The sequence below is a fragment of the Paramisgurnus dabryanus genome, chromosome 13 (genome assembly GCF_030506205.2).
Source record: "Paramisgurnus dabryanus chromosome 13, PD_genome_1.1, whole genome shotgun sequence".
Classification (NCBI taxonomy): Eukaryota; Metazoa; Chordata; class Actinopteri; order Cypriniformes; family Cobitidae; genus Paramisgurnus; species Paramisgurnus dabryanus.
The window spans coordinates 31,083,102-31,155,190 of NC_133349.1; the positions used below are offsets into that span (position 1 = coordinate 31,083,102).

The window sequence follows — 72,089 nt, forward strand, 5'->3', positions numbered from 1 at the left end:
CTTTTTCTAAATAGGCTCATCTTTTGTTCTTGAGGCACATTGTACAAATTCAAGAAATCACTGTTTGTGCTTTCTGAATTCTTGCATTTTACACAAATGGTGCTTGTTTTGGTGTCATGTTTTGTTGGGCACAACTGGCATCACCTGTATTCACCTCTGGATTTTCTGTGGGTTTGAATTCATCTGCTTTACATAGAATTTCATATACATTGAAAATAGAAATGATAGTTCACATTTACTTTTCTGTGTCTGAGTAAGTCTTTATCAGTACTGAAAATAGTGAGGAAAAGCTCACTTTTCCCTTTCCAGGGTAGTAAAACACCAACATATACGCAATAAATGTATTTAATTTGTGTCTATACAGTTGCCTTGGAACAAACAAATATGGGTCAAATTGACCCGCGAACATCAAAATCGTAACATATACATTGTAAGTAGAAATGATAGCTCACTTTTACCATCTGTGTCTGTAAAAGTCTTTTTTAGTACTCAAAAGAGTGAGGAGAAGCATTTTTACCCCCATTTCAGGATAGTAAAACATCAATATAGCAACAAACACTAAAAATATATATTTAATTTAGGTCTATACAGTTGCTTTGGAACAAAACAAAATGCGGGTCAAATTGACCTGCGAACCTCAAAATCGTTACAAAATTATTTTGGTACACTTCAAAACATATCAGCATGTCCAAACTTTGCATGCATGTTCATGGCCATAACTGAGAAAAAGTCACAAAAGTTCAAGAATAAAATCACAGGTTAACTGGTACAATGCAAAAGGTACAACCCCCAATGTAAACAATGTGAGTTATCGTCTCCAATGTAAATCTCTTTTCTTGGACTAAAACAAACAATTAGGGACCACCAGTTTAAGATTGATGTTAAAAAAATTGCATTGTGTTTTACTTGAAATGGTTATTCATGTAATTAATGCTTCTCTAAAAGTCATTATTTCAGTCATTGAGTAATAAGTAAAATAAGTACATACATACATCTAGAGCAGTGGTTCTATTTTTCTAAAGTTTAATCACACATTTTTTTTTTATAAATGAATGTATTTTATAAAATGCCATTAAACTGGGACCCCCTGGTACCATCATAGGGTCTTCCAGTTTGAGAACCACTGATCTAGAGGTTGCAAACAATAAGCATACTAGCGTGATGACACTGTTAAAAGTAGGGGTGTCACGATTCTGTTCGATTCTCAGGTTTTTTTTTTTTTTTTTGAAAGACAAAAAATTATAAGCCTTCATTATTATTATAATTATTATTATTATTATTATAGTTTCACATTAACATGCACATTGCGTGCTTTTCCTTGCATGGGGGTTTGTGGGCTTTACTTACGTGAGAGAGCTTGTAGAGAGAGGATGTCTCACGCACGTGCAGAGAGACCTGCGCTCTGTCCAAAGGCAGATCACTAGGTAGTAATCCTGTTTATGATATGCATTACAAGGAGTTGTAGCAATACATCCCTCGTGTTTAAAATATAAATCGCGTTCCGCTGGACCGTTTGTAAAGGAACCTCTGAGAGGTTTATTTTCCCCCGCTTGACAAGCTGACCAGACGTGACATGGGGGCGTGGCAGCATCGATGATCCCATTTTTTAATTCGAAGTTCGAGGTTGTGAAATAATTTTCGATCAATTTCAATTTAAATTCGAAATCGTGACACCCTTAGTAAAAAGTATGGAATGATGGGACCTTCCCTATGGATGAAAATGTATTCAAATGCACTCATAAATCGTGGTCATGGCGTAACATTAAAATATATCCTAGACACTACAACTACAATGTGGAAGTAATAGTTGTAGCATCTACAAGCCATTATGTTGTTGTTTCTATCAATTCACTTTAATTCAGTCAAAGGCGATCACTCCACTGAGACTGCGCTGCTCTCAGTAATTGAACCCCTAAGGCAGGCAAGGGCAGCCTCCAAATCTTCTGTGCTGATCTTACTGGATCTATCTTCTGCTTTTGACACGGTCAGTTACTGCATTCTCCTGTCGACCCTCATGGCTATGGGTGTCTCTGACGCAGCGCTTCTATGATTCAAGTCATACCTCTCAGGTGGGTCTTTCAGGTATCCTGAAGAAGTGACGTCTCCGAACCCCAACGTCTCAATACTGGGGTGCCTCAAGGTTCTGTGCTTGGACCACTGCTCTTTTTGATACATGACATCCCTGGGCTAAGTCATTCGAAAACATGGCTTTCCTACCACTGCTATGCAGACGACACTAAACTCCGCTTGTCGTTCCACCCTGATGATCCCACGGTTTCTGGCCGCATATCAGCATGCCTGAGTGACATCTCACTCTGGATGAAGGACCATCATGTCCAAAACACTGACATAATTCTCATACAAAAGATATAAGCATTCAAATCTATAGTTTGGCGCGCTAAAAAATTTGGCTTCTCCTGTCCAAATTTTGTGTCCAATCAGATGCTGAAGCATCCCAGCCTCTACGTTTTGTCATTACAGTATGTCATAAAAAATTTGGCATAAGACTTTGGCATGAAAGGGTACAGACTTTACAAATGTTTGACATTATTATAACCAAATGCCAAGGCGGTATCTGAACTTAGGTTCTGTCTGCCCTGACCACTACACCAGCAGCACCAGATGAAAGAATTTGTAAGAAACATAAAGGCAATGGTTCAGAAGTATGAGCACGGCCACAAAGGCTGATAGTCACGCAATCATTATTGATATCTAAAATGAATGCAAAGAAAAATTCTTCTATCTGTTGCTTTTGACACTGTATATTACCCCATCCTCCTACTATGGGTCAGGTCTTACCTCTCATTTAGGTCATTTAGAGCAGTGTTTCTCAACCCTGGTCCTCAAGGACCCCCTTCCAGAATGTTTTAGATGTCTCCTTAATTAACACACCTGATTTAAATTATTAGCTTGTTAGGGAGACATTCTGGAAGGAGGCTGATGAGTTAGTTCAGGTGTTTTAAATTGGGAGACATCTTAAACTTTCTGGAAGGGGGTCCTTGAGGACCAGGGTTGAGAAACACTGATTTAGAGTATCCTGGAGAGGTGATGTCTTTGAACCCCAATGTCTCAGTACCGGGGTACCTCCAGGCTCAGTGCTTGGACCACTGCTCTTTTCTGTATACACGGCATCCCCAAATTCTGTCATTTGGAAACACTGCTTTTGTTACCACTGCTATGCGGATGACACACAACTCCACTTGCCGTTCTGGCCTGATGATCCCATGGTTTCTGCTCGCATCTCAGCCTGCCTGAGTGACATCTCACTCTGGATGAAGGACCATCATCTCCAGCTGAGCCTTGCAAAGACAGAACTGCTTGTCATATCGTCTGACCCTGAGATTCATCACAACCTATTGTTTAACAAGGTTCTTCGACCATTACGCTGTTACAGAGTGGTCATTGACGATCAGCTCAGTTTTCACAGAGCATGTTGCCAGCACCGTTCAGTCTTGTAGATTCATCCTTTGGAAAATTCGACCTTTCCTATCTGAGCATGCTACACAAGTCCAGGTCGAAGTACTTTCAGCTGGTCTTAGGCTTGGCTGAGCTGGTTAGCTAGCTCAGTGCTTCCCAATCCTGGTCCTCAAGACCCCCCTCCCAGAAAGTTTTAGATGTCTCCTTATTTAAAACACCTGATTCAACTTTTCAGCCTCCTTCCAAAATGGAAAACATGTCTCCCTAACAAGCTGATGAGTTAAAGGAACAGTATGTAGGATTGTGGCCAAAACTGGTATTGCAATCACAAAACTTGTGGCTAAAACTGGTACTGCAATCACACAACTGGTGGCCAATACACAAAATGACAACATAAACATCAGTTGAGGGCTGCAACTCCACTTTTTAAATGACAATATCCTGGCCAGACCACTGTTGTCAGTGATATAAGTATTTGAAATGAAAATGATTTCTTGATGTCTAGTGACATATCAGGGCCATTTTATGATTCATTGATATAAATTTCTTACATACTGTTCCTTTAAATCAGGTGACATAAGACGACATCTAAAACTTTCTGGGAGGGGGGCCTCGAGGACCAGGATTGGGAAGCACTGGGCTAGCTGGTTCAAGATGAAAGTAGCTGGTTTAAGATGGTCCTCCCAGCCTGACAAAACTGGTTAAACAGGTCTTCCAGCCTGGTAAAGCTGGTTGATCAGCTAGTCTGGCTGACCAGCTAAAGTTTTCAAAACCCCTCTAAAACCAGCTGCGCTGTAGAGAGAAATCGATCTGAATGTGACAAATGCTGATCTGGAGTCAAATGTGCTGTAGAAAAGACCTAATCTGACCGCTGATCCGGAATCAGCTGTGCTGTATAGAAGACCTGATCTGACCGCTGATCCGGAATCAGCTGTAGAGAAGATCCCATCTGAACGCTTATTTGGAATCATCTGTGCTGTAGAGAGGGTCCGATCTGACCACTGATCCAGAGTCAGCTGTAGAGAGGATCCGATCTGAAAACTGATCCAGAGAAGATCCGGTCTTAAGGCTGATTTGGAGTCAGCTGTGCCTAAGAGAGGATCCGATCTGAATACAACGAACGCTGATCTGGAGTCAGCTATGCTGTAGAGAAGATCCCATCTGAACGCTGATTTGGAATCACCTGTGCTGTATAGAGGATCCGATCTGACCACTGATCCAGAGTCAGCTGTAGAGAAGGTCCGATCTGAAGGCTGATTTGGAGTCAGCTGTGCTGTAGAGAGGATCCTGAATACGTCGAACGCTGATCTGGAGTCAGCTGTGCTGAAGAGAAAATCCCATCTGAACGCTGATTTGGAATCAGCTGTGCTGTAGAGAGGATCCGATCTGACCACTGATCCAGAGTCAGCTCTAGATAGGATCCGATCTGACCACTGATCCAGAGTCAGCTGTAGAGAAGATCTGATCTGAAGGCTGATTTGGAGTCAGCTGTGCTGTAGATAGGATCCGATCTGAATACGACGAACGCTGATCTGGAGTCAGCTGGGCTGTAGAGAGGATCCGATCTAATTATGCGGAACGCTGATCTGGAGTCAGTGTTGTCGTTCATGATGGTGCCGATGGGAAGGAATGCACACATGAGCCTCTACACAACATTATTCCGGACTTTTTCGTCTTTATAACGCCGGTAAACACATTCAGTGATTTTAATCTTATCGATTTGATGGTGCACGCGCGTCCTGTTGTCGTACATATGTTGAAATCGCTTGTCTTTATTTCATTCGTTTGTTTAATGCTAACGGTTTTAATCTGTTAGCATACAGCCACCCTACATACAATTGGACTATTTTAACTTCATATATTCATTGTGTTCATAGATTCACTCTTTTAATTTTTGTTCATTAATGATGTCAAATGATAAATATAAGAGTTTCGTTAAGCGACAGTGTGTGTTAGAGTTTATGAAGTGATGTTTATGTTATGCTAATGGGGCTAACGCTGTCATTCATGTGAATAGAGACGTTTAGCCTCTCCTGTCGACTCATAACAAATATAACCGCTGATTATATGGTAAAAGTAAATCTTTTAATCGTTTTCGTTCATTTGTTTTTGTGATATTGTTATTGTTTAAAGGACAGAAGCAGATGAACTGATGACAGGAGCTTCAATACACGGGTGAGCTAAACTGTTAGCATAACTGACATTACAGTGTTGGTGTTTTAATGTTACATTTCATAAATCGCATGAGCTTTAAATGCATGCCCAGCTCTTCCTCTGTGTCAGTGTGTGTTTAAATTGCTAAACATTATGTTTTTATTGAATGACTTGTGACTGTCAGTTAATGTTAAAGTAAACATGGAAACTTCTAGAAAGTGTCGACAGAAGACTCGCGAGTCATTTTAACTCGTATGGATGATGTTTATTGCCACAATCGTATTATCGGTCGTGTAAGAAATGTGTTTGCAGTTGACAATGGTTGTTTTTCTAAACCTAGTGTGCTAGCTGCCTACCTAGCATTAAACATAGCCCCTAGTGTCCTGCAAACATAGACAGCATCATTATACATAGAGCATCATTATACATGATAGCATTAATCACACTATTCAGGCATCATAATCTACCCCATATATACAAAAGTATTGGGATAAAAATGTATAAAAAATGTTTGGGGTGGCACTGTTGTCTCACAGAGAGAAGGTCCCGGGTTTAAGCCTGGGCTGTGTCAGGAGGTCTTCTGTGTCAGCATGGGTTTAATCTGGATGCTACTGTATCTGTTTTCCATTCATAGTCCAAAAACTAAACACACCTTGATCTAAATACAAATTGAGGACATTAAACATCTCTAATTCACCTAAACTGCATTTTTAACCCAGCGATTAACTAGTTCTCACCATGAATATAGCCATTTGTTGTAACAGTTCTTTCACACCAGACCGAATCAGTTGTTTCACATTGAATCTTACTTTGTACAAGTGATGGCTGGCTCCTCGGACAGCAAAATATTTGTTTGAGTTGTCGTGTGTGTCTATAGGTTCACATGATGCATGGAACACATATTTTGACATGACTATCCACACACATGACGATGTTTTGAAGAGTTTCGCATTCGTCCCTGCTTGGAAAAAAGTCACATGCCTCCACTGTTTTGTACACAGGGATGCATTGTCATGCTGGGATAAAAAAGCTGCTCAGGCCAAACTGTTGCTATAAAATTAAAATCACCCAATTTTCTATAAGATCGTTATATGCACTACAGCATTAAAATTTGTGCTTACTGAAATGACTACAGTAGTCACACCTGTTTATTAGAAGTGGACGTCCCAAAACTTTTGTCCATATAGTGTATAATAGGCAGCAGGGACTGAGAACGTGTCCATGATGCATTGAATATGGTTCACAGGCAGTTCACTGAGACTTGTGACACCGGCGGTGTGGGTTGTTGTGGGTAGTAATTAATCTTGTACATCAGTGTGGTTGTTTTTGTATAGACGTGGCCAAAAGTTTTGTGTGACACAAATAATACATTTTCCAAAGTTTGCTGCTCCAGTGTTTATAGATCTTTTTTTAGTTGTTATTATGGTATACTAAAGTGTAATTACAAAGATTTCATACTTGTAAAAGGCTTTTATTTACAATTACATTATTAAAGAGTCAATATTTGCAGTGTTGACCCTTCTTTTTTTTCTTTGATTTGCCATGGCATGCTGTCAATCAACTTCTGACTGATGGCAACACATTCTCTCATAATTAATGCTTGGAGTTTGTCAAAATTAGTGGGGTTTTGCTTTCCACCCACCTCTTGAGGATTGACCACAAGTTTTCAATGGCATTAGGGTCGGGGGAGATCCTGGCCATGGACCCAAAATTTTGATGCTTTGTTTCCCCAGCCACTTAGTTATCACTTTTGCCTTATGGCAAGGTGCTCCATCATGCTGGATAAAGCATTGTCAGTCACCAAACTGTTCTTTGATATGTGTGAGAAGTTTCTCTCTGAGGATGTTTTTACCATTATTTATTCACGGCTGATTCAGCTGCGGGATCGGTACACAAAATGCAGAGCTTGTGAGTGCATTTGCATGCACAGTAAGTTAACCAGTTACTATGGTAAACTGAAGTAATTATATTGTAGTATACCTTAGTAACATCTGACAAAAACTAAAAACACTGAAGCAGCAGACTTTGTGAAAATCAGACAGGTTTGACCACTTCTGTAGTTGGCAACAGTAGTTTCAGATTAAAATACACCTTTACCCTGATAGTTGGGAAATCAAAATGTATTTTGAAATGCGCTATTTGGCTCTGATGCAAGCAAGGATTTAGTGGGAGCTGTCGGAGCATGGAAAAGGGCACTCTAGTTGCCTAGAGCAGTGGTTTTCAAACTGGGGGCCGCGGTGGTGCCAGGGGGGCCCCAGTTTAATGACATTTTATGAAATACATTAATTTATCATGAATTCTGTGTAAATATGTAAAAATATGTCTTTTTTGTGTGAAAAATAAGGCTACTAACCAATAGCACTACTTTTTTGTATAATTTAATGTTTTTTTATTTTTTATTAAAATGTTGAGTTTTAGAACAGTTTTTTGTCATACATTTTCTTTTGGGGGCCACGAAGGAATGCACCGTACACAAGGGGGGCCGCACGCTGAAAAAGTTTGGGAACCACTGGCCTAGAGCAATGCCCGCCCACCGCCCATCTGATTTGTTGGGAGTCACTAGTCCGGCCACAAGTCTTTTCAACACTATACACAATGAAGCTGTGAAGGAAATTAAATTATTTACATTTTATTTTATAAATTCAAATTGTTTAGTTAATCTTTATATCCATAGGATAGTTCATCCATTGATGTGCAAAATGATTAACTGAATAGTTCTGCTATTTTATGCAATGATTAATTCATCAGAAAGTAATTCATTTATTCAATTCAATATTTTTTGTAGTTTTTATATATAAATATATACATAGTTTATGGGTGCTTCCTGCACTTTTTGTTATTATTAATATGATTGTTATAATTACATTTCTTAGAGTTAGAATTAAAAAAGTTTCAAAGCATTTAACTAGGGCTGCACGATTTGGGTAATTTTTCCCATTGCGGTTATTGATGCTAAAATTGCGATTGCGATTATACTAGATGGTATCATGAGTCAACTTGATGGGTTTTAAAGAAAATCCACATACAGTTTAGCTAAAATGTGTATTTGTAAAACTAGAAATGTTTTCGTATTGCCACGTGATGTAGCAACTGCTCAGTGTCAGTAATCCTAAATCCAAAATACCGCCATACAACAGACATAGAGGTTTTTTTAGCTACCAGATCACTGTCAACCTCCTCTGCATCCATCTTCGCTCTGGTATAAGTGACGAAGCACACCACACACGTGCATGCCACACGTGCACTGCCGTTTTTGTTCATTTTTCTTTCTTTTTTTTAAACAGCAAGGAAAATCATAAAACTGTTATCAGAAAGTTTGTGTTAACAAGTCCACACATTTATTTATTTAATATAATTGCAACATTTTGCTGTCATATAATTGCACAGGCTGACATCGCGATTGCGATTGCGATGCGATTAATTGTGCAGCACTACATTTAACGTTTTTTTTTTTCAGAGCCTGAGCTTAATTTTGACATTAATTAAAATTTTTACAACCGACATATTGGTTCAAAATATCGGTTATTGGTTTACTTGATTGGTAACAATTTGTATCGACATCGCCCCTGGAAAACAACACATATCGGTCGACCTCTAATCTTATCTATTGGCATAATCAATGTAGTAGGATAGAAAACATTTCGTAGTTAATTTCATTGCACGTGCAACAGTGCTGGATACCTCAGATCATTTTATGTTATGGACCTCTGTGATGAACTTTGTCTGTCATTTCAAATACGCGTGCATGTTAAATTTAAATAGATTTGATTGGCTGTCAATGGTTTATTGTTAATCACTTAGAAACAAATTGCTTTTGAAAATGATATATTGTTCCTTGTATTTTTCTTGTTATAGTTCTGGTGTGAACTCAGCTATTCTCTTTAATATAAAATGCTTTTTAAAACTATATTTTTATAGTTATCATCCATAGTGTGAACGGCCCTTAACACTGGCCAAAAATAGTTTCCTGGCATTGTCCTAGTTTCTAATCCCACTATGACAATGTAGGCTTAATACATGTAGATACCTACATCATGGTATAGTTGTTGAAAGTAAAATCTTATGCTTTCTTTGTTTTGTTCAGACTGCAAATGCATTACTTTGCTTTCTTTTATTAACCAATTTTTTTTAAACATGTTACAGTCGCAACAAAACCAAGCGTGTGGACAGAAACTTTGGACATAGCTCGTCCGTCAGGATCATGGGAGAGAATGGTCCTCTCACAGAGACAGACATGTTCTTTGAAGACGAGGAAGAGGATGTCGACAAACTGGGCAGAGAGGAGGAAGATGAAGACAAGCTTGACAATTTTGACAAAGAGGACAGCATAATATCGGGACCCTCGTCTTCCTCCGGAAGGGTCTATGATCGCACGACCGTGCTCATTGAGCAGGACCCCATCTGTCTGGACGAGGAAGGCGAGGAGGATGGGATGTCCTTTCTTCCAGACGGAGAGGGGGACGAGGGTTCCCTGGCCTTCATGGCTGACCCGGACGGCATGTCCCAGGGCTACATTCATCATACTATCTCACCGGACCAGATACAGTTTATTATTAACCCAGGCTCCACCCCTATGCCACGAAACATTGAGGGGGCGACGCTGACGCTACACTCCGAGTGTCCGGAGACCAAGCAGAGAGAGGTAGGGAACATATTTTTATGTAACAGAAGTAAGACCACAGTTAGGGTTTTTTCTAATATATTAGAAATATATATATTTAAGCAATATTGCTCGAGTAGGAGTGTGATATAGCTCTATCATCATGGCTGTGATTAGGCCAAAGGCACGAGACTCAGAGACTCACGACTCAGAGAGCGATATTGCTTTTATACAACAGTTCGACGGCACACGTTTGAAAAAAGAAAACTAGAAAACAACAACAGAGTTATTTAAAAAGCCTTCTTGTTGGGGAACTACTTTCTTCCGCCACCGATTTGAGGGTGGCCAGAATGACAGGTAACACTCGGCTGTTTTGAATCTCATAAGAACTCAATAGACAGAATAACCGTTTAGGCCTGTCACGATAACAAATTTTGCTAGGCGATAAATTGCCTCAGAATTTATCGCGATAGACGATAACATTGCTGCTCCGGGACCATTATAATAATGCAGATACACCTTTTCAAAGATCTAGAAACTTTTATTTCTAAACAATAAGTAATACTGGAACTGGAAGACATTTTAAATAACCACAAGAAATGAACAAAATAACAGGATGATTGCGTTTTAGGTGCATATGCATGTTTGTCGTGTTGCCACTTTTAAGTGCTACGTTTTTACCACAAATGCGACATAACGGCTCGTTCAGGTTTAGTGGTTCACCTCGGTCATTAGGTTTAAATCCAAAGTACTCCCACACTGCAGCTGTAGCGTTTGGTTTTGAAACTTTGCTGTTTACACTTGGTATTAAGATGTGTTTTTGATCAGATCACAAGTGGACGAGAGAGACATATCACATTTACACCTGGTATTTAAATCCGTCTCTTTTGTCCACTTTCGACCGCTTCTGTGCTGAATACTGTGAGGGGTGGTCTGTCGAGACGGTGGGCGAGTCTCTCCGCTGTCATTTGAACGCCAGCGGGAGTAATTATGAGTTTATATGGACGCAAACTAATATTATATCCACTGCTTGTTTAGCAAGTAAACATGCTGCACAGTATTTTCTACATGTATATGTTAGAGCTTTCTCTGAATTTTCAGCGCAATTGATGAAATAAGATCGCGCAACTTTCACACGCTTGCAAAATGAAACTGCGGAGATCACCCGCTTTAGTTTATCAATGAAAGGCTAAAAATAGCACTGTTCACCTTGTGTCAGAAAAGTCAGAAAAGACGTAAAACATTGTGATCCGATCGATAAAAACGCATGTTAATGACAAGTGTAAACAGCCTCTAATAAATCCATCTTTTTCTCCAACTCTCGTCTTAACTAGTGTTTTCTCCTGCTACACTTCTCACGCGGCGCTCATCCTCCTCAGTACTCCTACTGTGATAGGCTACGCCAGGAGTCCCCCCTCCCCACACAGATCATGCGACTGACAAATGACTGACGAGGGTTCACTCCTTGTCACTCGTTGCACGGAGCGGTCATCCAGTCTCTTTGGTAGAGAGAGAGAGACAAGGAAAACAAACAAGCATGCAAATGTGAATTATCGCGGCCTAAAAAAATGATCGAGCTCATTTTATTTACCGTGCGATTAATCGATTTATCGTTTATCGCGACAGGCCTATAACCGTTTCTTAATATTACCGTTTCTTGATCACAAAGTGTAGTTTTAAGATTAGTTCAGTCGAGAATATATATGTATAATATACAAATCTGAAGTCGATTAGTAAAGATAGCGCCTATTTGGACATTTGCTTAAAGATTCGGACAAGACCCAAACGTACCAGAGGATGTCCGTGTTTACTCACGCCGGTGACCACAGCCTGATCTGGGCTACATCTCTGACAGGGATTCCCTGGCTCTAATGTAGGCCTATCTGTGTTTGATGGTCAAAAATGAGATCAAGCCAGCAGTGTTTGGTGTCATGAAACTCTTACTTGTTTTTTATAGGTTCATATTTAGTGCATTTTGTGGTGTTATTGTTTTGGCGTGAGGTAAAAGATAATAAAACTATATTTATATACTATTGCTTTACATTTCATCTTAACGTGGTACGAGCACTGTGTCCCATTGTACAGCAAGTATCCTTACCTGCCGTTCCAAACAGTGTTTTTGCATCCTTTTAATGGAAGAGAAATGCGTAAACAGATAGGTCCAGAGAAAACGATAGTTTTCCTTGCTTTATGCCAAGTCGTCTACACTATGTTACATTACCGTGGTAACGTTACATCCACAAAAGTTTACATCCAAGAGCGCAAATCTTCGACGGGTTTAGGGATAATCACTTCTGATTGTGATTCACAGACTGATTTACGTGCGGTTACTGTGGTGTTATCAGTAGAATATCCCATAGCTGGGAAGCACTCTTAGCCAATCAGGTTCGAGAACCAGAGAGAACTTTTGTATAAATATATATATCTTATTATACAACAGTTCTTTCTGGTTCTCGAATCTGATTGGCTAAGAGGTGTGCGATATTGTACTGATAACGTAACAGTAACCGCTTCACCGTTTGTATCATTCCGCCACCTACTGGTCATTTTAGTATTATATGAGTTTCTTTAAACAAGCTCATCTCTGAATGGAAAAACTGCGCGCACACACAGACACACAGAGACGCGCTGTTTTTAAACTCTCTCCGTGTGTCTCATTAGTTCACTAGCTCGTAAATCAGTCTGTGAATCCCAATCGGAAGCGATTATTCCGTCAAAGATCAGTGCTCTTGGATGTTACGTTAAACTTAATGGGAGGAATGTAAACAATCATTTTCTCTGGAGCGATATTTCTTCTCAGAACGTGAAAACACAGTGGAACTGTAGGTAAGCACCATAGCTGTTGAATGTGGACATTGATCATTTATTTTATCGTGCCGTGACTATTAAAACATGTTATGAGAAATTGCCACTGATATATTTATAAGCAGCATGCAAAAAATCTCTCTGACACTTATAAAAAACAGTTTTATATAGTACTGACAAGAACAAAGTCTAATAACAAGCGAGTGCTCGTATCGCGTTAAGAATAAATGGGAAAGCAATAGTAACATTTATATAAGTATAGTTTTATTAACTTTTACCTCGCGCCAAAACAATAACAACACAAAAGACACTAAATATGAATAAGAAAACAAGTAATAGTTTCATCATGACACCAAATACTGCTGATTTGATCTCATTTTTGACCATCAAACACAGACAGGGCCAACATCAGAGCCAGGGAATCCCTGTCAGAGATGTAGCCCAGAGAGGGCGGTGGTCAGCGGGGCGAGTGAACACAGATGTCCGCTCATGCTCTGGTTCTCATACGTACCAAATCTTACTAAGCAAACTTTCAAACAGGCGCTATCTTTACTAATCGACTGCAGATTTAAATATAATACATATATATTCTCGACTTAATTAATCTTAAAACTACACTTTGTGACCAAGAAACGGTAATATAAAGAAACGGCTATTCTGTCCATTGAGTTATTATGAGATTCAAAGCAGCCGAAATAGTTACCTGTCATTCTGGCCGCCCTCAAATCCGTGGTGGAAGAAAGTAGTTCCCAATCTTAGTTGTGGTTTTCTAGTTTTCTTTTTTCAAACGTGTGCCGTCGAACTGTTGTATAAAAGCAATATCGCTCTCAGAGTCGTGTGATATAGCTCTATTTCATCACGGCTATGAATGCCTCCGGCACTGATGATATAGAGCTATATCACACTCCTACTCGAGCGATATTGCTTAAATAAAGTAGAAAAGTGCTTTAGTCAAAAGCTTTGAGGGATTTTCTCTCAATGCTGTTTGATTAACATAAGTAACAGACAGGAGCAAAATTAGGTAACTTCCCCTTTAAGACCAAAGTCCAGATCCAATTTACTGTTTCACATCCGTTTTCTTTTTAGCTGTTTAATTTCTCTTAAGCCCTAAATGTTTGTGTATATGAGGATACTTGCAAAGACAGGAGTTTTGACGCATATGTGTATTAAAGGCCAATAAAGCGGCAAAAACTTGCATGCGCATATAGCACTGTTGTTTGTGTTTTAATGGCTTAAAATCACTTGTCTTAAAACTGCAGTGCTTAAATACGTGTACAACTGTTACGTTTTCCTGAACACACGTACAGCATTTGACGACGACAGGTCATTGAATTATTCGAAAATAATGCACACCCAGGTGGTAATGCGTGCCTTATTTTCAAGTCAATTATTCCCCAAAGGGGTGGTTTCCCAGACAGGGATTAGCTTAAGCCAGGACTAGACCTTATTTTAATTAGGAAATTTAACTTTAAACAAACATGCCTTACTAAAAACATAACTTGTGTGCATTTTGAGGCAAAACAAAGGGCACTGATGTATTTTAAGATATGTCAGTGCAAGTTATTTTCAGTATGGATAGCTCTTACATTTATTTTAGTCTAGGACTACTGTAGTATAATCCCTGTCTGGGAAACCCCCCCATAAAAGGTTAGGTGTGGGTTACAGAAAAATAATCAATACCCATGGGACATTTCTCAGCCAATCAGTATAAAGCATTCATCAACAGCCCCGTTGTATAAATTCAAATAATTCAATGGTCCGTCGTCAGTTATTCCTTACGTATATACCATTTAATAATATTCCAGTTTTCTGTGGTTTCTTCTTGTTTAATGTAAAGTTTCAATGCAACAGTGTAAATAAAAAGTGCTGTATAAATAGATGTGACTTGACTGGACACTAAGTTAGTTAGTTATAGTTTGTTATTCAGAACAAAAGCTTTACAGATGAAGAAAAGTTTGGTATTCAGCTCAGTGTGTTCTGATTTTTCTACATTACCAGTGATCACAATAAAAACACTGAACAGTTTGTTGTTTGTCAGCCTCCTGATAGTAATAATGTGCACATGCAAGTAAGAAAAAAATCAGAAGTTGTGTTTTTAATGAAGAGTGTGTTTTATTGAGTATGGTTATACACACGAGAGAGCGAGAGGGAGAGAGAATGATTTTGTGCTTTGGCAATGTAAAGAAGACTCTTTTTGACCAAGAGTATTGATCTTTGCTTGATCTTTCAGGTGAAGCGCTATCAGTGTATGTTTGAGGGCTGCACTCGTACTTACAGCACAGCGGGAAACTTGCGCACGCATCAAAAGACGCACCGTGGTGAATATACGTTTGTGTGCAACCAGCAGGGCTGCGGCAAAGCCTTTCTCACATCGTACAGCCTGAAGATCCACGTCCGTGTCCACACGAAAGAGAAGCCCTTCGAGTGTGACGTACAGGGCTGTGAGAAAGCCTTCAACACCCTCTACAGGTGAGCATACTCAATGTATAGGCCATTTTCCAGGATATAAACAACACTGGTCCAGAAACACTTTCTGTTTTAGTTCTGAATGAAATATATATGTGAACTAATAAACTTAAAAACAAGAAGTGGTTCTGGACCAGTGTTGTTTACATCTTGCAAAATGGTCTATTGACGTAAGGCACATGATGCTATAGGACACCACTCATGTGAGCGCTAGCCTGAAGTCACAGATTTGATGGATATCCACCTCTCTGTTTTTATATATGCTTTGCTCATGTGACATGTCTTCATTTTGATTGCTCCTCACGTTTTTCTTACTCTTTGTGCTTTTATTATGAGCAGCTTTGTATCAAGACTGCTCCTCTAAAACAGCTTACAAACTCACATAAGCCTGACCAATGTCCAGTGCAACATGACTTGATTCCAGTTGATCTGCACGTCTATAAGCTTATAGAACTGAATTTCAGTATGATTAAAAACACATGACATGCAATGCAACCATGAGAATTGGTCTAGCCTGAGAAATGTTGTTTTGTGTAGATGTAAACCGCTGCCGTAGGGTTCAATATGCTTTCTTAGTAGTTCTGAGATATTGAGCTTCAAAGTTTTGCATTCCTCATAGCAAAACTGATATGGGAAACAACTCTCTTTTCATAATCAGAAGAGCTTTTATTACCAGGTATAAAGGAATTTGTATGTGTAAAAAGACAAAAAATAAGAAATAATTTTAAATACACAATATGTATATGTACAGGCATGTTATATACCATGGAGAAAATTTAATATGATAAAAACAATAGACAAATAGTGTGCTCAGTTTAAATAAGTAATATTGGTATTGCATGTGTTTATTGCACTTTTCTTTTTCATTTCTGTTATTTTTTTAAACATGAAAATAACATAAAACCCTATATGCATTCTGAATGTACAATATCAAATCCTCTCAGATTTGTTAAAGTATTTTTTGGAAGTTGTCGACTGAAGTTTCTAATTCCAAAAAATCACTTTCTGCTTGGTATCTGGGCTGCTGTCTTTGACAAGATCATCAGTAGTTGATCACAAGATTTTTATAAACATTGTGTTGTGTAACATTTAGTCTGTGTTTCTGCTCTGTTACACTGTAACTGGGCGGAGCATTCCAGCGACTTGATAAAGAAAGCAGATTATTGGTCCACTTGTGTGTATTAAAAGTTATTTTTGTCTCACAGGTAGAAACTTACAAAACCAGGTTCAAACTCGACTTTGAATACTGAAAGCCCTAATGTTGTTTGTACTCAAAAAGTCAAGCAACCATGACTTAAATTTTGCATTTTGGATCCATAGCTTAACTGTCTTTGTTCATTTAACTTAACTTACAAAAATCATAAACTTAAAAATTCAAGTGCAAATAACTTGAAACGATTAGTTCAAAAATGTTGTGACTGTGAGGAAAACCCATAAGCCCTTGCGTCTGAAAAGTTTGAATGATTTATTTTTGGCCAAAGAATAACAATTGATGGGACATATAAATAAAAACTTGTTTCCTAAATAAAAAGTCCTAAAATGACTTAAAATGACATCATAAAAATAACTAAAAATAAGAATTAGGGCTGTCAAAATGGCTGAAAAAATTAGTGATGCACCGATGTATCGGCCGCCGATATTTATCGGCCGATATTTGATAAATTTGAAACCATCGGCATATCGGCAATAGCACGAGAAAGGCCGATACCGATTGTTTATTAATTAACTGCATAAAGAAATCTATTATAAGTAAAAAAAAATGAGTTAATGTTGTTAATAAAATAAATGAGGTAGCAAAAACCACCTTTGAAGGTTGTCATGCTGTCTTATTATATTTGTTTTAGCTTAATTTGTGCCTCTCTTATTATGTTGGTCAGTTAAATGTTAATTAGATCCAATCCATGTTCTGTAAAAATAATTAGATGCAGAAATAAACTAGCTAATAGACCAACTGTATAGTATTGTATACAAGTGTTTAATATCGGCATCGGTATCGGCCAGAAGTTGTCTGTTTAAATCGGTATCGGCCCAAAAAATCCTATCGGTGCATTCCTAGAAAAAATACATTAGAATTTTGTACTAAAAAATAATATTTGAATTATAAATACCTACTTTATCTTGGAGAAAAATACTGCTAAGTCCACAAGAGGGTGCAGCAAAACGGCTCAATTACATGAACAAATATGTTTTGTTAAACGAGCTTTATTGAAATTAAATTCCAGTGTTTATGCACCTGTTAATGTACAAAACGAATGCAATACAGAAAGCAATTCATATTAGGAGCATTTTAATAATATTTTAGTAGATCAATTAACGTGTATTTATAAAGTATGAAAACGAATGAATTATTATTTAGGCTAAATTAAGCTTGAGAGTTTATTTTTAGTTGCTAAGATTTTGTCATCATTTTATAAAAAGCTTAAATACTATCCACAACAACTTAAATTCTATGTTTCTTGGTCGAAAATATTTAGAAATTTATATATATGAGTTAAAAAAGTACAGAACGAAAACGGTATGCTGAGCGAAAAGCCGTTTAATAAAGCAGACTCTCCTTAATAACCTAGTAGATGTGCTGAAAAAGTCGAGTCCGCAGATAATCATCATGTATATAAGAATATGTGATTTTTTTTTTATATTTCCAAGGCTGCGACACACATAGTCCCACTTTAAATAGATGATAAAACAAACATTAATTCAGATTTATTTATATAAAACTTAATACAATTACAAGAAGTTGCTTCAAGAAGAAAAATTCTGCTTTGGAGTTAATGTACACTAATGTGAAACATTTACCTAGGAAAACTGGATTATTGTCTGTTAGTCTATAAAGAAAATTCCAGTCATACAGGGTTTGAACAATTTGAGGGTACGTACATGATTTGGCTACCACTGTGCCGTGCACACTTGTTTGAAAAATAACACTGCCACAATGTTTGAAAAGCACTTGAAGCTAGCTACCAGGTTGCTGAGTTGGTCACAGCTGCATGTGTCACTGTCATCAATTCCAGCCAGGATATCATTTATGTTCATCAAAACAAGATCAAGTTTCACATTAAATGGGAATACTACGTTTAATTCAGTATAATATTCCAGTTTAACAAGTCATTTAAGCATTGCAACAGGTTTGTTAATGCTTATTGTGAAAGTGGTGTGCTGTATGACTTTTTTTACTTATCAAAACTATGCCGTGGCAGAAAAAAGGTTGGGAAACACTGGGCTAAACTTTAACTTTTAATATGGGATAGGATAAGGCATGTTAATCTAAGAAAATTAAATGTATTGTAAGACACTATGTAAAAACACTGAATAAACTCAATGTCTGATTGTGAATATTGTGTTGACCAGACTGAAAGCACACCAGAGGATACACACCGGCAAGACATTTAACTGTGAATCAGAGGGATGCACCAAGTACTTCACCACGCTCAGTGACCTGAGGAAACATATACGCACACACACGGGAGAGAAACCCTTCCGGTAAGTAAGATTACACCATTTGAGGGAAACTAACTGGGATTTTTTTATAATAAGCTATTTATTTTTACATTGATATTTGCACATAACAGCATCAGACCTGCCAACCTGTACGCATTTTGCATAGCAGGTACTCATAATGACCTCAAAGTACGCTGGTACGATTTGTCACTCTGCCGTGCGCAGTACTCAAAACAAGCAACAGAAAAAAGAAAAATAGGTCCAATCATAGCACAAGGTTCATCCACCAAATAGAAAGTGGGAATGATTGACAAGTCAAATGGCCTATCAATAACAAGAGTCTGCATTCGACAGAACCACAAAATCCTGTTTGATCCACTTCCAGCCACTTTCTGACGATTAGCTTGATCCTATGAAGTTCGACGGTCTCACGGGCTCCTTTCATACATGCACAAGATATGCTAACATCTGATTTGTAAATGAGCATAATTTATAAATGAGCGCCTAGGAAACGTTGCCATGTTTTTACTATGTACTGTACCATGGGCGCTGATTTCGCCTGCGAGAGAGCATCCAGTTTTCTTCACATAAAGACGGAAGGTTCTCTCTCTCAATGAAGGAAATCAGCATGACATCCGAGCATAGCGGATTGAATGTGCTTCTCTGCAACAAACGTGCCACCCAAGCCCTGAAAGTGAAGCCAAAACGTATCGATCGCTCCCCCCCAGTGACTTGACAAGTGTTTGTTTTTAAAATAAGTTTGTTTTTAGTTATTTAATCCTATAAAAACGGTGGTGTCACGTCATGATTGACAGCTGTGATATGCACATTCTGCGAGGGCGGGGCCCAAGATGTCAGTGTCGTATCGGGACACTGGCGGTTGCACTTTTAACCAATGGAAGAGAGCGAACGGGCGTCGTCCATTTTTTTTTACAGTCTATGCTCTGCAATAACGCCCTTTTGGTAATTGTCAATATAAAACGTCATATACAAACCACCTTAAATTAAGTTTTATAGATGGAGAATGTTTCGTGTCTCGAGCACCCACGTAATCAGAACCTATGCCAGACTGTACTGTACTTCAGTGTACTGTAGTGTAATGCAATATCTGTGTTTGAGGAATAAATAAGACATATATACAGTAAATAGCAGTTTTGTAATTGTTTTTTTTTTTAAGCATTGTTAACTCTAAAATACTGTCTAAAAGGGATAGTTAACTCCAAAAATAAAATTGTCATAATTTACACATCAGACCATCCAAACCTTTATAAGTTTCTTTATTTTGTGGAACACAACATTTTTGAAGTTATTTTGAAAAGTGTTGGTAACAGTGGCTGCTTTTCATTAGGGGGTGCTGGGGCGCTGCCCCCACTTAAAGTTGGCCAGAGAAGAAAGCTACTTTAACTTGTTACCAAAAAGTTACATATATTGTGCAAATTAGTCTGGCAGCATTTTGTTTTCATATCACTCGACGGCAGTGGCGTAGCAAGTCAGTTGCGGGCCCATATGCAAAAATCTTTACGGACCCTCTTAAGCCAAAGCCCCCCCCCCCCAACCTTGCCTGTTGGCACTGTTAACTGTGGCGCGCAGGTCTGTTAACTCTTTCACCGCCAGCGTTTTTAAAAAAAAGTTGCCAGCCAGCGCCAGCGTTTTTCATGATTTTCACCAAAGTTTAATGTCTTCCAGAAAATGTTCTTCTTCAAATATATAAACATACAATATACCAAATGAAAGAACAGACCCTCTGCTTTCAAAAAAAAAAAACTTTCATCCTACCTTCAGTGGTTCTTTTGTAATCAGCTTTTGAATATGGGTAGGTTTCTTCAAAAACACCACATTTTGAGCAAAAAGCAGAGATAATTCCATTTTTGTGACGGACTTTTCATAGAGATCCCATTCAGAGCGATCTTTAAAACAGACACAGACATGTAGCCGCTTGCTATAGGGCAATACTTCCGGGTTTAAAAAGTTGCGGAAGGGCACCACCTGGTGGATAATAGCGGTATTGCGGAAAGACGGAAAAACTCGTCATTGGCGGGGAAGCGTTTTCTCTTGATTGACGAGATATCTCGTCAATGGCGGGGAAAGAGTTAACAACATATACTTTTAATAAGGTAGTCAAATATTTTTACTTTTTTACTTTAAAGGGTAGATTTAAATAAAGGAAAAACTAAATGTTTTGGGTAGTTTTTGACTCGTGACTAACTTCTCCGCCTTCTCTTTTCTCTTTAAGGCCCCACTTTTATGTTTATATTTGTCCATCCTTAATGTTCATGTAGATAGCCGCTATAGTAACCTCTCACACTGTGTATTTTTTTTTTTTGGCGCGGAGATGCGTCATGAAAAAAAATTATGGCATAGTAGTCTACGGCGGCCGTGGAGTGCAAAAAAAATTATAAACGCAAACAAGAAATGACGACATTATGGAGAAATAAGAAATCACTACACATGATATGCATACAAACATATATTAATTGTGGCCACAAATAAAAATTAAATTGATTTTTTTTTTTATTAAAATCTGGGCCGGGCCCAGGGCCGGGCCCCCTATTGGCCCTGGCCCATTTGCACGTGCATACCCTGCATGCCCAGACGCTACGCCACTGCTCGACGGGAATCTTAATCAATCGCACAAACGCATGCACGCACAAAAACATTTTAACAATGTTCATGTTAAGTATAATGAACATGATACTTAAATATTTTTAAATACATGTAGGAATAGTGGGTTAAGCAAAGGACATTGGTTAGAAGTAATAGGCTTATAAAAAAAGTCAGAAAAAAGTAGGGGTCCTGTGCCCCAGTCGAGCTTTATATCTAACAACGCTCCTGCTAAGTCCCTTAATTCAAATTTTATGTAAAATTTATGAAAAAGATTTATGTACAACAAAGAAGTTACTGAAATTGTTAAAATTATGAAAATTAATCTGAAATTTAAATAACAGTTACATTTTTATAATTTGCTAAAAAAAAAAAACGTGATGTGTATCGTATTGCGAACCCGGAATCTAGGTAGAGATCGAACTGTGAGCTTAGTGTATCGTTACACCCCTAGTGCTTACACATGTGCCATACTACTGTGAACGGAACGGAATAAAACTGACATAATAAAATAAATGTCATATAAACCATCATAGACTCTTATTTAAACAACAGCAGCGTTTACTCCGTGATCTTTAAATCGGGGCTCTAGTGGCACTGATGCCAGCAATCTGTACAGATTGTTAATGCATGTTAAATGCATAAATACATGGAGAACACACCAAAACTATTTTCAGAATTTATTAGTATGTGTTTAAGTAAAATTGTTATTTTGTTTCATTCTGTCAACTACTGACAACAGCTCTGCCAAATTAAATTATGGTTTTTATTAGCATTTTTTCAAATAGTCGAAATAACAAAAAAGATGCAGTGTTTTCAGATTTCGAATAACTGCACAGAAATCAGGTTTATATTTAACTTTTAATTACACAATGTTAATGTCTCCATCAATCATAAAATATATTTTTGTTTGAAAGCAGAGAGTCTGTTCTTTCATTTGGTATATTGTATGTTTATATATTTGAAGAAGAAAATTTTCTGGAAGACATTAAACTTTTGTGAAAATCATGAAAAACGCTGGTGCTGGCTGGCAACTTTTTTTTAAAACGCTGGCGATGAAAGAGTTAATAAAAATAAGATAGCATTTAAACTGAAAAAGACTGAGATAGGACTTGAATCACAACTTGCACCTTTAGTCCTTATACTGGTTACAGTATTCTTACAGTTACTTGCGCGAAATAATAATTAAAAATATAGTGATGTGAAAACTATATGTATTTCACCAAAGAAAAGAATGTATTTAGACATGATGTGTTTGTGTTGTGTAGGTGTGACCATGATGGGTGTGGTAAAGCTTTTGCTGCTAGTCATCACCTGAAGACACATGTACGGACACACACTGGTAAGATCCAATACATCCTTAAATGTGAAGGGCAGCTGTTTACCATATTACTGCCACAAGTTTCTTGCAGCAATATTTTTTTTTTTTTTTTTTGGGTGTTTGGCCCATAAACCCTTAGGGCTTACTTGGTGTAAACTGCCTATGTTATGGTTGGATAATTGTTTGTTTCTTGTTGTTGTTAATAAGGACAAAAAAGACATTAAAGGAACACGCCCACATTTTGAGAATACAGCTTATTCACCGTATCCTCCAGAGTTAGATAAGTCCATACATACCTTTCTCATCTCCGTGCGTGCTGTAACTCTGTCTGACGCAGCCCCCACTAGCTTAGCTTAGCACAAAGTCACACCGTGTACAAATAACAAGGTGATATGAGACACAGGCATCTTTTAACAGTATACATACTGGGAACTATATTCTCAGAAGATGAAGCACTGTTACGTGGGCGGAGTGACCCGAGAAGCCCCTGGTGAGGAGCAGAGAGTTCGGTCAGAGTTATGCAAATCACTCCACCCAAGAAGCAGTGCTTCGCCTTCTGAGAATATAGTTCCCAGTATGTATACTGTTAAAAGATGCCTGTGTCTCATATCACCTTGTTATTTGTACATGGTGTGACTCACGTAAACTTAGGCTATGTTTACATTAATGCGTTTATCCTTTAAAACGCGTTACTTTTGCTACGTTTACGCCTTTCATCTACACTACATCACCGTTTTTGACCCTCATAAACGGATTCGTTCGCAAACGCTGAAGACCCTGTTTTAGTTTGAGAACTCAGACGTTGCTCTGAGTGTAAATGAACGTAGACGGAGTCTTATGTAAACGAACAGCTGATGTTAACCTGACAACGCATCATTTTCAAAGTAAAAATTATTTTATTCATGTAAATGTTGGTTTGCAACGGAGGTTTTGCCAAAAATAGTAAACATCTACCAACCAGCTATAAACGCTATATCGGATTGTTTTAACATGTATCCTTATAGATAATGTCTGTTTTATATTAATGTTTGAGTATTGTTGGGTTTAATGTGTTTATGTTTTGTTTAAATTTAGTTAGCTTACGAAAGATAGACTGTCATTTTAAACGCCATATAGGCGTTGTAAAGGCCAATATGAAGGGAGAATTGTAATGGGTCAGACATTATTTTTGAGTTTAATTTAAGTTTTGTTTGCTACTTTAAAATGAATTTCGTTTCAGATAATTTGTCTCTTCATTTTTATCGATGTTTTGTTGATAAGTTTTGTGAATATAAATTAATAAAAACAATAAACTCAACGTCATTAATATATAATGCTCGTTTAGGCGCTTGTGCTTTTAGCTATTCTGTGTTGCTAGCGGAGGACGTGCACGGACCTCGCACACTTTTAAAAATTAATGCAATAAGCATTTCTGTAGGCTAAAGCTATACTTCACCTCTTACTATGTTTGATTGAAGTTTGCATTTGCTAAAATTTATTTTTGCTTCAAGTTGGCTACTGTTAGTACTGTTCACTTGAATGCTTTCTTTTAAAATCATAAAGACCTTTATGTTTAGTTGTAAAATCAAAATTAACCTATTAATCATATTAATATGTTGTAGGGGGGAGATAGAACAGTATAAGACTTTCCCAAACACATTTTTATAGGTTCAAAAATAGTGTCTGTTATAGTTGCCAGCAAAGGACCCAGGTATGACTTTTTGTCAATATCGCACACCCCTAGGCTGCATAAACGTACAAAGGTAAGCTATTATTAGAGTAACAAGTTATTTTACACTTTTATGTGCATGCCCAGTTACGTGATTGGTCATGTTTCATGGGTTTATGGTGGTGTATAGTGTGGATGAAGATTCTTTTTAAAATGCCAGTATAAACGAGGATCGTTTTCATTTTAAAATGCCGTTTTAAAACGCAAATGCTCTAATGTAAACATGGCCTTAGTTTTAGTCTTTTGGACGAAAATGCTTTTTAGTTTTAGTCACATTTTAGTCACATATAAACTTGATAGTTTTAGTCAAGTTTTAGTCGACGAAAATGCAAAAAGGTTTTAGTTAAGTCAATTTTAGTAAAAAAAAAAAGTCTTTAACAAATTAATTTAGGTTAAAAAGTATTGGAAATGGGCTTAGGTTTGACAGGTTGTAGCAAGTGTTGCAATTCATAAAACAACAGTCTTTGCATAATAAAATAGACTTTCTCATTGATGGAGATGTAGTGCTGCCAAGCTCAAAAAAGAAACCTTTTATACCCATATTTCAAGTTATATTTTTTCAATGAATTGATGCACATTGGCTTTTTTCACCAGTAATCACAGTAATAAAGGAATGGTTTAAAGTTTAAACAGCAAAAAACTTTTGAGCTACTACCACATTACACACAGGTAAAGTGGTAACAGCAGAATCACTGTTTTACTCAAAAAAGCCATTAAATGTGTCACAAGCTGACTGTCAAGTAAAATTGAATGTATATGATATGTTAACAGCGTGACTTGTTAGTTACCTTTGAAAAAATATCAACCTGATGAGCCTTCAGGTGCCGCTTGAAGTTGGTGGTATTCTATGGCATTTAATCAGACCCAAAAGTCGCGTGCACAAAAACCAAGTGTGAGTGAGCGTGCAGAACACTATTCGCGCATGGGAAAACGTCCTCGTGAGCGCGTACAAATGCAGTTGTTGTGTGGTATCTGGTGCACGTGCGCAGCAAGGCGGCAGCCGGGTGGCAGCCGGGTGGCAGCCGGGTGGTGGGCATACCCAAAACAAGGATAGGAAGCGGGCAGAAATGACATGCATTGTAAAGTTGAACGTCAGACTTCTATCATTTTCGTTCCGTCTCGTCTCGTCATGTTTTCGTCACCTTAGAGACATTTTTAGCTAGTCATCGTCGCGTTATCGTCATTAAAAAAAGGGGGCGTCAACAAAATCATTTCGTTGTCGTCATCGTTGACGAAAACAACACTGGTGTGACTATACAAATCACAACATGTAAATAGGAAAATGCTTGCGTTATTTTGTCACTTATTGGGAGCAGTTTGCTAGCTGGAGCCATTCACTTTCAGTCTTTGTGCTAAGCTAAGCTAACAGGGGCTGTGTCAGACAGCGTTACAGCACGTACGGAGATGAGAAAGGTATTTATGGACTTATCTAACTCTGGGGGATATGGTGAATAAGCTAAATTCCCAAAATGTGAGCATGTTCCTTTAAATACTAAAAATGTTATATGATTGTGAGATCAGTGTTGAGTAAGTTACTCAAAAAGGTTATTATTTACTAGTTACTAATTACACCTTCAATCATGTAATTAGATTACTGTTCAAATTACTCTCCCCGAAAAGTATTTAATTACTTATTACTAATTACTTTCTAAATACTATTTAGTAAATGATACAAAGATAGGCTTGAAACGGCTCGAATAAATCATATAAAGGTACGTAAATTATTCTGGTCACACTTTTTAAGGTCCAATTCTCATTATTAACCAACTATTAAAGGTGCTCAAAGCGAATTCATGCGTTTTAGACCATAAAACATTTTTTGTTACATACAGCAAACATCTCCTCACTATCTGCTTGCTGCCTGTCCGCTGATCAAACTGTAAAAAAGCGATCTCTGTAGACAGCCCAACCTCCACAAACAGCAATAACAACATAGTGGACAAACCTAGCACCACAAAACAAAACAAAGTGTTCCAGCCAATAAATACCAAGAAGGATTTGGGGGTGGGGGTTGGGCGCCTTTAATTAACTACTTTTGCATCAATATAGTCCTAATTACTGCTTATTAATACTAAGTAAAGTAGTTAAGTATTAAGTTTAAGTAGGAATTTAAGATGTAGAATAAGGTTTTGCAGAATCAGGCATTAATATGTGCTCTTTATGTACTAATAAACAGCCAATATTAATGCTAATAACCAACCAGTAAATAGTGAGAATTGTAAACTACACTAAAGTGTTACCATTATACTTATTAACTCACCAATGTTACATAAAAACATGCATTTTACCTTTAGATTTTAAATGTTGAAATTACATCCACCATTGTATTTTGTATCATTATTATACTAATATATGTATATAAAAACACCAGTAAAATAGGCTTCTTAAAGAGGTTTTGCTCATAAATGTATGTAAATAAAGTAATATATGAACTTGTGATTGTTGTACTGGTGGTACACAGACAGCTTGAGTTCATGCGTGTGCAAACGCTCTCCATACGCTCTGCTCAAACTACACCAACATGCTGCTAACACGTTCAATGTGAAATTGCCCTGAGTCATTGCTGTGAGTCTGAGCCAATCTGCAAATTTTGGGTAGTCAAGCTTTAACAAATTCAGCAGAAAATCACCAAGTGTACGATGGGTACAGACTCTTGTTATTTAAAGTATTATTCAGTAGTTAACACATTTTGAGCCGACTTTAAAGGAAGTGGTGAATATTGTAAGATGCTCCTCATCTCACTGAAGTCTTATGCTGACCAGTGATTGTAGTTTCAGTTTTCTTGTGTGCACACAATCATACGACAGAAGAGTATCTTGTGATCGGTAGCGTGTGATCATGCTTTTTTAAGAGTAAAACACTTCCTGTCTGTCCTTAGGCTTCCATCACTTCCTGTACTTAACCTAATCTTTAGTGCCTTTTTCATAATAATCAGTCAGTCTAATACACTTTTTTTTGTCTCAAGGGACACATCAAGTTTTGAAATACATTTAAAGGGCCTCTATGTGAACAATAAATTTAGCTTTTTATTCCAAATCAACACTTACTGTACTATACATTCATCTTTAACTTGATTTTCATAAACACACTTTCAGATTTTTAAACAAAATAACAACAACCTGTTTCTCTAGCATATCACTGGATATATACAGTTTTATATATAGCATATAGTTAATATACAGTTTTTAAGAAAATTAACTATCATGGCATTACCATGGTTTTACTATAAATAAAATACATATTGATCATGGTAAGATCATATTAAATTTATGGTTACTACAAATAAAACAAAAAACATGCTTACTATAGTCAACTCATGCTTTATTTTCTAAAGGGCAAATCATTTTAGGTGCATTGCTAGAAAATTATTACAAATTAGCATCAAAATAATCGTAATAAATCTGAGAAAAGCAGGTTGTGGTCTTTAAAAAAAATACAAAAAATGTTGGCAAATCACACACACTGACTTCTGTCTAATGCTGGTGAAGTATTTTGCTGTCCATTCTGAGGTTTATCTTTTTTTGTTTTTATTTTTTCACTCATTGGTGTCAGTACAGTCTGCAGACTAATGATATCTGTTGGACTTTGGTTGTACTTCACCAATTTATTCATTCTGGACCAAAATCCTAAATCAAACACAATATTTAATACAATTATAAACAGCTTCACGACGGCCGTAGTTTGCCCACAATTGGGCTAATCACTCAGCTAGCAAGCTGAGCAAGTTTTATTACATTATTTTCAGCAATCTAAATTAAATTGATGTCTAAATAAAAAACAAATAAGTAAATGTCTTTTTGAAAGCATAAAACCTTTGTCCAGCTCACTCTTTCTGTCTGTCTGTCTGTCTCAGGAGAAAAGCCGTTTTTCTGTCCGAGCGATGGCTGTGAGAAGACCTTCAGCTCTCAGTATAGTTTGAAGAGTCACATTCGTGGTCATGATAAAGGTCCAACGTTCACCGTGAGCAGCAGTCATCCTCTCTCAGAGGTACAACACTCAACATTTCCTCTTGTTGTTGGCATTTGGTGTCTGTCATTTACTGACTGTGGACGATGATGTTACAGGATGCAAATCATTCGCTGTGTCTCAGTGACTTGAGTCTTATTTCCACAGACTCGGAGCTCCAGGAGAACCACGGCGTAAGTTTTGTCTTGTTCATAAACAAGAGTCGTGTTCAGTTGTGTGTCTCTCGAGCGTATCTGAGCACACACACTCTTATGTTTCAGTCTCAGGGTGTGGATCTGAACAGTGTCACTCCCATAAGGATCTTTGAGTTGATGTTCCAGAGTCCTGAAAACAGTGTCAGCCAGGACGACCCAAAATCCAGCGGTGAGTACTTCTACATGTTACTGTGTTGAACTATTCCAGGATGAAACTTGTTTTTGTTATTTCTATTGTTTGGGGAATATGAGCACCACATTTATCCTACATCTGCTCCTCCAGATAACCCCGTGGAGTCTTTCGGTCTTGACCCATCACCTCAGACGGACGTCCCTGCCCACTCTGCCTTCCCTCAGGCGACTTCATCCACCTCATCCCCAACCTCTTCCGTTACGACCCCTGTATTAGAAGCTCAAGCTCCACCTACAACGTGCTCCTCTCAGCCAGCCCCGCCTCCTGCTGTCAGCAGCTCATTACTGACCCCGCCTTTCCCTTCTGTCCCACCCATCTCGTCGCACTCATCAGAAGCGTCCGTTCCATCTACACCATCGGGCAGCCAGCAGTATGTGGCACCGCCTCCCACGGCTCAGCCGGTGCCCACAGCGGCGGCGACTGATGCGGTACCTTTGGCTCCTCCCCCTCCCACCATCACCATCGCTCCCACTCTTGGCCTGCAGCCTAGCATTGTCATGTCTGATCACAACCTGCAGTGGATCATCAGCAGTGCCACCGGCAAACAAACGAACCCCGAACAACAGGTCCAGCTTTCTCTCATTTTATCTGACACCTTAACGGAAGTGATGATAATAAACATGAATTTCACTTCGGGCTTTGAATGTACTAAAGGAAAAAACCACAGTTTTTCATTATTTTACTATGTTCTTACCTCAACTTAGGTGAATTAATACATACTTATCTTTTTTCAATGTGTGCACTTAATCTTTGTACAGCGCGTCGTGAATGTGTTAGCATTTAGCCTAGCCCCATTCATTCCTTAGGACCCAAACAGGGATGAATTTAGAAGCAACCAAACACTTCCATGTTTTCCCTATTTAAAGACTGTTACATGAGTAATTATGGTGGCACAAAATGAAATGTGGCAAATAATTTAAGCGGATAAACATGAAAACTATATTGTATGGCGGAAGAGCACTTCGTTTTCAGCACTTTGACCTCGGGTGCAGTAATATTGGCGAAAGTTTGAGCGAGAGGAGGAGTAGTCAGGAGTGATGATGTTACATCGTCCCGAGGTTGAAGTGCTGCAAACTAAGTGCTCTTCTGCCTTATAATATAGTTCTCATTTTTTATCTGCGTAAATTTTTTTTAACTTACTCGTGTAACTACTCATGTAAAAGTCTTTAAATAGGGAAAACATGGAAGTGTTTGGTGGCTTCTAAATTCATCCCTGTTTGGATCCTAAGAAATAAATGCGGCTAGGCTAAATGCTAACACATTCAAAACGCGCTGTACAAAGATTAAAAGTGAACGCATTGAAAAAGACAGGGATATATTAATTTGTCTAAATTAAGGTAAGAACATAAAAAAATATTGAAAAACGGTGGTGGTGGTGGTTTTCCTTTGTGCCACAAATGTTGACATTAATGATAACTCAAAAGCAAAGGGTGTAGTTAAAGTAATACCTTCAAAAGTACACCAGGCCAGTGTTCCAGCTTAAAGTTTTGTTAAATCACTCGAATTATTGTGTGAACCCCTGTATATTACAGGAGTCGTAATGTTTTCTAAATCTTTAAATGATAAAATAAGAAATTTACCGGGTCAGATGAGGTTAGCTTTTTAATGTGGGCTGTTTTCCCGTTAGCATGATGGGACAACATACTTGCCTTTATTTGCCTAATACAGTTATTTTACTTTCCTTCATGGGTTTCTGTTATGTTGTAATCTAGCAAACATTTTGCAAGCCGCTTGTAAGTATCAGACATTCATGGGTGGGCCATCAATATGCCTTATTCAGTCTGCCGCCATGTTGATTCCAAACTAAGTTTTTGAGGAATGGATGTCCAGAGCGTGCGCTTTTAAACCTATTGTTTTGTATAAGGATGCTGATCATTCAGCCATCAAAACACAGAAAACACATAATTTTACAAATTTCCACAGTTCAAAGAACCTCAGAAATCATGGATTGTTCAAATGAGAAGAGATTAATTACCTATTTTGAGATGAGAAGAATAGTGCATTGCGTACATAATATCTGTTTTGGATCTTTGCTCTTTACTCGTGCTGAATGACAGGTTGTGTCTTTGTGCGCACTTCGAGTGTGCACACCGCGAACAACAGCAGCTGCGAGTAAAATGGAAGTTTTAAAACGCATGCAAATAATACTCTTTCGGCATGAAGATGCAATGTCCGCGATAGATGTATGTTGTATCCGCTTGTTAAGTCATGACGTAAGCAATAATGTTTCCAGCTTCAAGCCACCACATTTAAACAGTATTTATTCATAGCACACATTTAAGCAAAAATTTTATAATCTCACATGTAAACTGCAGTCTCAGGCTCCCAGAATCAAAGACAGCAATATTTTAATAATTCATAAAAAATCCATGTCCATAAATCCAGTTCTGGTCATCTGGGATTTTGTTGGGGATAAAAATTAGCATTAGGTGTTTTTGGTAGTTTTTCATTATGATACGAGTGTATTATAGCCATGATTTTTTTGTGATTTCTCTATGACATCTGTAAGCGGTTGGACCTGAAGCGGGGCTTGACGCCAGAATTAACAATCGGATACTCTGTTTGATGGGGATGTGAAGAGGCATCGCGCTGCATGTTAGGACTGGAGCACGGCCTCATAGAAAATAGACATATCTCTGTAAAGACATAAAGAGAAATCCAAATTTGCAGGTCGCACATGAGCAACAGGTTGTTAAAATGCTCGCACTGCATAAAAATGATGACAATGATGACAAAAGTAAATCGAAAGATCGGTTCATAAGATCGGCAAATTTAGTGAGTAACGATCAAGTTATTTAATGCGGTTATCGTCCGATACTGATCTACTGGAGCATCCCTATACAAAACAATAGGTTTAAAGCGCACGCTCTGGACGTCCGTCCATCACAGCCTCGGTTTGGAATCAACGGCGGCAGACTGAATAAGGCCATCTTATTCTTTGCTTCTTTACCAATAGATTTTGTTTTGCTATGCTTTTTAAAGCTGATGGTAGATTAACTTTACTGTGTTTATTTGAATATTTGTACGCTTTCATTTTCAGGGCCCAAAAGTAGAGAAGGTGTTTTTCACCACAGCCATACCAGTCAGTGGAAATTCAGGTAAGATGACAAACAAATAGACACTCTTTATAACCACACCGACTCGCTTTATTTTCATTTTTTAACAAATGTTGTACAAATATGCGATGTGTTGTTCTTTCAGGAAACTCTGTGCAGCAGATTGGGCTGAGCCTGCCGGTTATCATCATAAAGCAGGAGGAGTCCTGCCAATGTCATTGTGCCTGTAGAGACTCCATTAAAGACAAGAGCTCTGCGGTCTCCTCAGCGCAGGAGTCAAAGAGCACCTCACCTCCCCAAACTCTCCCCGAAGCTCCTCCTCGCTCGTGCAGCCCGTCAACGGAGGAGACCGCCAAACCGTCTGCGCCACCTCAACCAGAGAGCGCGCCGGCCCCGGTGACCCCCAGTCCTGCCGTGGACAGCCTGGCCGGCATGGACGTTGTGGATCTGCTCAGCCCGGATACAACAGCAAAAATAGAGGCCTTGCTCATGGTCGCAGATGAGTTCTCCATAGATGCTGGAAGCAGCAGCAGCAGCAGCGCCCGCTAGAGTACCCCGAGGTTTAGGTCTCTTCTTCATACAGTACCGTACGTGTACGGCATCACACCTCTGTTTGAGAAACTCATTCAAGTGTGTGTTTCACGGCACTTACATACGACTGCAGTGGATTTGCACGTGGAGCAGTTTGGTGTGGTTTTAAAGGAGTTTTATCCTAGTTCCTACCCCTACTGCATCTCTATAGAGAGTTTAAGCCCTAGTCATTCAGAGGTTTTCAAAAAGGAGATGAATCACATAAAACAAGAAGAGTTTTTGGCCGGCCATGAGCTGTACTTGAGTTTATAACTTGAAAACCACGAGATCGATCCGAATGTACTGCACAGTTGTTCACTGATATACAAGAGTTCATAGGTAATGAAGTCATCTTGAAGTATTTTATATGTAATTTATTAGAAAGCCTACAATAGTCATGCGAATGTGATTTGGAGTTATTTTATGTTATGTTTTGTTTCTCTAGACAGACTGACATTTACTTGCCTTTTAAATGTAATTTAGAGGTTTGTTTGGCTGCCTATAACTTACTATTTAATTTTATATATGTTAATTTATTAAAATACTTCACTGGTAGATAATGTAGCTCCCCATTCACAAAATTTCCATTTCTAACTAGGCCGAAGTCAATCGCATGAAGCCAAAATTGATCATGCTTACTTTAAAGTTTACTCCTCAAATCAATAGAAAGTAAAAACAATTGAGATTTTGAAATGATGTTTGTGACTCAAGCACATTTACCTTCTTCCCCTTAATGAATTTATACATTTAATGCACTGAATGAATGAATGAAGGGTTAGGATTATTGAATGGCTGTACCTAGAATGGATGTTTTATGATGGGGAGTTTTTTGTGTTTTTGAGAATTAGGAGGGTAGACGGGGGGTCAGTGTGCTTTATTGTCCTGTCACAAAACAAGACGAATCTGAGTTATATATTCTCTGATTTAAACAGCCAATCACTGACATCTTCCTTATGCCTTTATAATGATGCGTATGTCTATTACTGCACTTTTTCTTTCATGAAACTTGTTTCTAAACCCGCGTGAGTCTCGCTGTGATCCGCTCAGGGATACAGAGGAACAAACAGTGGTTTATTGCGTGTGTGCGTGCGTGTATGAGTGAGTGAACTTGACTACACCAAGCAGATATGAACCTGCTTATAGTAGTGCACTACCAACCCAGTGAATGCCACGTTACCTGCATTCATGATTATATACCACTGCTGTATAGAAGTTTAATGTAAATGTTAAAGCCTTTAGATTATTGTATTTGTATTTTTGTACAGAAGTATGAGAATCTGTCATGTTTTATGCAGTATGTATGTATGTACGTCATCACACAAAAGATTAGACCGTTTCTCAACAGTTGCCTTATCCTGCCTTCACTTGTTCTTCACCTGATTCCTTCATGTTTCTAATGGATGTCTTTGACATGTTTAATAATTGACTTGCTTCTGTCCAGTGACAATTTAACTAATTTACGGTACGTTACATCAGTAGGTCATCATATAATTCAAAATGGTTTGCTTTAGATTGACATCTGAATGATGTGTCACTATATTGTTTACTACAGCTTTTCACTACATTTCATTAATCAAAGCTGTACAGATTCAGTACTGGAAGAGTTTAATATGATCTATACTAATGAAATATTCCCTTATAACCAGTCCTGTCAGTTTAAGTGATAAATACGTGCAAACCTTTTGCCCTGAGCTTTTGTTAGAATTTCAATGACATAAGCCATTATATTGACCTAAACTTCACTTTAATGAAACCTACTATGCAACATCATAGAGCATCGAATACAGGCATACTGGAACAGCAAACCACTAAGATCTCATTTGTCGTATTGATTCATTATATGAAAGAAAAATATGTCTATTTAAAAAAAACACTTTATTCTTCAACATTGAGATTTTCTTTAGCTGTTGCACAGTTTTGTTTGATTTAATGAATTTAATATGTATCTGGGCATTGCAATGCTTTTATTCCCCTTCAGACTTGCTGCTTCTGTATGTAGGTTTGGATTCATGTAACCCATTTACTAAAACTCTTGTTTTTACTTATGTAATAACTTGTTGCTTTCAGACTATGGTTTCATTCCTGCTTAAAATCAACTTTTATGTAGATCCATCATGGTTTTGTGCAGTAAAACAGATTCAGGTGCCATCATCATCATCACTCTTCTGTTGTCACACGTGTGTTTTCTGAAGGGTATGATGAATGAATTATTGCCTGATACATGGATCAGATGTAGTGATTGATAAAGTGAACATTTGAAGCAGTTAAGTTGGACTGATGTGTGTTTTAGTAAAGCTTTTAAAGAGGAGATGTGATTCTTCCATCGGAGCTGCTTTTGATAAAGTGTGATGAGACTGTATAAAGATCTGTATTTTTAAAGAATGTATAATGTGAATTTTTGTTTCTTTTATGCTTGTTTTGTATAAAGTATTATGGCAAAGTAATAACTTTTTGAATCAAAAAGCAATACAGTAACAGTAAAATCTTGTCTGGTTTATTGGATTGTTTCAATTTAAAATCTCTTTCATGATACACGACTTTATTGACATACACTTAATATATAACATTCAAAGGGTTATCAGTTATCCAGTTCTTGAACCGACACATGATCAAGTCCTCTTTCCTGTCAGAATGAAGAATGAATGAGTAGTGTTTGACTTTAAGACAGTTTATTTTCATTCATAAGTTACCTGCAGTATTGTGTGAATGTGGAGTAGATCATTGATGATGACGCTACACAGATCAATCTGCTGCTGTCTCTCACATATCCTGGTATCAAGATCTTCATGAGCATTGATCTACAATCATACACATTAATAGCATCATTTCATTTCATTCTGATTCTTTAATGTTGAATCGAGTTATGGATGTGCACACCGATGCTGCAGTATCGATAAAACGATGCCTAGATAATAATTTGGTATCGATGTTATCTAATATAATTAAGATGACAATACTTTTAATGATTTCATCATAAGTAAGGGTTTCCTGTGTGTTCCAAGATAAGATAGTGAACGTGAGTTCACAAAGTAGAATGTGATCCTGTATTAACACCATTGTTGGTCCTGGATCAACTTTTTCATTAACCAGTCAGATTGCAGGATTAGGATTAGTGTTCATGTTAGATTTAGGATTGGGTTAGGGGCTTTAAAAAAAACTCCTCAATTTGAGGGTTTAAAAATGGTTAGGGTTTGAGTTAAGGGTAAATTGGGGTATCTTTGATTAAAACGTTAACCCAGGATCACATCTTTCTTGGTGAAATCACTGCGACCGTTTGAAGATGCATATCAATCGGTCTGCGGCCAAAGAGTATAGAAGTACAAGAGGGGAAACTCAATAGAACGTTCCATTGCATCCGCCATTTTGGAATGAAAGCGAATCGGGAGTCAACTAGAAGTAATGTCAATATCAGCTACTTTGTACATTAAAAGATCAAATTCAAACTGAATGATGATTACACAGAATAACATACAATCAGACCAGTGATCATTAATCCCTTCTTACAGCTTGTTTTCAGATATTTAGACAAGTCTTCCACTTTTATATAGGCTAATTTTACATTGATACATACCGACATAAACTCATCCACACATAATATTTTGGCTCCATATACATACACATATACACACATATACATCTGAATTGCTCGAAATGGATTAAGTAAAAAAAAAAACACAGCCACTGTCTAAAAGTGGCAATTATACTGTAGGATAACAGACAGAACAATGCATCCTGTTCTATAAGATTATAATGTTTGTAGCGGGATCCAGGGGATTAATATGTACAAAATATATTTCATACCTAGTGGAGTTGGTAACTAATAATAATAGTAAATGTGTAAAGTAGCATAAAATAGAATTACATAATAAAGCAAGAAAAAAATACCTCAAATGTGTATCTATTTAATGATTGGATTCCACAACTGATAACAACAACAAATCAACACATACATACAAGACAATACAGCGTTTCGTGTAGGTGTAGCAAGTGAACAAAATTTTAATTTAAGAAACTTACTATTGCGCTTCTGATTTGGCTGTGAGATCCGCTGAGAATGAATTGGCTGTGAGAATTTTCATTCCAAAATGGCGGCCGCGCAATTTTTTTTTTTTTTTTTGGCGGCCGCGCTACTGAAGCGCCACCTAGTGACTGATGCCAAAAACGAAGGAGAGTTTCCCCGTAGCCTACCCCTCAAGCACCATGGCAGAAAGGAAACTCAGCGTAATTATTGCAAAAAAAATTAATTTAAACATTTACAAACAACACACCCTAAAATGTATAAAGAGGCTGAACAAAAACAAGCCGCAAAGTATCCCTCTGTCCGTTACAAGAGACTTTATATATACATAATAAGCCTTATTCGTATAGTTAAGTGTATAAATGAGTATCAGCATCATATCACTTGCAACAAAAGTTGTATCGCCCATCCCTAAATCGAGTAAAATCTACCTGATTTGGCGGAAGGTCTGTTGTTATTTCGGTCTCTGCGTCTGTGTGGATGTTAAGTTAAAGATATCAGCACATGAATTATAATATTTAATCTATTCTCTTAATTTTGTAATCTTACCGGCACGCGATTCCATTTTTAGTTTTATTTGTTTTAATGAAGCGTGTAATTTGATCTCGGCTTGGATTATATTGATGCATGGCTGATAATTAATTGAATGTGTGTGGATTTGACTACCTACAGCTGTTTTATGCAATTTAACACTTAAACAATCATCTCTTCACAACACAAACAAACTGAAGAAAAATAATCGGACTTTTATTGTATTATTTCCGGTACGGGACTTTTATTTTGAAGTGTCTTCAATCGTGGCGTCATAAATGAAAGCATGCTCTGACACCGGCTTTACACTTAGCGCTGTATGTTTTTCTTTACGTTAAAACGTTTAAATGCGTGTTTTTACTCCTCGTTGAGTGAAAGTGTGGTCATGTGTAAAGAACTGAAGAGTCGAATCCTGCGACTGACAGATGAGCTGACGACACACAGTCACGGTGAGACTTACATCTGATTTGATGTAATAATAAACATGTTTGTCTTGTCACAGTCTGATCGTCTCTGTGTCTCTCACATCTGTGTAATGTGTTCGTGATGTTTGTAATAGTAAAGCCAGTGCTCGTGATGTGTACACAGATATGTCAGAAGTGCTACAGTCTACAGTGACGGCTCTGAAGTCAGGTCTGGTCGCGGCGGTACCCACAGACACTATATACGGTCTGGCCTGCATGGCTCAAAACTCAGAGGCTATCCGGAGAGTTTATGATATCAAAGGCAGGAACGGAGACAAACCTTTAGCCATCTGTGTGGGAGACGTACAAGACATCTACAGGTTTGTTTTAACATATTGAAATGTCTGTATGTACGATTTTGTTTTTCATAAAAAACAAGTAGTCAACCATTTTTGAATAAGACAAGTTCTTGTCTTATAGTATCTAGATGTATTTCCCTTAAAAATGAATGGGCTTTGAGGGACCCAGTGTCCCACTAATTTCCAAGGTTGGCTTCCAAAAATATGTCATCCCCGCATTTAGCTGATGCTTTTATCCAAAGTAATGACAGGAACTCAAGCATTGATGTTTGTACGCATCACCTGCATTGATATTGTTGTCTAATGCTTTCAGATTCTGTAAGGTCTCCGTGAAAGAAGAACTGCTTACAGATCTGCTGCCTGGTCCCGTTACACTTGTTCTGGAGAGATCTGCAGCACTCAACACTGATCTCAATCCTTTCACCAAGGTGAGCGTTCACAGCAGACCTCTATGATGTAGTTTTCATGCGAGTAGATATTAATGTGTTTGTATTTAATACGCACCTGTATCCTGATTGTTGTTTTTGTGCCGTAGCTCATAGGGGTTCGTATTCCAGATCACTCTTTTATGAGACGCCTCTGTCAGATGTGCGGCGAGCCACTCGCTCTCACCAGTGCTAACATCAGCTCACACACCAGCACTGTTACTGTACAGGTAAGTAAACAACTGAAGGGTGTCAATCATTTCCAAACAAACTTGTGTTGATTTTATTTCTTTTCCTGAAGGAGTTTCAGGATTTGTGGCCCAGTCTGGGAGTTGTGGTGGACGGTGGCCCAGTTGGAGACAAAAGTCGTTTGGGTTCTACAGTCGTGGATCTGTCTGTGTGTGGCAGATACCGAATAATCAGACCTGGCTGGTGAGTAAAGGGCGATTTATAGTCGTGCGTAGGTCCTACGCCGTAGCTACGGCGTAGGCTATCCGTAGCCTGTGCGTAGCTCTGCGTATCCTGACGCGCACCTCACAAAATTTCTAACAGCGCGTCGGCTTACGCGGACCGTAAGCGCTGTGATTGGTCCACCAGAACCCCTCCCGTCAGGTAAAAAAACTGCGTCATAGGTATTTCCGTTTGAGACGGTGAAAACAAAGATGAGCCAAGTTGAGGAGTGATTTAACTCAAACTGCAACATAAGTCGCTGTTTATTTACTTCCATCATTGCTGGTCTTCTCAAATTATACACAACAAGTTGCTAATTCTTCTTCTTTGTGGGTTAACTTGCTTAGCTTCTTCTTCTCTGACGACTTCTGCTGCTACTGTGGTAATACGCGTGATTACTGCCAACCAGCGGTTTCGCGTGTGTTTGCACGTCGACGCGGACGGCGACGCACAAGTATAAATGAAAACCGACGCGGAACCTATGCCGTCGCTGCTACGCCGTAGGACCTACGCACGACTATAAATCGCCCTTAACTACCATCTTAACACATCAAATAACAATGAACAGACTGTTCATTTTTAAAGGGCCTGCTACTGCACGAAAACTTTTGTTTGAATCGTCAGTAGGAAATTCTTTAAATATGAAAACATAGGCGACTAAAGCCCGGGATACACTGCACAATTTTTGGGGAAAGATTACCATCGTGAAACAATCTTTTGATTTCTCTTCATTGGTGGTCCTATGTCGTACAGTTAGAGAGGTTCAAAAATGAAAGAAATTCAGCATGATCAACACAGTACTATGACCTGCATACCAGTATTTGTTTACCACTAGCGCGTGCTATTGACCAGGTGACCTAGCACTTTTCATATGCAGAGGGTGGAGGCACAGAACAGGAAGCCAAACATTTGGCATATGTCAATACCAATTGTGCGTACACTATGCTAATACTTTCTCCTGAATGCGCAGAAGTCTAAGATGATGCCATTATCGGAAGCTAGTTATTTTCATTTTCTTTAAGTTTTAAATATGTATATTTCTCTTACAAAAGTGCATCCATTACCCTTAAAAGGTCTTTATTAGGGCTGGGGTAAACGACTATTTATTAAATGATTAATTGGGCAACTATTTTTCCAATTAGTCGACTAATTGGACGATTAATCTAACGATTAGTTTCTGTTGCTTGATTAATTAAAACCATAATGTATCTCAAATAAATGCCAAAAACATTCTTAATTATATACTTTAAAGGTTGTATTTCAGGCCAGGGGGTGCCCAAAGCTACTTTAGGGGGTCCATAGTCCATGAAAGAAAACGATGTGTAACCATGTATCAAGAAAGCATGAATGAATGCATTATTAGATGTAAACATAAGAAGGGTGAATTTTAAAAATTTCTGCTGTATTTCTGTTAAAGGGATTCACCCAAAAATAAAAATTCTGTCATCATTTACTCACCCTTATGTTCTAAACCTGTATAAGTTTATTTTATTTTGATAAACACACAATAAGATATTTTGATAAATGATGCTAAGCACACAATTAATGGTATATCCATTAAAGTCCATCATGTTGTTTTTATTCCTACTATGGAAGTCAATGGTTACAATCAGCTGTGTGGTTACCATCATTTATCAAAATATCTTCTTTTGTGTTCATCAGAAAAAGGAAATTTGTACAGGTTTAGAACAAAATTTTTCAGAATTTAAATTTTGTGTGAACTATCCCTTTAATGAAGCAAAAGATCAGGAAATCTAAACTCCATGATAAACCTTAAAGTTATTTCAAATTGCAGAGCTCAACACAAAGGATGTTTGGCAAAAAATTTTAAAGTAAATATGAATTCATCTTTATTTACGAAGATACAAGTTTTCTTTTTTGATATTTAATTAACTATAATGACAGAGAGAGAGATTATGCTTATTATAAGACCGAATGCAATACAATGTTTATTTGTTTAAGACGTACAGTAACCAAATGTTTACAATGAAAATCACATAGACAGCTATTTTGACACATGAGCATTTGTCCGTTGAAGCCAAAAAGACGCGAACATGAAGTCGTTTGGCTGTGAACGACGTGCGTTATCGGATATGCGCATCCCACTTTTAAGTTCAATGTGCAATCCAGTCCAATTAACAATCATACAGAAGCCTATAAAGATCACGTCAAGAATTAAAACACGGTGATGGGTTTTGTTGTAAAAAGAAATGCTAATCGTAGACTTTATTCAGTCCACAAGAAAATTACTATAAACACTTCCAGCCTATATACACTGAAATCATGTAGTATTAGCAATGTACGACTTCACTTTCATCATTTTAAAGACATTCAGTGACATGGTGTGACTGTTAGGAGGTTTGACACTGGCTTTTCTACCTAACAACAGCCACCCCCTGTAGGTGATTGGTTGGAAAACTTTATTTTGGTTTTGAGTGGTTGTGTGCAGATCTCAGAGCTCAGGCTGCCTACAGAGACGCGGTTTTTTGACAGCCTGCTTATGGGACGGGCAGTTAGCGTATCGTTACGAAAGATTAGACGAATGTGATCATTAATTTTTTGGGCCTTAAATTTAATGTTTAATGTTTTAGTCTCACATGGCGAGCTGTGTCGAAGCGTCAACGCAAAAATATGACGTCGCTACAGGCCTATTATTTATACCCTGGAGCCATGTGGATTACTTTTGCGAAGCATGCACATTCTTTGGACTTGAAAGAGCAGACCACATATTTTTCTTTATAATAAATAAATATCTGAATATGTGTTTGTATGAAAAAGGATGGACATGCGTAACTCGGGTGGCTTCAGGGTGAGTAAATCATGGGGTAATTTTCAATTTTGGCCAAATTATCCCTTTAAAAATATGCAGAGAAACCAACAGGAAGTTTGCAGCACATCTCAATTCTCCCAAAGAGCGCCTTTCTAGTCCTGTGTTTGACTCTTAAACCCTGGTTCATTTGACTAGTGTGATCGCTCCGTACTATGCCTGGGCGTGCTTTGGTTAATTAAGAGCTTTACTTACTGTTTTCTTCAAAACAATCTCATTCTAATGATGAAAGCATGCTGGGGTACTAGGGATGCACCGATACCACTTTTTTGGAATACGAGTACTTGCATTTCAGTACTTGCCGATACCGATACCGAGTACTTAATAAAAAACATGATTTAAATTTACAGGTAACAGCTTTAGTCATATAATTTAACAAAAAAACAAGGGACTAGTTTTCCAGTTTGTTGTAAACTCTGCCTCTTTGGACAACACAAGAGGCATTAACCCCTTACACGCCACTCAAACATAGACATTTCTCCGACCGTGGTATCGATCCCTGGTATCGGGGGACTTTTAATGAGTACTTTAGAAAATGTGGTATCGGGGCCGATACCCGATGCCAGTATTGGTATCGGTGCATCCCTATGGGCTACAGTGTGAGTACAAACATGTGGGGGAGTGGGGAGGAGGGATGTTTAACCATTGAGAGGTTTGCGTATAATATTTTGACTTTGTCTTATTTGCCTGCAGTGCACTCTCTGCTACCATTAAGATACTTGAGGACAAGTATGGATTGCTGGAGGACTCCAATCAATGAGTTTCATGTACAAGCCAACATACTGTATACAGAGACCAGCAGATGAGCGTCAAGTGTGTGGAAATAAGCTGTATTCTCACACGATTTTGTTTTGCTCTTTCATATTGGCATACAACAATCAATAGATTCAGCTGGCAGATGTGTTACAGAATGATGATAGTTTTAGGGTTTATTTATTGTATTATGTAAGGGGAAGTTTTTCTGAGATGGTTACTAGTTTAAGTACTTGAACTTAGATTTTTTCCTGTACAAACTGGATTTTATTTATTTGACTTTTAAATTCAGTGTAGTATACTGAGGATCAGTTGCTCTCTGGCAGAGCTGAGTTACATTGACCAAAACCGAGTCAATCATCCAATTCTTTCTTCAATTATAAATATTTTCTATGCCTTTTGTATATTGTTTTTATTTGATTAAATCATTACATTTAGTCATTTAGCTGACGCTTTTGTCTAAAGTGACTTACAAATAAGGTAAACAATAGAAGCAATTAAAGTGCACTAGAACTAGTTTCTTCAAGTCTAACACCATATACATAGCCATGGGTTAGTAAATGTATTTTTTTTAATAGGTAAAAAAAATATGCTTTAAATTTTACATAAAATTCCTTCAGTTATGCTATGTTCAAGCTGTAATACAGTTGCATTCATCTGTTGCAGATGTTAGGGGCGGTCACACTTCCATTCATACACATGTGAATGCATCAGACCAAAAAAGCAAACTTGCGTGAAGATTGCGCATTTCGATTCGTGCCAAAGTTTAAGTCTGGTGAGCTCAGACCTGCAGATTCACATGGAGATCTGTGACCACATAGAAAACAGTGTGACGTTTCTCTCTACTGAAGATGTATGAAGCCAAAGAACTTTGTTATTATATTGACGAAGCGCATCCCGCCCATATTCACAGTAAAGTCTGAGAAATATTCACATGCTCAAAGTCTAGTGTGACTGCCTCTTTAGGGTGCAATTTGCAGAGATGGTCTATTTTGCAACCCAAATCAAACTGAACTGCACCAGTGTGAACTCGTAATAGAAAGCTTCATGTCAGTTATCCAACTGTTTATATGTCTCAACTTCAGCTGTCACTGTAAAAACTCTATGCACAGCACAGTTACGTGCCACTCTAAATAGTGTAAGTCTGTGGAAATAATTTAGTATAATATTAAATTTACTATTTCCTATTTAAATAAACATATAAAACACTAAGTAAAACATCTCTGTTTTTGGTATGTTTAAATAAGCATTGCTGTGTTATTAAGTTTTATAAGAACTGAAGTACTTAAAACTTTTATCCCAAATATGCAGGTTGTTTTATAGGTCATTCAGTTGAACAGCATCAGGAAGTCATTTTGAAATCGATTGCTATCTAACATCACATTTACGTTCTTAACTGTAGTTTACTGTAGTCAACATTTAAAGTGGATCAAACCTTTCATAAAAGTGGTCTTAAACCAATACCCAATAACTGTTCTTGTCTTAGGACTACATTGATGACTAGTATATCGTTTAGATCTATAGAATTAAGCAAAGGGAAATTATTAGTGATATCAAAGAGTCTGAAGAAATGTAAAGCTAGGTATCATCAGAATAACAATAAGAACTGACGTTGTGTTTCCTAATAATATCTCCTAGAGAAAGCATGTACAGTGAGAAGAGGATGGGACCTAAAACTAATCCCTGTGGTACACCATATTTTACCTTCGAGTTTCATGACTTTTCCTCATTTACACAAAGTGATAACAATTGTATGAATTAAACACCTGACTGCTAATGGCAACATATTCAGTAGATTTGTATTATCTATGGTGTCAAATGCTGCACTAAGCTTCAGACCCAGACAAAAATGCATATTTGAAATGCCTTAATTTAAAATCATCTTGCACTGACATATCTCAATATATATTTTAATACCATTATTTTGTGTTAAGATGCACACCAATATAGTTTTGTATGGTTTGTAAAAACTACTTAAGTGTCCTAATATTACTCCGGTCTCCTCTCATCCAGACGGTTCTCCCCTTGGACTGAACTGTTTGTATGATCTCTTTAAGACTTCTCCTTTTCTGTCGCCTTTGTTTTCTGTCGACTTTTTTCTGTTTGTCTCTGTTTCCATAACCTTCTCCCTCACTTACGTCTGCTCTCGTCTCTTCAACATTTTTTTCTTTTTGTTCATATTTAGTTGTTGTCTCGCACCCTCTGACTGTCCTTTTCTTGGTTCCTCCTAACTTGTTTCTCCTGGGTATCAAAATGTACTATGTCTTCACGTTCCCCCTCCTAATAAATATATATATATATGACAATAAAACACAAATTCCCACTCATGTTCATTTAAAATCTTCCAAACTCTGTCTAGTCAGCCGCATCCCTCACAAGATTAAAAATCATTTCAATTGGAGGTCCTTGCATCATAAAGTTTGAAAAAACCCAGTTAGAATACTATCACTTTCTCAGTAACGCTAATGGATATTTTATTTAGATTTTATGGTTTTATTCCAAATTCGTCATGCACATCATAATTTTCCTCTTTATATATTATTCCTCTTTTTTTAGGCTATTTTCACATCCGCTTATAACATGGCAGGTGTCATGTCTCATAACGCCTACTCTACTAACACAGTACTGTATATCCTACTCAATCGTACATACCGTTTAGTAGGTATGAGCTGTCATATGAAATTACAGGTATTTCTGATGCTTTTACTAATATGTATTTACTTTATGAAACATCTTTGTTTTTTCACTTTTATTCACAGTTGCAAAGGAAACTTGAATAAGAATTAGAAAGTTTGATGTTATATTTTTATGTCATATGTGAGATATGTAATGTTACAGTTTTCTGTAATAAATGTATTTCTCAACAATATGCACATGAAGTACATTTTCATTTATAAGTACATTTTTCATTGATCAGTAAGAATTTTGTTGATGCTTCTGCTTTAAACATTTTTGGTAAAGTCTAAAAAACAGAGACTTTACACAAAATAAATATGTTGTGTATCATATAATCTGGATAGCTAAAGGATGTATTTAGTGTTTTTTTACCCTTTTACAACTAAATACCAAGAGAAGTGGGCCTAAATGGTTACACACGAGTTTAGGAAAGATGTTCATGATGCTTATTTTATAAAATCACATAAATGGTCCTTTATATAAAAATGAATGCATTTATTAAAACGCTTGAGCCTGTAAGAGGAAAGTTATAATTTAAGCTAAATAACACAATACTGTACAATATTAACACTCACTGTGTTTTCACCACAAGATGGAGCAAAATCAATGTTTGGCAATTGAAGATGTTGCGTTTATGATCATAGTCTATCCTGCATCAACAATGTTCTCTTGTCATCAAGAGTCCCCATCACTGCATAATTCTGTCTCTGTAAATACTGAGTTTAAAGGGAATGTTGAAGTTATTTTCGATTGGTACTTCAAGTGTTCTTCTGTGTTTTGTATTATGATAATCAGCCAACAGGAGACCTTTACTGTCCTTCAGTGATGAACATGACTAACTCTCTAACATGAACACTGTATAATCTAGCAGACATTATTGAGAAGTCTTGATTATGATTGCAGAGACTAAATGGATAAGTGTTTATAGCGCTGCCATTAGGAAAGTGTAGGAGTTAGACAACCAAAAATATACTCAACTGCAGCTTAGTTTGAATGAAAATGTATATAATTGAAGGAAAGTGTACGGTATAAATGATTCCATATATATGTTCTATATACATCTAAAGAGATAGCCCAAAAACCATCACACACACACACCAACAAACCTCTGATATTATGACATTCAAAGGGCAAGCACAACTCAGATTTTTTTTATAAAAAATGTAACTAGTCCTCATTTACTCCTGACATGTGAGCTAGGAGTAGACTAGTTGTGTTTATAAAGGGAATGCGCCACACTGCAAAAAATTATTTTCAAGAAAAAATATCTATTTTTGTCTTGTTTTCAGTAAAAATATTTAAAAAATCTTAAATTAAGATGCTTTTTCTTGATGAGCAAAATGACCCAAGAAAATTAGTCTAGTTTTTAGACCAAAAATATCAAATTTGATTGATTTTGTGCATAAAACAAGCAAAGACAATCTGCCAATGGATTAAGCCAATTTTTCTTGAATTTAGTGTTTAACCATTAAGAGTTCCTAGGGACATTTTGTGCCATTTTGATTTTGATTTTTAAACCATCTTGACTGTGATGATTGAATATTGCCCAAACTTGCCAAAGGTTAATCATTTTTGATACATTTTAGAATTTTGGTTTCAGTTTTTTAAATTAGCTTAAAATGGCTAAGCTACGCAAAAACCGACTAATGTGTTCCTAAGGACAAAAACTGCCCCATTGGAAACCATTATAACTACCATTTTTGACCCCCCATTTATCTTAACATAAACTAATACAAGCCTTTATGTCAATATATCATTTTAAACTACTGGCCTTGAAGTTTTAATTTTTATACTTGTCCACCAGGTGGCGCTACGTTTTACCATTTCATACATTCATCAAAATGTCACAATTTTTGCTGTTTTCTGCGGACCGCATAGCTACTGAAAAGATAAACCTTTAATGCTGAAAATTGGTGTGTGTGTAAAAAAAGTGTGTCTGAGTGGTAAGGGGGTGGTGGTGATGTCGGGGTGGAGTCGTTGTTGAGTGGGGCAGGGGGCATATTCAACATATCCAAATTCTTCTCTCTTTGAAGGGCACATTCTGCGTTATAAACTAATTCAGTAATAAAAACGATGAGAGGCCAGAACGGAAACAAAATCAATCTTCATTTTGTTTCTCACTCATGTTGTTTATGCAAGTACACTGCTATAAGTATGAACAGTTTAGCAGAAGTAGTGAAAATGGCAAGGCATTACAGCACACATAAGGCTCCTGAAATAATCATGCACTTCAAGAGCGAGGATGGCTCCTCATCTTCCTCCGAGGATTCTGAGGTCGACACGGAGGCCTCAGAGGTGGAAGTAGACCAGCTGGAGTCTAATTCATTAGAGGGATCTTCAGAAGACTTGTCAGAAGGTGAGAGCGGAGAGGAGATGGATGAAGTGGCGGCAGGATGGACGTCAAATATTGAAAAATCTTCTGGTCTCCCACAAACATGGAGACGCTCCGCTACTTCCCAGCAGCCAGGGATTTAATCCCAGGGCTCACACACGCCACTGCCCGAATCAGTGCCCTGACTTCAAGCTTTTCATTGATTCTGATGCATGAAATCCTGCAGCATATTGGGGCCATGACAAACCTACATGATAGACAGTCATAGACTGGAGAGATCTTGAGACAGAGAAACTGCAGGCTTATGTGGGCCTGCTCATTCTGACCAGTGTTTACAGATAAAAAATGAATCAGCCCTCAGTCTCTGGAGTGAGAAATCAGGACAGGTCACTATCTGGGCTACGATGTCCCACAAAAGGTTTCACGACATCAGCCGAACACTGTGGTTCGATTAATGTTAACATATTGGCATTTAAAGAGTTAAAATTTCCAAAATTTTATTAATATTTCACATACATGTTTCAGGAAGAAGTAGTGTTAAAACATTTAATAGTTTAAAGTGGAAAAAATTATTGATGTATGATATTTTTAGAGCAGTTTTTGGGAAGATGTCATTTTGGCCATAGGATCATTTTGGCCTTAGGAAGTGTGAGTTTTATATAAAATCTGACCCTGTTCAAAAAATAACAATGCATCGAAATCAATGTTGCTACCAATCTTTGACCCATCCTAGGGTCTAATAATAATTATAATCAAATGGTAGTTCAAATGTTTTTTGAGGGGAAAATATTTAGTTTATTTGTTTTTTCTGTTAAAAAACATGGGTTAATGTAAACAAACTGGCATGTAAAGGGTAAAAATTTCCACAAATTTAATTAATATTTCATATGTATGTTTCAGGAAGAAGTAGTTCTAAAAGACTGAATCGTTTAAAGTGGAAAAAAATATTGACATATGATATTTTTAGAGCAATTTTTAGGAAGGTGTCATTTTGTGGCCTTAGGAACACTTAAGGAAGTTTTTTATAAAATCTGACCTTGTTCAAAAAATAACAATGCATGAAAATCAATGTTGCTACCAATCTTTGACCCATCCTAGGGTATAATAATAATAATAATCACATGGTGGTTCAAATGTGTTTTTTGGAAAATATTTAGTTTTTTTGTTTTTTTCTGTAAAAAAAACATGGGCTAATGTAAGCAAACAGGCATATAAAGGGTTAAAATTTCCACAAATTTAATTAATATTTGATATCTATGTTTCAGGCAGAAGTAGTTCTAAAAGACTGCATCGTTTAAAATGAACAACAATATTGACGTATGATATTTTTAGAGCAATTTTGGGAAGGTGTCATTTTGTGGCCTTAGGAACACTTAAGGAAGTTTTTTATAAAATCTGACCTTGTTCAAAAAATAACAATGCATGAAAATCAATGTTGCTACCAATCTTTGACCCATCCTAGGGTATAATAATAATAATAATCACATGGTGGTTCAAATGTGTTTTTTGGAAAATATTTAGTTTTTTTGTTTTTTTTCTGTAAAAAAACATGGGCTAATGTAAGCAAACAGGCATATAAAGGGTTAAAATTTCCACAAATTTAATTAATATTTGATATCTATGTTTCAGGCAGAAGTAGTTCTAAAAGACTGCATCGTTTAAAATGAACAACAATATTGACGTATGATATTTTTAGAGCAATTTTTGGGAAGGTGTCATTTTGTGGCCTTAGGAACACTTAAGGAAGTTTTTTATAAAATCTGACCTTGTTCAAAAAATAACAATGCATGAAAATCAATGTTGCTACCAATCTTTGACCCATCTCAGGGTATAATAATAATAATAATCACATGGTGGTTCAAATGTGTTTTTTGGAAAATATTTAGTTTTTTTGTTTTTTCTGTTAAAAAAAACATGGGCTAATGTAAACAAACAGGCATATAAATGGTTAAAATTTCCACAAATTTAATCAATATTTGATATCTATGTTTCAGGCAGAAGTAGTTCTAAAAGACTGCATCGTTTAAAATGAAAAAAATATTGACGTATGATATTTTTAGAGCAGTTTTGTGAAGGTGTCATTTTGTGGCCTTAGGAACACTTAAGGAAGTTTTTTAAAGGAACTCTTGAGGGTTAAGAAAAATGTTCAATATTTTTTGCTTACCCCATTGGCAGATTTTTTTTGCATGTTTTATGCACAAAATCACTTAAATTTGATATTTTTGGTCTAAAAACTAGACTTATTTTCTTGGGTCGTTTTAAGAATTTTTAGAATTTTTTTTCTGAAAACAAGACAAAAATACTAAGATTTTTTTCTTGAAAATCATTTTTTGCAGTGGTTGAACTGTAAGAAATGTCAAGAGGGATGGTGTGGTCAAATGTTTTTCTTGGGAGAGCTAACTTTAGGCAATAAAAACTGATTTGATCAGCATTTTGTTTTATTATTAAACTATAAGATTTGTTTAATAAAATTTGAGCTATCAAAACATTATTCATGCATTTTTTATTAATTGATTGCAATTTTTACTTATACATACCAATTCTGCATTTATTTAATCAAGAATACAGTTACAATGCTAATCTTGTGAAAATATAGCAAATTTAAACAGCTGGTTCTTATTTGAATATATATATTAAAATGTAATTTATTTCTGGGATGGTAGAGCTAAATTTTCAGCATGATTACTTAAGTCTTTAGAAATCATTCTAATATGTTGATGTGCTGCTCAGTTAACCTTTCTTCTTCTTCTTCTTCTTATTATTATTATTATTATTAATACTGAAAACAGTGCTGCTTAAGGTTGTCAGGTACATGTGTAGGCAATGAGACTTGGAATGACAAATAGCATGCAACTTTAATTATAACCAAACATATACAATAGGCTAAATAGGCAGGAAATAACACACATAAGGGAATCCAACAAGAACGGACCAGGGGCCTCATTTATAAAATGCGTCAAAGAAATCATCCTACATTTCATCTTACGACCATTATCAAAAATGCGTAGGTGTGATTCATAAACCGAACGTACGCGCAGAAAACGCGTGTACCCCTTTCTTTCAGATGTGAAATTTATAAATTGCAAATTAACTTAAACATCCGCAGCTGAGCAGTTTCAGATCTCCACCTTTGGCACTTGTCAATGTTTTAACACAATTTCGAGCAGCAAGAATGGCTTATATTTCCAAAAACCTGCAGCAATCAGACAAGCAAAAGTGGCGCTAAGCACTTGTATGGACTTTGCAGTGGATTTTTGTGTACGCACGCTTTACTGTATAAATGACTGGACTGAAGGGGGGGAAGAAAATGGGTAAAAATTTGTAAAACATCCAGGTTGACAGACCCGGACATGACAGTACTCCCTCTCCCGGAAGGCACATCCTTGTGCCTAAACAATAACAGAATACACCCTAGGAGAGGGGGCGGGCGTCCAGAAGGAATACATGGGACAGATAGATATGACAAAACCTCTAGAATGGAGTGCTAAGGCCCGAAGTCAGGGAAGTGCAGCTCGCACCGGGAGCAGGGGGGTTACTGGCAGATTGGGGGGCCAAGGCTGTTTAGCCTGCACAGGGACCCATGGAGGACAGATGGAAATTGTGACCGCTACCCTGAATACCACGGGCACTGGAAAAACAGACAGCACAATGGCCGTGATGCTGCAGACAGTAGTATAGGAGATAGAGATGGCCTCTTTGACCATTGCAAGAAGAGGGAGGGAGAGTATGACACCTGGCTTGTCCCAAACAAGGGATCCGGAGATCCAAATGTGTGTTGCAACTACGGGTGCCGTTATGTGGGTGATTCTCACGAATACTTGGTTTTAAAAATGTCAAGCATGAAAATGTAAAAATTGCTTAAATTTACTTTTTTTCCCACCAGACATTGAAAAACAAAGTCTGGAGTAAATGGGAACATTAATTTAAACACTTTTACATATCATTTAACACTTTTTGTAACATAATTTAAAAAATTAGTCCTAAAAAATCTCATTACCGCAACAGTCAGAAAACATCAACACTGACATATTTTCAAAATGACATGACAAACCTGAAAGAACATAATTTGGAGATTCTGCACATGCATTTAAAATCAAAGTATTATGCTTCTATTAATTAAATTAACATTTAATAAGCATCTGTTGCGGTAATGATAATCAAAATGTTGTGTAAGCATTCTGACAAGACAATATTTCAAATTAACTGTAAAAAAATTATCTTACCTGGTAGCCATCTTGAAGTAACTGGTCCATGTGCTTGGTCACTCAAAATCAAACTTTATTAAAATTCTGTATGTGTGCTTAAACTGTTCTCAAAAAGTGTTGCGGAGGATGAGAACATCAGGCATGGACACATCATTTTCCTAATTTTTCTTCATTATTATTATACATGAATATTCAGTAAATGTTTTTTCTGTCATCTAAAGTAGTCTAGCTAAACATCCATTTATTTTTTTCTAAATATTTTTGTGTTAATTTGATTAAATTACAACATAACGCATGTTCAAACACAGCCGGACGCATTGCGGTAATGAGAATTTCAGCAGAAAATGAGATAAAATTGACAAATTATAAATTCTTATGTTGAAATCACACATTGTGCAAGGTAGAACACAGTATTGTGTTAATTTTGATGCTTTTTAATATTACTATATTACACATTTTATAGCTAAAATCAGTAGTGCCGTGGTGTTTCAATGGTTTCGTGAGAATCACCCATGTACTCACTGATCTCCTTGTCCGTTTCAGCTGGTTCATGTGTTCTGAATGAAAACGTGTTCTTGAAACGCGTTAGTGCTTTTTGTCCCTCTCTGTTATTATAGTTTATCAATACGGCAAACGAAATGGAAGCCTCCTTTGACTTACCCGTTCAATGTAAATAAAGAGAAGAAATTCTAAGCTTACAAAAAAAGTCAGATCACTGGCAGAGGTCATTTGACACCAACGAGGACATATTTATGAATAAAGACATTGATTTTGATTAATAAAACACTTAAAACCCAACTTACTGCCCCTTTTAAAAAAAATGCAGAAATGATATACTATATTTTAAAGTAAATCCAGACTTTATTTTTTCCAGTGTATGTTACATTGCACAGCATTTCAGTCACTGTATTTTAACACAATCTTAGTAATTGCCAAATATTATGTGTGACCTTAATGAGTGTGATGGATTATATGGTTTATGTAAGGAATAATTGACGACGGGCTGCTGAATTATTCTAAAATTATTCCCACAGTGGTTATGCGGCACGGCACAAAGCGGGGGGGGGGGGGGGATTATTTACAAAAAAATCTAATGACCGGAGTCAATTATTCCTCTTATACTACGGTTACCACAGACATGGCACTGGTGGTTATTTTAAGACATTTCACAGCTCAGATGTGCCTTTTACAGAAAATTAATTAACACCCTTGGAACATTTCTCAACCAATCAGAATAAAGCATTCAACCGACCCATGGTATAAGTAAAGAATAATTGACGACGGGCCATTTAATTATCCGAAAATTAATGGTTTCATGCCATTACACTGCGCGTTTGCATTATTTTCAAATCATTCAAAGTAGTAAATTATACCACGGTTACCACAGACATCGCTCTGGTGGTTATTTGAAGACATTTGACAGATCAGGTGTGCATTTAAAAAAAAAAAGAATAACTGTGAAACATTTTTGAACCAATCAGAATAAAGCATTTAAAAATTAAAGAATGTAAAAACACTGTTTTAAAGGTAATATTGTGTATTGTAATATTTAATGAGATACATTTCAAGAAACCTGCCACCGACAGTCTTAGCTCACCTCTAACGGTGGTGCTCTATTTTTCGCTGCTAAAGACTCCTTGGTGCCAAAGCACTGTTCCTTTAGATTAATGACTTAGCACAGTAGGTATGGACACACACGCACCTGCACATCATACAAGATAAATGATTAGATCACACACACACACACACACACACACACACACACACACACACACACACACACACATTCTGGTTTCCATGTTTTGTGGGGACATTCCATAGACGTAATGCATTTTATACTGCACAAACTGTATATTCTATTCCCCTTACCTGCCCCATTCCCTAACCCCAACCATCACAGAAACCCTTTTACTACTTCACATTTTCAAGAAACATCATTTTGTTTGATTTATAAGCTTGTTTCCTCATGGGGACATCAAAATGTCCCCACAAGGTCACAAAAACACTGGTATTCCTATCTTTGTGGGGACAATTGGTCCCCCCAACGTGATAATTACCAGGTACACACACACACACACACACACACACACACACACACACAATCTGAGAGAAAATACAGCTATCACAGTGCTTCATTATTATAAAAGTCATTCATACTCTTAGTACACACACGCGTACACACACACACACACACACACACACACACACACACACACACACACACACACACACACACACACACACACACACACACACACACACACACACACACACACACACACACACACACACACACACAGAGTTTGATTGCTTTGCTCTACTTCACTCCTCACTCTCTGAACCACTGACAGATATACTGAGGGGGTCTGCTTCTATATATAGATGTGCTGGGTGTCTGATAGCTTCTCTAAAGACAGAACTGGACATGGTTGACCCGCTTACACATGTCACCTTTGTGATATATTCACCATGTTTACAGAAAAGAAAATCACAAATCAATTTATTGATGGATTTGATGTTTATTAGGACACCAGCAGCACAGAATTATTTGAGACGTAGCCCTTGTTTCCTGAGCCTGTAGAGAAGATTTGTCCTCAATTTTTCAGGTGAGGTTTGTGTTTATACCCCCAGAGTGAACAAAAGGCACCTTCAGCTATGGTGGATGTTGAAGTTATTTTCAACCAGAACAAATCTGCCAGTACAGAATCACCTTGATTTGCCTACCATGAAGAAAAACCCTGACCCAGTGTCATCCCACACATCCCACGTCTCATTATAGTACAGCGCGTTTACCCTTGAAGAATGTCTGTCCTCTACAGACTCTGCATAACTAGACCCAGGGTTTGTGAATGTAAATGTTATTAACCTAAACCAATAGAGACTTTATTTACTATTTACACTAAATAGTAAATTCAGTTCATTTCATTTACATTTAGACACTTTTAATTATATACAGTAATAATAATACACTGAAAAAAACAACTTGTAAAATTTACTTACAAAAATCCTCGTAACAATTTGCACAACTTTTTTAAGTATAATGTACTGCTTTTTTAAGTACAACTTACCAATAAAAATCTAATAAAATCTACTAAATAATGCAAGAAAAACATATGTTAAATAATTAAGTAAATGTTGCTTCATATTTTCACAAATATCACAAAAATATTAAATAAATCGTATTTACAAAGCATAGTTCAATGGACACCAAAAAGTTTGTTTTTTCAGTGTACAGTTGTTGTTTTTGTTATCAACACACTGTGACGTGACACAGTACAATTCTCTATATAATATTTGAACTATTTTACTACAGCAGCATTTATATTTTCATTATACTTTTTTATTTTTGGTTTGTTATAGTTTATGTGCAGTATCACATACATTGTAAAAGATTTCTGTAGAAATGACAGTATTACTGGCAGCTGTTTTCCAGTAACTTACTGTAGATTTAAATTTATGTTATTTACTGCCAACAGTTTGTTCAAAGTTAAACATTAAACATTAACAAGTCTTTATAGAATAAAACTTAGTGTGGCTCTGATTTATTGCCAAACAAATATGAACTGTCCAACCTCCTTAAATATATTGACTATCTTGTAAAATGGTTCAACAGCAGTTACTTACAATTGAATATCTCAAAGTCCAAAGAACTGTGTTGTAGGAGTCAAAACATAAGGGGTATGGCAGAAAAGTAAAGGTGGAGCATCACATTTTAAATGTTTGTGTACTAGGGTGGTCCTTATTTTTCAACTTTTAAAAGTTCGTGCTTTTACCCAACCAATATGTTTGAATAAAACATAAAAAATTGGGCAAAATGTTTTCAATATTAATTCATATTTAGAGGTTGCTCAAGACCTTTGAAGTTTAACACATTGCTGTATTATGTGATACTTTGTGCTAACATGTATAATTGTTTAATAACACATATTTAAGGCAGCATTGGACTTATTAGACCATGCTCCATGCTATTAAAACTCCTGTGTTAGTTGTGATATTTCTTTCAAAGCAAGAAAGCTTCAATGTGAATGAAGCACAATAGACGATATACACTGAGACAATGGCTGAAGCAATACGAATCAAGTCCGCTATATGGTTACTCAGATCAGAAGAGACTGAAATAACCGGAACAAAGTTACCCTTCAAGAAGCAAGTTTTATGTGTACTGTGTGTTTTTAAATGTACAGTTGTTGATGTGATTTCGGAAATATTCAAAGGGTTTGAGCAATCTCTAGATATTGAACATTTCAACATTTTTCACAGTGTGTTTTTATTGATATCCTAACACATTTAGGGGGTGAGAGTTGAACATTTAAAAAAAATTTGACCCATTATAAGAACCACCCTATTGTGTACAATCATTAATGGCAAACTTTCATTTCAAGAGAATGTGGATTACATATGCACAAGAAAGCAAGGCAGCATCTTAGTCTGCTCATGAAATTAAGTAGTTAATGTTGAGAAGAACTTCTAACTATTGTTTATAGATCAATGATTGAGAGTATTTTCACATATAATATTGTATCATGGTTTGGAACTTTTCAGAAAGGTAAAATAACACAAAAAAAATCATTGATTATTGGCCATAAACAGAGTACAATGCAAGATTTGTTTTAGTTTTCATGGAGGATAAAGAAATTGCGGTATGCTCAGATCAAACTCGTTCACTACATTTTTGCTTTGAGGTCTCCCCTTCAGGCAGAGATTATATGTCTATAAGAGATCATTTATTCCATTAGCAATGGCTGTATTGAAAAATTTTAAATGTGCTACTGTACATGCTATTCTGTAAAGTATATAAACATGTGCTGTATTTTATCATGTTGTTTGAATGTGTTGTGGACTTTTGTATGGTTTGTTACATTGTGTTGTGTAATGCCAGTGTCAAAGATACATTTCTGTTCTTAGGAACAGAGAATAAAGTGAAATAAGGAAAACTTGTAGAACCAAAATCTGAAGAAGAAGAAAAAAAGGTTGATGAAGATTTCTGGTTTTATTCTGTAAAGACTTATAAAATAACATACATTTAAATCTACAGTAAGTTACTGGCAAACAGCTGAACTATAGCAATTTTTAAACAGTGTTAAGTTTACTTGTTTAACTCTGTGGACCCTGTACCGGGCCAAAATTATCTTATAATGACTTCATATAAAATATTCCTGTAATTTTTAATGGTCTGTCATGGACCCAGTACCACATATGAGATACTGTTTGAAAGCTTAGACTCTCTACTTTCTTCAGAAATGCATCACTTTGAGATATGTTTAACTGTAAGAAAGTTATTTACACTTAATTTACACTATCACACCCCCACAATTTTTTTATATGATTTAATATTCACATATTTCATATTTTTCAAGTATGACAAACATGGGCAAGTCTTATATCAAATGAAAGCTCTCACTCTCAGGAATAAGGCTACAGCGTTATTTTTGTTCTAATATCAACACATATCCAACAATCGTTGAATGAATAATAAGGTAAAAAATGGTCTTTTGTAAACATATGTGAAACTTGAGTGTGAGCTGCCTCAGATTTAACATATAGCCACAAATGATACACCATCTTTTATCTTAGGTCCTACTCTAAACAATGAGTCCATTCACAGCATTTTCTTTGGTTGTTTGCATAATTTATCCCTAGCTTTTTATTATATGTGCAAAACAAAAAAATTATATTTATATGAAAAATGTATTTTCACACCCTTCGGTAAAATGAGAATAACTTTTGAATACGACATGCTAAAGAGTTCATTCTTTTTTTGGGTGTTTACTGTCTGCTGCTGCTAACAACCAGAACTGTCTGCAGTCTGCTAGAGCACACAGAACCAAAGTTATACACTATCAAAGATAGTATTTACAACATAAAAAAGAAAATTTGGCGTTTCATCATATGAAAAACAACCTAAATAACAATATTTGTCACAAACAGCAGCTTTTTATGTAACTTCAAAGGGTTTTCTTTAAAATTATATAAAGATATTGCATTTATTCCACTGTATGTGGTTATGGGAGCACTTCAAATATTTTTAGGCGGAAATTAAATACAAAAAGGGTATTATTCCTCCGTTCGGTTGGAGTAAAATAACTTTTGCATAGATTATGGTAGAGAAAAAAATCCTTTTTCCTCTGTAAGCCGACATTTCCTGGAATCAAACAAAACTGTCTGCAGGTTTCGTTACCACTCAGGGCCAGAGTTATACACTTTTAAATACAGACTTTAGAAAAAACACATCAAAAAGCGCCTATTTATTTTTGTGTTTATTAGAGGACTGACAACACATACAATCATGTTTAGCACTTTCAACAGTGTTTTATGATATTTCAAAAGGTTTCCTGTAAAATGATACCAAACTTTTGTATTTGCACCTCTGCATGTGGGTATGGGAAGCTTTTGAAATTGGGTAGGCCAAATCCAGGTGGAAATCCCCAAAATAGCCTCAGAGTGTAAGACTTTTTTCCGCTTTTTTCAGAGTTTTAAATACAACACTGTTGTCAAGATTGTTGCTATTTATGTGCCATAGTATTTTACTAAATGACAGAGCAGTGCCAAGGTTTTAAGGTTTTTTAAATCTAATAACTCAATAAATGGGTCACAAGTTTTGATCCACAATCAGTTTAAATTTCATTTGCCTAAGAAGAGAAAATCTTAGGGCCAGTAGATGGTCACTTTAACAGTAATGTTGCATGAGATACAAAAAAAAATAATAATAAAAAATTAAGCTAATAAAATTAAGATCTCTTTTTTTACTCAGAACGTGATTAATTAGGTCCTCCTGTGAGCATTTATATTTTTTCCTATGGTAAAAGTGTGCAGTATTATGTGGGGTCTCGTGTGCGTAATGACGCGCTGTCTGTCGCTCTGCAGGAGATTTGATCTGGGTTGTTGTGTTCAGGTGAATATACACAACACGTGCTTCTTCACGCTCTATATTTGATATCATTCTATTACTGTGTAAGTTTCTCTTCCGTCCTTGTTTGTGACCATGGATCAATCGATTGCTTTGACGACAGTAAACCATAGTTTGAAAGGAGATGCGCTGGAATATCCGGTGTGCTCAGAATGGAGGGAATATCCAGAAGGATCAATATTTCATCTCGCCAATATACTCCTGGTTTTGGGATTTATGGGAGGTAGTGGTTTTTATGGATTGCTTTACATGTTCTGCTTTTTAACGCTCGGTTTTTTCTGTTACTCGATTTCGGCGTGGTCCGATCCCTGCACAAACGACTCCTTCTCGTGGACCTTTGTGCTTTTCGTCATTTGTTTGGCACAAGTTATCCATGTTTTATACAGACTGCGAAGCGTCACTTTTGATAAGGACTTCCAAGATGTCTACGAATACATGTTCAAAAAGCTTGGGGTGTCCTTGATACACTTCGGGAAAATCGTGACGTGTTGTGAGAAGGATATTCACACTATTGAGAAAGACCACTGCTTCGCTATGGAGGGCAAAACCGCTATTGACAAACTGTCAGTTCTTATTTCAGGCAGGTGAGTTGTTGGTGTACAGGATGAGTTAACTGTCTGCTTGCTTAAAACAAACAACAAACCTAACTTTATCTGCACAGGATACGCGTGACAGTGAACGGGGAGTTTTTGCACTATATTTATCCCTTTCAATTCCTGGACTCACCCGAGTGGGATTCACTAAGACCTTCAGAGGAGGGTGTTTTTCAGGCGAGTATACTTTGTAAATAAACTGCATTGCGCCTTTTAGTCTTTTTGTTTTACAGTATTAAACACAATACTACTACCACAAGGCAAACGCACATGTTCAAATTAAATCAGGATACTGCGCATGCATGAGAACGCACTCTGTGTCGCTTTGCATGACTTGACTATAGATGTGAGAAAGGACCAGTCGCATTTCAGTATGCCAATTTCATTCAGTGTAAATCTGTATCATTTGTGTGTGTTTTTTCTCCAGGTAACTTTACGCGCAGATTATCGTTGCAGGTATGTTGCGTGGAGACGAAAGAAACTTTATCTCCTGTTCGCGCAGCACCGCTACATCGCCAAGATCTTTGCGCTGCTGGTGCGCAATGACATCGCGGAAAAGCTCTTCTCTCTGAATGACAAGGCTTTCGACAGCCGGGGATTCCGCTATGATCTCCGGTTACCGAGCTTCTGTCACCAGCCTGAGACAGAAATAGAAAACACGCGTGAATCTCGGCCTGTAACTGAAACAATGAACCCAATCAAGCAGAAAACTTCCTGAGAAACCATGCCTTTAAACTGTATTCATTAAGTCTTAATCAGTGTTTGACAATATCTACTTTCATACTTTTTATTGTGTGTATGTTTTTGTCCCTGTGAAATGAAATTGCAATGAAGTTCTTTGCATTTTGATTATTTGCCTGGGTTAAGAAACCTTTAATCGTCAGAAATACTGTTGTAATGTCTGGAGTCTTACGTTTCGCGTAAATGAGATAGCCTAGGCCTATATGATGTTTAATAGACAAAACTTACATATATTAATACAATATGATCATTTTGAATATACTGTATAAGAAATGAAACGCGTAATATGAAAGTTTGATTGTATTGAAGTATGGGTCCCTCTAGTGATGATAGTTGTGTAAGTGCGCATATCAGAGGTGTGGCTGCTCCATTTGTGCCCATTTAAAGTCAATGCTTGTCATCTGTATCTGAATGCGCTCTTCACACACTGCAGCTCTCAGATCAGCCTGTTATCTTCTCTCTTAACATTCCTCCTCCTGACTGCCAGTATAACCGATTTAGTCGACAGCACTGGTAAGTAGACAATGTTTTTAATTCATGTACTCATTCTAGATAAAGTAGGTTAGTTTAAAATACGAAAGCAGCTCATGTGCACAATAATCTACAGTAGCTATGCCTAATAGTAAATAAACAGAAGGATAGTTTCGTGTTTGGATACATTGGTAGTGTGTTTTGTATCTTCAGAAACTTTCGGTAGGCTATACTATCTAAGTCTTTAAATGCTTTATTTTCACCGTATGCATGCTAAACTGTAGAATTTGCTTAAATGTCACAAACGGGTTTTGAGTTTAAATAATTATATTTACTACATGTACTACATTAGCTTCGTCAGATCATGATGTTGGTTATTGGATTGTTTGAAGCACTGGTAGGCCTACACATAGTTTAATTTTATGAAATAGAAAGTTTTATTGTCAAATATGTTATTCTATGGCAATCATTAAAACTATTTTAGTATAATTGTGATCTTAATACGTAAATAATGTAGAAAGATAGCCAAGCCATTATTCTTAATCATCTGGGTTAGAGTTACATGAAATATGCTTTACACATATAAATATGTTACATATTTTGATACGATAAGGTCAAAAATGTGTTTTTTTTTCTATCTAAAACATAGAACTTAAACATTTTGTTGCCTCAAAGGTAATCAGTTGTTGAACGTGTTGAAATAATAATGCAAGCTAGCAGGGTGTTTACCTCTGTGATTTCTGCTACAGTAGCTAAATATGTTATATGTTTATGTGTATCTATTACAGTACAATCCAAATGTGTTTCCATTATTGTACAAAGTTCCCTCTTGGCAACATAAGCAACGCACAGGTGATCAAAGAACATACCATCAGTGTTTGGACTTGTGTTGGATGCATACCTGTCGACATTGGGATTTGAAAACAAGGGAAATTTCCAGAACCCTAATACCCCCCCCCCCCCCCTCGTACGTAAGGGAATGGACACTGCAAAAAAAATTTCTTACTTAGTAACTAGGGATGCACCGATAGGATTTTTTTGTGCCGATACCGATTTAAACAGACAACTTCTGGCCGATACCGATGCCGATATTAAACACTTGTGTACAATACTATACAGTTGGTCTATTAGCTAGTTTATTTCTGCATCAAATTATTTTTACTGAACATGGATTGGATCTAATTAACATTCAACTGACCAACATAATAAGAGAGGCACAAATTAAGCTAAAACAAATATAATAAGACAACATGACAACCTTCAAAGGTGGTTTTTGCTATTCAGCATTTATTTTATTAACAACATTAACTCATTTTTTACATATAATGGATTTCTTTATGCAGTTAATTAATAAACAATTGGTATCGGCCTTTCTCGTGCTATTGCCGATATGCCGATGGTTTCAAATTCATCAAAAATCGGCCGATAAATATCGGCGGCCGATACATCGGTGCATCACTATTAGTAACCTATTGTCGTGTTTTCAGTAGCCTACAACCATCTAACAATTCTTAATCAAGATATATTTTCTTGATGAGCAAAATGACCTAAGAAAATTATTCTAGTTTTAGAAATAAATATCAAATTTAAGTGAATTTGTGTTTAAAAAAAGCAAAAAAAGCAACAACAAAAAAACTGCCAATGGGGTAAGAAAAAAACTTTAAATAAGTTTACTTTTTTATTAAACACTTAAAACAAGCTAAATAAAATCTGCCAATGGGGTATGAACATTTTACATTATTTTTTTCTTAAATTAAGTGTTTAATAAAAACAAATTTTAATTACAAATTGACTTATTCACATATTTTTTGTCTTATTTTCTTTATTTTTGTCTTATTTCTTAATTATTTTCTTAGGTCATTTGCTCATCAAGAAAATGCATCTTGATCTAACGATTTTAAGATATTTGTACTAAAAAAAACACACAATACAATACTAAAAGACAATACTAATTAAGAAAGTATTTTTTTTTTGCAGTGTATACCTTGTATCATTTTTTGTATGGCTCTCTTGCATCTAATATATTACAGACATACTGCTGCCTGCTTTACCTAAGTTGAATCTAGCAAACATCAAAGACGGACAGTGGAATTTTTTATAGATGGACTAAAAATATGGGAGGAATATGAGAAATTATTTAAACAGGATAATGGCAGGAAAGAATGATAAAATACGGGAAGGTTGATAGGTTTGGTTGGGTGAAATTGAGAATGTCCCTCTTCATGGAGAAATGGATTTATTGCAGCAAGCTAAACTTGTTCATGTGTCGTAAAGGCAACATTTCACCAGAGATGTCCTCACTCAGCATATTTTAGTTGATTTCCTTTAACGTCAAAGTGATAGAGTTTAATCTGTCAGTCTTATCTACAGTATAAGTGTTGTGTTGTGAGAGCTCTAACAGCTTTACTCTTTGTATTTTATTTCTCCATCAGCCTGAAGAGCTCAGAATGTCTAATTACTCAACATCAACAACTCCACTGAACTTCAGTGTTACACCAGTCACTGCTTATCCAGGGTCAGAGTCAAACACCACAACATGTTTGGACTGGGAGCAAGCCCATCATCTGCTCTTTCACCTGGCCAACCTGAGCCTGGCTCTGGGATTCATTATCCCCACCACCATAGGTCTCCATATGATCTCCCTCAGAGTGCTGTTAATAACAGGTAGACAGCACACGCTTTATATGTGTCAACATGAAAGATAATCTGCTTAACATTTCATGCTTTTTGTGATTGTAAAACAGTTTTGAACTGTCTGTTTTACTGGATGTAAATTATTCGTCTTTTTTGGGTTTCAGGGTGCTCTATGTTCATAGCATGGGCCACATTATATAGATGCACACTTGATGTGATGGTGTGGAATGTAGTTTTCCTTCTGGTGAACTTCATGCATTTCATCTATCTGCTTTATAAACGCAGACCGGTGAGTCCTATATATTACCAATAAACAAGATATAATACTGATTCCTTCTGATTCTACCTGTGTGGTTACAAAAATGCTTAAACTACATTTACAGAAACATAGCTTTATATTCTTATATTCTGTATTTTGATATTCCTAATAGGATAAAAAGTATATTTTCTATACAGATGCTAGTTAAGAAGAAGACTGTGTTACCTGTGGATGGATTTTGAACTTTTATCTCTGGTTCTTTTAAATTCCAGATTAAAATAGACAGGGAGCTGAAATCACTGTTCAAGCGTATGTTCGAGCCCCTGCACGTACGCGAGGCTCTGTTTCAGAGATTGACCGGTCAGTTCTGCACCATCCAAACCTTAAAGAAGGGTCAAGTGTACGCGGCAGAAAATAAGACGTCTGTTGATGAACGTCTCAGCATTCTTCTCAAAGGAAAGTGAGTGTTTTACTTTTCTAAGAGCGTACATTTGATCAAACCTGTTATATTCAAACCCACAAACCACTTTATTAGGATGAATATCCACATACTAGGGCTTCTCTCTTGTTTTCAAAACAGACTCAATGTTTTGTGGTATGCAGCTGAAGAACAGTGAACTGATTCTGAAGTTTTAGATGACTTCTTGTTACTCTGTGACATTGTGCATTTTCTGATACATCAACTGGGCATGGCACTTTTTCTAGTTATCAACTTAAAAATGCACAAATCATGGATAAAAGTTACCAGCTGGATATAAACTAATGCAAGGCAATGGTAATAATCATGACATTAAACATTTGGGTTGGATTTATCTGCGTGTTTTTTGTGTAACTGCGTGAGGTACTACTAATATAAGCTTCCTGTCAGCCTTGACGACAAACTTAATTTTCTGATGTTGTTTCTCTGCTAATGCAGCATCTATTCAGCAAATTAATTACTTCATAATGATATGAAGAAATGGACTCACTTGGAATCGGCATGGATTTTCCACCAATGAACAATCGGTGCCGATTAATCGGTCTACCTCTAACACATACGTTGTGCTGTTAACACACATCAGTCCTTGTTTTCTCTATAGTGAGTTTGTGTCCAGTTTTTTGTCCAGCTTTTGCGCCATAAGTGTCTTTCATTACTCAGTGTTTTAACGACATCACAGACAAACCAAAAGTTTCAAACTGGCTTCTTGATCTTTTTGCACTGAGTGACTTTGTGGTATGTTTATTCAAAGATTAAATGGTAAAATTAAATTGCAGAGCATTTCACTGAATTACAATTTTACGGCATAGGTTCCGCGTCGGTTTTCGTTTATACTTTTGCGTCGTTGTCTGCGTCGACGTGCATACACACGCGCGACCGCTGGTAGGCAGTATCCACGCATGTAACCACAGTAGCAGCGCGACTGTCAGAGAAGAAAAAGCTTGACAATTTAACCCACAAACGAAGAAGAAACAGCAACTTGTTGTGTATAATTTGAGAATACCAGCAATGATGGAAGTAAATAAACAGCGACTTTTGATGCAGTTTGAGTTAAATCACTCCTGAACTTGGCTCTTCTTTGTTTTCACCGTCACAAACGGAAATACCTATGCCGCAGTTTTTTTTACCTGACGGGAGGGGTTCTGGTGGACCAATCACAGCGCTTGTGGTCCGCGTAGATCTGACGCGCTGTTAAAATTTTTGCGAGGTGCGCGTCAGGCTACGCAGAGATACGCACAGGCTACGGATACGGCATAGAACCTACGCACGACAATTTTATTTTTTATTTATCCTTTATTTTTCCAGGAAAAATCCCATTGAGATAAAAAATCTCTTCTGCCAGGGAGTCCTGGCCAAAATGGCAGCACACAAAGATTTACATAAAAGTATTTCAGACAGACAATACAAACAAAAAAAGAAAGAAAAGTCCAGCGCTCAGAGCTTCAATTCTTAAAAATAAAATATATAAAAGTTAAGTAAAACACGAACATGATTCTTTCAGGTAAGAGTTCAAAAGGTTTTTAAAAATATTTAAAGATGGGAGCACATCCAGCATCAAAATACTCTGCATTTCATTCCATAATCTAGGTGCATAAGAAGAAAAGGCAGTTTTGCCGAACTCTGAGTAAGATCTAGGTACAGTTAAGAGTAATTTAAAAGATGATCTAGTGTTATAATTACCAGAACAATAAGATAAGAGACTACAGATATAAAAAGGCAAATGACCTTTTAAAGCTTTTACAATAAACTGCAACATATGCATTTTTCTCCTCTGATACAAGGAGAACCAACCAACCAAGTCAAACAAAGTACAATGATGGGTACGTGTAGGAGCATTTGTCACAAATCGTATTGCAGCATGGTATATACTATCTAATTTTTTTAGTGAAGATAAATTAGCATGCATATAAATCACATCACCATAGTCCAACACAGAAAGAAAACAACTTTGAATAATTCTCTTTTTTGCCTCAAATGGAAGACATTTCTTTAAACGAAAGAGAAACCCCAAATAAATCGCCCTTTAATCACACATTTTTATCTGTTCTAAATTTACCATAATTTAACACTTTGCAAGTTTTTAATACTCTAATAAACATGGGGGACAAATATAGATGGTATTTTTACACCAGCCTGTTTACATTTTGACAGAACCCTCATTCATTGTTTTGTATATGAATTTTCCTTTCAGAAGACCTTTTTCTTTCTCCATTTCTTTTTGCTGCTGCATCATCCTTTGTGTATTAGTTAAGCATTTAGGATGGTACACATCACAGAAAACTTACAAATAAAGATCATTTTAGATGCTCAACGACCATTAAGAGCATTGGATTCGCTTGACGAGAGCTGTTCTTAATTTTATGAAACCCTTATTAAGACAGCACGGGTCACAAAGGCTGCGTCTCAATTGATCCAACTATGGGAAAGACCAAGGGTCAAACAGAAATTGAGCATTGCGCTAATGGCATGCTAATAAAATTAGTGACATTAAAATAAATTTGCGTTAAAATGTTATTAACATGATAATTTTGACAGCCCTAGAAAATAATGCATACCTGTGAAAAGTGTTTTAATCAATCAGAATAAAGCATTCAACAGCCACGTGGTATACATGGGCCCTAATCTGCTCCCTTTCTGAGTATTAGAGCACTGACCATTGAGTCGCCATTTCCAGAGATCTTAGTGCACAGAACCATTTGATTCCCACAAGGGAGCATTTTGCTTGCTGTGTTACCTCAGAGGTCTTTAGCCTTGCTGCTGGTGACCCACTGTACTGCAGAGTTTAGCTTCAACCCTTACCCATCACACCTGAAGCAACTAATCAAGTTCTTTAAAAAGATCATTTGAAAATAACATGCATGTGTGTTGAAGCTGGGTTGGAAATAAACCTTGCAGGACAGTGTCCCCAGTAGCGGGGTTGAAGACCTCTGTGTTGCCTTACTAAAAAGCTTGTCAGGTCTTCTGAATTTTCTCAACCTTGGACATTTTGTCATCAGCATCCCAATTTGTAGTATCAGTGATCAGTTCTTGCCAGTGCATGATTTTGTGTATGAAGGGAGCTTATTAAGACACACCCTGTTGTACCTACAGTATTATAGCTTATATAGTGCATTGTTATTAAATATACTGACCAAGTTTGCACATTTAACACAGGATGAAGGTATCATACCGTGGACATTTCTTGCATAACATTTACACCAATTCCTTCATCGACTCTCCAGAGTTCAGGTCAACTCAGATGAACAGGGGAGAAAAGTTTCAGGTAATGCGTTCAAAGTTTAATATCTATCTGATGGATATTTTCCCTTCAGAAGGGTTAAGCTCCCATGTTGGATTCAGTAACTAAAAAATATCTTAATTAACAGGTAACAATCACTGCTGAGGAAAATTGCAAGCTACTGTGTTGGTCCAGAGAGCGTCTGACTTACTTCTTAGAGTCTGAGTCTTTTCTGAATGAGGTATTCAGGTACCTCATTGGCAAAGACATTACCAACAAGCTTTACTCCCTCAATGATCCCACACTGAGTGACAAGGTTAGTAAATAATCACTTTTCTCTGCTACTGACTTGGTATGAAAGCAGTGAATGATTTTTGTGTAACCATTGTAAGAATAAATAGCACAAAACTTTCTCAATCTATTTTTTATGTCCAAATTAATTGTTTTTTTTTTGTTGACAGCATTAGGTTTTCATAAATATGATGATGAAAAAAGCCAAAAAAAAAAAAAAAAAAAAAAAATATGATGATGAAGTTTTGAAAAAACAATGGTTCTAACGCTGAAATATTCACAGGTCAAGCGTAAAGGGGACATTTCACTTTTTCAAAGACTTTTTTTAAAGTGCCCATATTACGAAAAACTTTTTTTACATAACTAGCCTTGTCGTCACATTCCATTTGAATTTTCCCGCCCACCACCTCACTCGCAGGTCTCCACCCACCAGGTAGCTAGAGAGCAGGAGAGCTGTCACTTTGCTGATATCCTTTATAGCGTTATCATGTCTCACGGAAATAACAGCGCTATTTGGATATTATGTATTATACTCCCGCCTACTTTTAAAAACAAAGTTTTAATGCATGTTTATGTGTTTATCGGAACCTAAAGTGTAATCTCGTATACAATGTTACGACGTAAATAGTCCTTAGATTGTAGGCGATATTATATTCTATTACAAGACGTTCATGCCAAATCTGATGTAAACAACAGACTATATATCAATGGATTATACGCATTTGTGGACAAAAATGGTCATTGGATGTATTTTATTGGACTTTCATGGATTATTCACACATCTGAAACAGACTGGATTCGATTTGCGATCGTTATATCAACACAAAGGTAAGAAGTCACGTTTATATTCTGCATGTTGTCATCTGGACTGCTAGAGCATCTGTATCTCAAAACAGAGACAATACACTGATGCTAAACCTGTACGTTATACCTTTTAAATGATGTATAGTAATGTTAATATTATTTATGTTTGTAGACAGTAGGCTATATAAATATTGTTAGCAGCGTTAAAAAACTGACGTTATCCCGCCCACGAATTGGTGCACGTCGAGTGGGTGAACTTGTGTGTGTGTGTTTTAGCAGTCATTTGCCATATAGAACGGCGAGGTGGCTAACCGCTATGCTAGTTAGTTTGCAGCGTGGTTTCTCCTGCAAAGCCAGTGACCAGCTACCGTATACTTTTTGAAAGTTAAAAGAAATATTTATTATATAAAAGTAATAGTGTTTTGCCAAACTAACCAAGACCAGGTCTTACTGACCCAGCTTTTCTGACGAGCCTAACGTACCCCCGAGTCTCCATCACTTTCCCAAGATACGGCGGACTTTCCACTAGCTTCTAGCAAATAGCATGCTGTCCACAAAATTTATGTAATTTGCGAAAATAATGCGTTTTAAAATGTTTTATAATGGGAATATGTTAGCGTTGTCCAGGGCAAAACGAGTGTATTGTTGAGACTGCTACATCACAATTTACTCTCGAATCCTTATGTGTCATGAGTTTCTTTTCCTTTAATGTACTTATTAGCAGGGCTGTAACGATTAAATCGCGTGTCCCATTAAAAATGCCTGTCTGAAATCGATTCTGAATCGCAAGGCTGCGATTCTTTGTTTCACGCACAGCTTGTGCGTGTACTACTGCATTTGGTCAGTAGGAAGTCCTTACCAATCTAAAATCATGATGAGTGGGAGTCGTTTATAACGTGCATTTAAAAAAACAACACTTGTTACATAAAATCATATAAAATATTCTTTATTATCATAAAAATACCTGAAACAATTTGAAAAACGGCAATATAAATATTCCTGTAGTACTTCTTCTGTGGCACAAAGGGAGTTTCTGCACGAATGTTCGGATGTGCCGGGATTTCACCGTGATTCATTCAAATTCATTCATTGAGAAAACGTGCATTTGCACGATTAATCGTTGCAGCCCTGCTTATTAGTGATACTTTTTTGCTTGATTTGTCTACATAAACCGTTAATAATAATATATAAAAATAATAATACAGTGTTGTCTGTACTGCTCGCGATAACATTGCGCATGCGCACATGACATTAGTCGTGGGCGTGGCCAAAGGAGCAGCAGCTCAAAAATATGTAATGACCACCTCAAAACCGCACAATCTGAAATGCACTAAAACAGAGGCTACAAGAGATTGGTATTTCGAGCAAACAACTTTTGAAACATGTTTTATGGAACTCATACACCTATTTAACGAAAAGCAGTCATAATATGGGCACTTTAAGTTTTAAAATAAGTTTTGGATGTCCCCAAAGTACGTATGTGATGTTTTAATTCAAAATACCCCACAGATCATTTATTATAGCATTTTAAAATTGCCACTTTGTACTGTACAGAAGGTGTGAGCAAATGAGCTGATAAAATGCAAACACTGATTGCCATAATGGTGGTTGGTTGAAATTGAAACTCAATTGTAATGTCAATTATTATCTCTCTCTCTCTCTCTCGCTCTCTCTCTCTCTTTCTCTCTTTCTATTTTTTCACATGCTTTGTTCTTTGAATGTTTTAATCTATAGGCTGTTTTCATAGTTCTGTTTGTGCTATGATGTGTGTATTATTGTTTTTCTTTCATTTTTGCTTCACTCTTCAATTGTTTTTGCAATGTAAAGCAACATTGAGCTCTGCTCTGGAAAGGCGCTATTTAAATATCATTATTATTATTATTATTATTATTATTAATGTTTGATTTTCAGGCCGTGAAGAAGATGGACCGTCAGCCGAGCCTGTGCTCTCAGCTGTCTATGATGCAGATGAGAAACAGTATGGCCAGCACCAGCGACACAGAGGATGTGCTCAATCAGATCCTGAGAGGTGGCTCAGCCGGGTCATCAGTCCGTAAGTCTTAATACACATGTTTTACCTCTTCAGCTGCCTGTAACTAATCTGACAGTGCTAAGATTTATTTGAAGCACTAACCACAACTACCCCTGTATGTCTTGTTTGCCCTGATATCAGATCATGCTAATGTCCCACCTGTCTTAGTAAACTATAATCAGGACACATCATGTTAAATTCTTTCTCATCTTCATTCTACATTGCATCTGTTCCAAAGAGAGTTGCTAATAGAAACTAAATTTGTGGTGTCCGGATATTCCTGACGTTCTCTCCTCCTGTTCCTTCTCTAGCTTTGACCTCAGATCGGGCCTGATGGGCTGTAAGATGCTTTCTTTTTTCTCACTGTTTCTCTCTTCCCCAGCACCACCAAAATTACTCAATTATCATTTGTAGAATTAGTTTAACCCAATTAACGCTCAGAACAAGTGACCACTGATAACCAGGTCTGTTATGAAGTTAACCATTAACATCCAATAAGCTACATTTGATGAGTGTGCACAAGGCCATAACAGTCATAAAACATTCTTCATATAACTTTCATTTAAAATCATCTTATCCATAATGTAAATACCTAAATGTTGATCTACATTCAGTGCGTTAAAGTAGTCAAGTTTGGGGGTCTCAGTTATTCAGTATGTTTAGAGATATACACTGCTGTTTATTTGGATATAGTGACTGGTTGACTGTACATACAGTACAGTCTATATTTTCGGAATTTAAAAACATGCAAGCTTAAAGGGACTGTAAGTAGGATTTTAAGTGTTTTATTAATCAAAATCAATGTCTTTATTCATACATATGTCCTCATTGGTGTCAAATGACCTCTGCCAGTGATCTGACTTTTCTTTGTAAGCTTAGAATTTCTTCTCTTTACTTAAATTGAACGGGTAAGTCCAAGGAGGCATCCATGTCGTTCCTCTGTATTGATAAACTATAATAGCAGAGAGGATCCAGTCTGTTTCAGATCTGTGTGAATAATCAAGTCCAATAAAATACATCCAATGACCATTTTTGTCCACAAATGCGTATAATCCATAGATATATAGTCTGGTGTTTACATCAGATTTCCCATGAACGTCTTGTAATATAATATAATATCGCCTACAATCTGAGGACTATTTATGTCGTAACATTGTATATGAGATTACACTTTAGGTTCCGATAAACACATAAACATGCTTTAAAACTTTGTTTTTAAAAGTAAGCGGGAGTATAATACATAATATCCAAATAGCGCTGTTATTTCCGTGAGACATGATAACAATATAGAAGATATCAACGCTTTTTCATTCAGAACACGTGAACCAGCTGCAACGGACAAGGAGATCAGTGAGTACATAACGTTTATCGTAATTGCAACACGCATTTGAAAAGGCGAGGCGCTAGAGAGCACTGTTCGTTTGAATGCAAAATACAATTTCACCACTAGGTGGGGGTAAATCCTACTTACTGTCCCTTTAACGTACATATCCAATACTTCTAATTCTGTTGAGTAAAAGACTAAAACACTTTACCAATTTTAGTGGTGTACAGCTGTAAGTAAGGCTTTTAATGATGAAAGGTACAGCAGTAACTAAAACAGGAATCCAGAAACTACACAATAACTGCATAATTTGCTTAAATCAAATGTAGGCTAAACCAAAAACTGGCCAACACTGAAGGAAAATGAATGCTCTACTGTACAGTAGCTGCATCCCAGTTTAGAGGCTCTGACTTTAAAGTCCATGCAGGTCGGTCTATCCTACAGAGAATTTTACTAGTTGGGTCACCAGCTGTTCTCGTTCACTGCTCCTGTCGCCAGTGACGGCGGGACACAACTGAGATAACTAAATAATTTTTAAGATAACAAAAATGATTCCAACAAGATGGCATTAAACTGAAACTTTTCTGAAAATTTTTCTATAATGCCGAAAATCTTTAGGACATTAAGTTAAGATCATGTTTCATGAAGATATTTTGTACATTTCCAAGCATAAATAAATCAAACAATATTTTATGGCAAACTGAAAACAGAATTTTAAAAATGTCTATACATTTATTATAAAGAAAAACTGAATGAAATATTACGGAGAGGCACACAACTCTCTATAAAAGACCTCACAGCTGACAGTGCATATCAGAGCAAAAACCAAGCCATGAGGTCAAAGGAACTGCCTGCAGAGCTCAGAGACA

The 72,089-nt window shown here is 36.8% G+C and overlaps 3 protein-coding genes and 1 long non-coding RNA gene across 6 annotated transcripts in view; 3 read left to right on the forward strand and 1 right to left on the reverse strand.

Moving 5' to 3' along the window:
* The first annotated feature begins 4,958 nt into the window (after positions 1-4,958).
* mtf1 (metal-regulatory transcription factor 1) lies at positions 4,959-34,972 on the forward strand. The gene is made up of 12 exons (XM_065246350.2): positions 4,959-5,104; positions 5,551-5,592; positions 9,715-10,213; positions 15,207-15,445; positions 18,791-18,922; positions 22,750-22,823; positions 28,364-28,497; positions 28,575-28,649; positions 28,737-28,839; positions 28,954-29,429; positions 31,904-31,961; positions 32,065-34,972. The coding sequence occupies exons 2-12, from the start codon at positions 5,570-5,572 to the stop codon at positions 32,466-32,468; spliced, it is 2,217 nt and encodes a 738-aa protein (XP_065102422.2). The 5' UTR covers positions 4,959-5,104; positions 5,551-5,569; the 3' UTR covers positions 32,469-34,972.
* LOC135728208 (uncharacterized) lies at positions 34,962-37,135 on the reverse strand. Its single transcript, XR_010525444.2, has 4 exons — positions 37,057-37,135; positions 36,939-36,979; positions 35,180-35,287; positions 34,962-35,112 (listed from the first exon to the last, which is right to left on the reverse strand). It is a non-coding gene; the product is annotated as an uncharacterized lncRNA (long non-coding RNA).
* A 147-nt stretch (positions 37,136-37,282) lies between these two features.
* On the forward strand, positions 37,283-45,125 carry yrdc (yrdC N(6)-threonylcarbamoyltransferase domain containing). The gene is made up of 6 exons (XM_065246351.2): positions 37,283-37,487; positions 37,627-37,822; positions 38,115-38,229; positions 38,337-38,456; positions 38,528-38,658; positions 42,197-45,125. The coding sequence occupies exons 1-6, from the start codon at positions 37,358-37,360 to the stop codon at positions 42,261-42,263; spliced, it is 759 nt and encodes a 252-aa protein (XP_065102423.2). The 5' UTR covers positions 37,283-37,357; the 3' UTR covers positions 42,264-45,125.
* Positions 45,126-58,296: 13,171 nt separating this feature from the next.
* popdc1 (popeye domain cAMP effector 1) overlaps positions 58,297-72,089 on the forward strand; it is a 17,947-nt gene continuing 4,154 nt past the window's right edge. Inside the window, exons 1-9 of one of the 3 annotated variants that reach the window (XM_073811683.1) lie at positions 58,297-58,960; positions 59,038-59,146; positions 59,397-59,584; positions 62,628-62,845; positions 62,980-63,104; positions 63,347-63,534; positions 66,706-66,814; positions 66,918-67,085; positions 69,776-69,917. In XM_073811683.1, the coding sequence (XP_073667784.1) occupies positions 58,452-58,960; positions 59,038-59,146; positions 59,397-59,584; positions 62,628-62,845; positions 62,980-63,104; positions 63,347-63,534; positions 66,706-66,814; positions 66,918-67,085; positions 69,776-69,917 (1,756 nt within the window). In that variant the 5' untranslated portion in view covers positions 58,297-58,451. Of the gene's footprint in view, positions 58,961-59,037; positions 59,147-59,396; positions 59,585-59,707; positions 60,224-62,613; positions 62,846-62,979; positions 63,105-63,346; positions 63,535-66,705; positions 66,815-66,917; positions 67,086-69,775; positions 69,918-70,207; positions 70,237-72,089 lie in introns of those variants that run through there. The other 2 variants (XM_065246353.2, XM_065246352.2) reach the window with 2 other exon arrangements.

Bases quoted from the DNA above. Each gene is read 5' to 3' on its own strand.
- mtf1 (XM_065246350.2), top strand. From the start codon at position 5,570: ATGACAGGAGCTTCAATACACGG. The intron at 10,214-15,206 runs GTAGGGAACATA...TTGATCTTTCAG, and splicing joins CGGAGACCAAGCAGAGAGAG to GTGAAGCGCTATCAGTGTAT. The intron at 31,962-32,064 runs GTAAGATGACAA...TTGTTCTTTCAG, and splicing joins ACCAGTCAGTGGAAATTCAG to GAAACTCTGTGCAGCAGATT.
- yrdc (XM_065246351.2), top strand. From the start codon at position 37,358: ATGTTTTTCTTTACGTTAAAACGTTTAAATGCGTGTTTTTACTCCTCG. The intron at 38,457-38,527 runs GTAAGTAAACAA...CTTTTCCTGAAG, and splicing joins CCAGCACTGTTACTGTACAG to GAGTTTCAGGATTTGTGGCC. The intron at 38,659-42,196 runs GTGAGTAAAGGG...ATTTGCCTGCAG, and splicing joins CGAATAATCAGACCTGGCTG to TGCACTCTCTGCTACCATTA.